Below are 60,948 nucleotides of genomic sequence, written 5' to 3' on the forward strand. Positions count from 1 at the left end.
CAAGGGGCCAGCAAGACTTAATTTTTGCAACCAAAGACCACTGAAGTTGTTGAAAGTCAATATAAGGGTGGTGTTTCAGCTGACTGAGACAGCCCCAGAACTCAATTCAGATTGTAGAAAAAAAACTCAAGAGTCATGGACTTGTCTTATTATTTAAGGGATATATTGGAAGTCACACCATTTGAGGCTCTTAAACTCAGTTGAATGCTGTATTAACATCTTGAGTAAATGCCTCAGAGCATTGCTAGAGACTTTGGGCATTTATTTATTTTTCAAACTAAGACACAGAAAGAAAACATCCTTCAGAGACCATACTATAGCATATATTATTAGGAATTTGTTCTAATACTAACAGCTTAAAAATTGGATGGGCTGGGTTATGTAACTTTAGATCTGGAAGAAATCCAGCTCCTTCAAACACAGCAGCTGGAAGGAACACAGGTAACATCAACAGAGACACAAAATAATTTAGTATACTGAATCAGATTCCCTTATTCTTTATGCCATGTAAAATCCTGAAATTACTCATACCATACCAATGCAAAACAGAAACTATTTAAGAGAGACAATGGCTGAGAAAGTGAATAAATCTAAACATTAAACTAAAAATATTTAGTGTACTAATAAATTCTAAAATTGTCTGACCAAATAGAGAAATCACAGTGCTGATGGCAGCTTCCCATACTGATATTATCACAACAAAAACGCTTGAAGTTCACTTTTGTTTAGAGGAAACAGTATTGCATTTAAAGGGGAGGATCAAGAGAAGAGATACTTTAATTGAAGAAGAGGATTAAAGTTAAGGAATGGAAAAACCTGATTACCAAAGAAAGAGTTTCACTATGAAGAAGAAATAAACACACACAACAACCTTTAGGCTATGGGAAATTCTCCCAAAGAGTATGCTGAAAATCACATTATTTGAGGCACTTTACATTCATCTGAATTTTATACTTAGAAGTGTATCATGAAGAAAACCCTGGCACTTGCCATGTGGGAGAATATTCTAAATAACTTTTCCACATCTAGTTTCTACTGACAATAGGCTCTACAGTGGCATGAAATGAACAGCACCAAGCATAAACTCCCCATAAAACAAGAGAAAAGGAGTTACAATATTTTATACAGATCAGTGTGTATAAATATATCAGTTATCTGACAGCAAGCTGCTTTTTATATTATTTTGCAGTAATGCACTCATCACTTAACACAGCAGCTGGATAAAGATGACTGGGGATTTATCGCCCTCTTGTGAATAGGAAGAAAGTTGCAGTCCGTCAGAAAACGTGCAGTTGTTGCCACTAAGGAACCCTGTAATAAAAGCATTTACTATACAATTAATAAATATAAATTTGGATTACTAAAGGTAGAACCACCGGTTAGTGTAATAATCTGTAAGAATTTTATTGTAAAAGGATCAATAGCAAAATTAAAAATAACTGAAATTCAAACCAGACCAAAGAAGTTTTTTTTTTTCCATTTCAGCAGGAAAACAGCAATCAAAATCCCACAAAATCACTGCCTACAGCGCTGATGTCAAATGGCACAGACTAGCTCCAAGGGTGCTAACCCTCCCTGACTGCAGTCCCAAAATATCCTTCCATTTCAAAGGGAGCAGGAAAATGAAAACACTTACTTACGCCATGCAGAAGAGGTGGGCTTTCAGCTGCAATGAATAATCACAGGCTTAAGTCCAACTTTGTCTGCAGGCCCCAGTGAAGTTTCTAGAGTCAGAACTAGGTGTGTCTTGGTCCACAACTCCACAGCAGTCCCAGCAGAAAACCGGCTAACTCAACACTGGCCAGCCATCAGACCTCTCTACTGGGCTCTGCCATTAACACTGTGATTTCTCTTATTTGTGTAAAAAAAAAAAACCTATCTTCCTCTTTCTCGTACTTCTTTCTTCCCCGCTGTTCTACACCCACTCAAGGTATTGCTACTCTTTTTCTTCTCCTTCTTCCTCTATTTGCCTTTTCTAATGAAATCATGGTAAAAGCCATAAAATGATCAGACAAAGCCATCACACCTCATCTCACAAAACTCCAAAGATGAGAGAAAGCAAGGGGTCAGCACCAGCTGTTGGATACCTGGGTTTCCATTTTGCACCTTGCCCTATGTCTCTGGCCAGCTACATCATCCCACCCATCTGCTTTGCCTGTCTTCATTCACCCTTTAGAAACACTTAGGGGGAGGGGAGTCTGGACTAAATGATCTTAAAAGAACCACTCCAACCTGCTCACTCCCACGTGTTTCTCTACATTCCTTCATCAGACAAGTGGCCATGACCCATTATCAGCTTCCTCTTAGGCTCAGTCTATCACATAACTGTAGGCTTTACCAGATAGGAATAGGCCCTTCCTGAGCGCATCCACAGCACATCCACTGTGACAATACAACTGAATTCTGTTCTTCTATCACCGCCTAATAACAACATGGCTTTCTTCAGCAAAGAAACCTTACCAAAACTCTCCCCTGAGATTATTATCAAGCATGATATCAAGAAGCCAAGTGCCAGATGATCATGAATTACAGAGACGCTCATTACAAGAAGCAAGTCTTTCAATAATCTGAGAGCTTCTGTCTTGGTTATGTTGCCTTCCTTAATCTATAATAAACAAAGCACAAATCCTATCCAAATGAAGGCATCACCAAGTCCTACTAGCACAGCATAATAACCATTTCCAAGAAAAGCTATGTATTAATACCACTTACCAGAATAAATATTTAAAATAATACTGCAGTAAAGAATACAAATTCACCTTTCTTTCCTGTTCTTAGTAGTGACTCTTAATGAACATAGCTTTATAGCTACTATATTTACATGCAATTAGTTCCATACATTTCCAGCTTAATAAGAAATAATACATATTCATTTCTGCTCATTAACAGTCAGTATATAACTCTTAGCTAATGAACATTCAATTATGTTCCCTGAATACATTGTGGGATAAATTCTCTTTTTGTTGCTCATATCAGTTCACTTCAATTCAGTGGCTTCTAATTAAAATTCTTTTGCCTCATGTAGACAAAACTGGGTTTTTTTGGAGTCCCTGGAGACTTCCTTAAGAGCTCTGTTTTATCTTTATGTACAGTCAGCTCCCTAATTAATGCTTTAAATAGGGTAAACTTTACTGAGGCTCCTGGGTTCAGTTCAAAGGGAAAAAAAACCCAGTTAATTTTATATCTTTTTCTCACAAATCACTGGAGTCTCCTTTTTCTTGTAAATCTACTTTTTTCTTTTGTTTTCAAGTGAATTCAATAATCAGGGAAGATGCCAGTTTGAGAGCACTGGGAGTTGCAGATCCCCAGTCATCAATCTAGAGCCTTCCTTGCCCAGAGAAATAGAAGAGAAATTCTTGTCAAGTTGTCCAGTTCTGCAGCCAGCTCAGGTGAGGAAGGAGGAGTCTCCAAGGGGACATTCCCAATAGATTCCCTCAGATAATACTACCTTTATTTTCACTCAGCATCAGCAAGACCCAATGCTATTTTTCCCTAATTTGTTAACAGAGCTAGCTCAGCAATCTATCCTCCTGTCTAGGACGAAAAATCTAACAAACCCAAATCGTGCTTACTCCACTGGGACTAACAACATGCAGGCTAAGCATTTAAGTGCCTCCCTCTGCGGAAGTCATTATCAGGTATGACTTGCTAACTGAAATTACTAGGTTCCTGCCTCTGATTTTCTTGCTTTCTGTCCATTAAGCAGTGCAAAGAGACAGGAATTCAGAAGCTTCAAGGAACAATTAGCACGAGGTCTGCCTCTTCGGTGCAGCATCCTAGGACTTATTCTTGGACTATTTCACCTGTAGCAATGGGCTGAATTCTTTTACCTAACAGACTTAACAGACTGGGGACAGCAACTCCCCTCTGATAAAAGCAAATAGAAACAACTCTCAGGAAAAAAAAAATCATTTGGAAACTTAACAAGTAAACACTGTGTGAACCCTATGTGCCTAAGGAACATAACACTATCACAGAAAGCCAAACATTTAGGGAAGAGGCAGAAAAAGGAATTTCTGTAAGAGAAAACAATTAGGGATACCCAGGGGAAAGCTTAGCTTTAGGGGTGTTTCAGTTCTATTTACATTACATGTAAACTCTAACATACACATATCTGCAACTACCTTAGTAGAAAACAGAAAATGTGTCTGGGTTTGGATATACATGTCTGCACGTGTGTGCCTGCTTGGAGAGACACATGTATGCCAGTCAGCACATCCTCCAGGTCCACAAGTACCTGAGCACCATGAAATAAAGTCCAGAACTGCTGTTCTTGTTTGAAGTCACACTAAAACAATAAATTCTACTAAGGGATATGAAGCGCTATATAGCCAGCAGACTGAAATTGATTGATAGAGCCCTAACAGATTATACCATGTGTTAGCCCAATTGAACATTCCCATGGATGGTATTTTTTATTCAATGCTAAAAAGATATTACTTCTGAAGACTGTTTAGTAATGCTTGTTTCAGGTACCTCCGATAATCAGATCTTTTTTCCCCACGGCCTGCCATTTAGTTTGTCCTTTATCAGTACAGATCTTGAAACAGCAGAGGGCAATTCTAATTCCTCTTCCACACTAAGTATTTTGTTACTACTGCAGCTGATACTGACTGCACAACAGACCACATTTCTCCCTGCAGGCTTCATCAAGGAGACATGTCCACGCTGCTTAGCACTAAGTTTGTATCTCCTCAAAGCCTCTTACAATGCCTTTCTGATTTTCATATACAACTATCAAAAATATTCATGGCTTTTTAATTCAAAATACCCATGACTGCCCGCCACAGTGCCATTTACACAGCATGGTACTGAGGTTGTACATTGCATGGCCAGAGCACAAAGACTTTTGAGGCTACACTGCTTATCAGGATAATGCTGGAAGACGGTCTCAGGTGCAGAAAAGCAAACTTGATGTGACTAGCATTGTACTTTTTGGCTGCACTGGTCCCTGGAGAGAACATGCTGTCAGCTGTGCCCAGACTGCCTCTTGGAAGGCATTAGTCAGCACTGTTCCATGAGGGGAGCATGGAAAGAAATAAAGAAGTTAAACTGAAACTGGAAACATATTGGCAATCTACTTCTCGTCTCCTATCCATTTCGCGCAAGTAGTTACCATTTAATGTCACAAAAACAAGTAAATAAAACAGTACTTTGCATAAATAAATTTTGGTTGGTTTTTTTCCGGCTAGCCCTGGAGGAAAAGTTGCTGTGCAACAGCATTACGAGACTGTGGCCACAAGATGGCGCATTCCTGTCAAACGCAAGCAGGGAGCTATGCAAAAGCAAAACAGGTTTTCAGCTTCTGTATCAAAAAAAGCCTTCGTGCGCGAGTTTTATAAAGGTAAGGCAGCAGCCCTAATCAGAATAATTAAATAGGTAAGTGCTAAAAAGGGCAACTCCTTTTAGCTTCTGGTTCAGATTAGAAATTATTGAGGAAAGATATAAAAAAAAAAGATATTTGCAGGGGTTTCACATTATGCAGTATATGATTTTGTCTACTTCACATTTTATAGAATTGATATATACTGGAATTACTTTGAAATTACTATAGCTTTATTAAAATCATGTCCTGGATTCAGCTGTAGCAGTTATTTTTCTCCTTCTACGACAAGTCATTATAAAAAGGTATGTTGGGAGTATTTTTTTAAAAATGCCAGGAAGACAGAGTAAATTGTCCCGAAGGCAGCTACAATGAGGCACAGATCTTAGTCCAATCTAAACTGTATATATAATTTATATTAAAAACTATAAAGCTCTGTACGCTGCGGGGGGGGGGGGAAGCTGTTTATATTATGGAAGAATCCCTGTCTTACACTATGGAAATGTTTACTGGGTTTTCATGTATCACTAACATAGAATCATAGAAACAGAGAATCAGCTAGGTTGGAAAAGACCTTTAAGATCAAGTCCAACCATTACCCCAGGACTGCCAAGACCAACACTAAACCACATCACTGAGGGCCTCATCTATTCACAGTCCGTGAGTACTTCCAGGGATGGTGGTTCCACCACTTCCCTGGGCAGCCTGTTCCAATGCCTGATTACCCTCTCTGTGAAGATTTTTTCGCTAATATTCAGTCTAAACCTCCCCTGGCACAGCTTGAGGCCATTACTTCTTGTCCTATCACTTGTTACTTGGGAGAACAGGCTGACCCTCACCTCACTACAGCCTCCTTTCAGGTAGCTGTAGAGAGCTGTAAGGTCCCCCCTGAGCCTTCTCTTCTCCAGATTAAACCAAGTTCCCTCAGCCGTTTCCCATCAGACTTACTCTCCAGGCCCTTCACCAGCTCTGTTCTCTGGACCTGCCCCAGCACCGTAATGTCCCTCTTGGAGTGAGGGGCCCAGAACTAAACACAGGATTAGAGGTGTAGCCTCACCAGTGCTGACTACAGGGAGGACAATCACTGCCCTGGCCCTTCTGGCCACACTATTTCTGATACAGGCAAAGATGCCACTGGCTGTCTTGGCTGCCTGGGCACAAGCTGGCTTATGTTCAGCTCCATCAATCCGCATCCCCAGGTCCTTTTCCACAGAGCGGCTTTCCAGACACTCTTCCCCAAGCCTGGAGCTTTGCAGGGGGTTGCTATGGCCCAAACGCAGGACCCAGCTCTTTGCCTTGTCGAACTTCATTCCACTGGCCACATCCCATCGACCCAGCCTGTCCAGATCGCTCTGCAGAGCCTACCTACCCTTCAGCTTATATGGAAGCTACACCTGGTCCAGAGCCATTTTTCTTGCAGTTTCTAGGGTATCAGAATCAAGGCAATGCAGGGCAAAGCTTTCAGGAAACCATGCATATTCCCAAGTGACCTGCAGAACTAAAGCTGTAGCTTCAACCTAGGAAAACAAAGAGCAGCTAGATAATGTTACTGTACCTTAAATGCCTACCTCCAGCACCCTATGCACCTTCTGAAGAAAGAAAGATATGGAGGTGATGCCAGACACACAGCTTTGGTATTTCTGAGTTCTAGAGGTAAGATCACTACAACCATGTGGTAAGGAAAAATGCAGTCATTATAAACAACAAGTGTTCAGAAATGGATCTAAGTTTTATCATGTATCACAATGTGAATCACAGAGTCAGGCTAGTGACACCATTTAAGTATATATACATATCATGTGTTAGACACAAATTAATCCTTCCTGCCCACTCAGTAGCCCTGGTCAGTCCTCTTAAGAGAGTAGTGTTTCCAGTTTGGGTACTTCAAGAAAGGTATGGACTCACTGGAGAAAGACCAGAGTTAAAAATTAATAATGCTCAGATATCTAGCAACTATGACCTGGGAGAAAAAAACTGGAAACAGTAGAACGTTTAGTACAGCAAAAGCTTGAGAGGATCATTACACTACACAAGTGCAAAAAGTAGCTGCAAAGAGGAAAGTGAAGAGTTCTCGCATCCACCAAGAACGGATATGAATTGCAATGACAAAGACTCTGCTCAGATAAGGAAAAAATTGTTTCAATTAAAGATAATACCAGTGGTGAATGGATCAGATAGGAAAGTCATGGGGCTTTATGAAGAGCTTGTACAATCATCTGTCAAGAATGATGGAAATAGAAATGATAGTTCCCCTCTAGAGTTCCCCTTCAGCCTTACTTTCTGCGCCAGTTGTGCTGGTCTGGTTCATACACAGCTCTTGGGTTTTCCACGGTACTCTGCTGGCTGCAAGGACTGGCAATTACAGGAAGACCCTAGAAACCAGCCAAGGGAAATCCTACACTTGTCAAGCTTCCATTACAGGCAGACTTCAGTAAGCGCAAATACATCATCATGATTACTCCTTAAGCACCTGCAGTTGCAAAACACAAATAATAACTTTACAATAATTAAATTTTATTAATTCTGATTATATCTTTGTGGTAAGTCACATCAAACTGCAAACTGAACCATGAGGCACTTGTAATTATTTTCTTACAGCAATACGAACAGTCCAGAAAAACACAGACAAACATGTTGGAAAGTACCAGTATTTTTGTGTGAATGGCAGATACGAGAACGGGAAACCCACCGTAACAAAACCGAGTGTCTGAACCACCATCACGTAGTAGGCCAGGAGCCTGCGGTCTTGGAGCGGTACCCCCTGTGCAGGCGGACCGATGACTCACCCCACCGTTGCCGCCGCCGACCATGAGAACCTGAAACCACGCTGCCTAAAGACAGTCAGGCTGACACTGACTTTTGGGGGGCAGCAGCATTTGTGCCCGAGGGTGCCCGCCTGCGGAAGGCGCTGCAGAACAGCGAGCTGTGTTCTACCGCTCCTCAGCCCAAGCTTTCGGCGGCCCTCGGGCAGCTGCTGCCCTCTCAGAGGGTGAGATCCTACCGAGCACAAAGAAGGGCTGCAGTGGGTCTCTAGACCTCACCTAACCAGGGACAGACTGTCTGTATCAGCCTCCTGCAGCCGTGGAAGTGCACCCGTCTCAGAAACTACTTCGGTTGTATGCCATGGCTACCTTTGCCTCTTTTCTCCTTAAGCAGACCTCGTTAATTCTGAGTAGTCAGTGTTTACACAAAACGCAGCTGCAACACCGCACGGCACACACCGCCGCAGCGGACAGCCTCGTGGTGTTTACACGAGACGTCCATGAGAGGAAAGAAGACCGACCAGGGCCCCGCAGGCACTCTGCCATGGCGGTAACCCCGCCCCTCCTCCGCGTCCCCCCGGAGCCTCCCGTCCCAGCACCGACCCCTCCGGACAGCCTCGGTGGCGCCGCCCGCGGCCGAACGCGGCGCGGCCCGCCCTCACCTGCCCTGAGGCGGGGCTGCCCGCGCGGACAGGGCCGGCCGATGCGGGCTGAGCATGGCAGGGGTGCCGCGGCACCGCGCGGCTCATGCGCAATCGCGCGGGGCGGCTGCGCTCGGCGGGAGCATGGCGCAGCGGGTGCTGCCGCTGCCCAGGCAGCAGTCCTTCGTTCCGCCCACCGTGCTCAACCCCTTCATCCACCCGAGGCCCCTGAGAGCCACGGAGAAGCTTCGGGTAGGGCTGGCGGCGCTGGGGAGGCGCTGGGATGGGCACTGCCGGGCGGGACCGGGTAGGGACTGGGGTCGGCCGGGGTGGGGATGCGCGTCCGCGGGGCAGCGTGGAAGCTGTCAGGCGGCAGCGCTGCGCCGGGCGCCTTGCTCGGACAGCTCGTCTAAACCAGCGTTACTTTAACTGCTCTGAACTAAGGGCTTGTCTGCAGTGCGGCGTGAAGGTCACTGGCTGTTTTTAAAAGGCGTCCTTCCAATGGGAGGGTGAAAACTGTTCAAAACTGCCGCCTGCTCCGCCGAAACCGCGCTCCGGTGTGACGGGAGCGGGCTCGGGCGGGGCCGGGCCTACCGTACGGCGGTGACAGCCCCGGGCCGGTCGGCGAGGGGACAGCGGCGAGCCCGGTGTGACAGACGCTCCGTTAAACGTTACAGCCCTTGGCTTTTCCAGGAAATGGCATCTAGGAAAAACACCTCCTTCCCACGTACGGCATAATTTGGTTCCTGATCTAGGCCAGTGACAGCAGAAAATGCATTGGTGTGTAAATGGTCAAAGCAAAGATGCCAAAGGTGCTCAGCCTAAAAGAGTCACTACTTTTTGAAGTCAGTTCTTCAAGCCATCACCCCTCATAGTCCACAGACTGCTTGTTTGTTGCACACACAATTCATCAACTTCAAACTTAGACCTCTAACACAAGATTTGTGACAGGCTTTTGAAAAGATTACACTTAACATCTTACTGCTAGAGAAAACAGGAGTCCTGTGTGACTCTGGTTTGCTAACTCTTTAATCTTTAAACCTCAAAAATTAAATGCTATACATCTGTGCGTTGCATCAGATGACTCAGATCCAGAGTGAAGATGATGATAACTTCTCTCTGATACGATAAGCTAAAATGGAAAATAACTTGTTGCAGTAACCCTGTTCAGGATGCTTAACTCACTTTAGGCTGATTTTAAGCCTGGGCTGGGGGAGAGGGTAAGACTTAATCCCTTCATTCCGTATTACAGAGTGGACAGCAAAAAAAAGGTATTCGCAGTTTCATGCACTGACTGATGTCACTAGGTGAACTGAATTAGGCTTCTGAACCGGATAGTGTCTCAGCATAGCTTGTGTGCAAGTGCACACAAGACTTGCAGGGAGCTTGTAAAATTAAGGAAGCAAGCAGTATTTCTGGGCTTTGATTTTTAAAAACATTCTCTTTAAAACTGATGAACCGAATATGAACTGACATTTCAATGAGGACAATGAGGACGTCAGTGTGTAGGTTAACTTACAGCATTTTCTGCTGATCCTTATAAATATCAGAGGCTGATGTGCAACTAAATATTTTATGTTTCATATAGCTCTTCCTCAAGTTACAAAAAAATGCTTGCCTGAAGGTAGGAGAGTGGAGGAAATGTGAGAGACCTGGAAAAAAAATTCAATTCTTTTTATCCCTGTGTTTTACTAGCAACCTCAAACACATTTCAAGTGCCTTTGAATCACTAGCTTTAGGCATGAACCCTGAGGTATCAAAACCAGTCTCTTAATGAGGTTTGAGAAGTGGACAGCTGTCTTGTGCTGGCTGTTCTTCCTAGAGGATGCACATAGTACTTTCAAAAAGCTTGCAGTTTTAAACTACAACTGCCATTTTAGGTACAGTAAATGCATCCTACTTTTTTCCTTCAGGAGGAAGGGGTGAAAACCATGATATGTCTTAAGGCAAGATACATGCCATATGTAATTTCACAATACGTGTGGAAGAAAAAGCACCCATCTGGGCCCAGGTCCAGTGCTGGTGAGCTTTGAAGCAAAATTGCAGTAGTAGGCACAAGAGAGACACCCTTTTTTGTATCGTGTGTTATTCCCTTCTTTTCTTTTCTGCTATAGTCATAGAGCCTAGGATGCTTCTTACTCTCTGCTTTATCCAGCAAATACCTGCTCCTCTCTTGACCAACACTGCATACTGGACCAACTGGGAATCAAGAGTCTTACCAGGGAGTGTTACTGTGAACTTCAAAAAGGGACATGTCCTTTCTCTTAACATTTAAATCAAGTGTAGTATTTGTCCATTCTTGCATGCTAAAGGATTGTTATATCCCCCGTATTCTATACTTGAACCTTACACTGATAAAAACAGACACAGTTTCAAAATCCTCTGGGAACCCAAAGCTGGTTGGTGCAGTCCTTGAATGTAAAAGCTACTGTACCCTGACGAATGGAGCTTGAAAGAGAGATAGGCTTGCCGTTTGCATGGCATGCAGCCTCAAATATAAAAGTACGCTGTAGCCAGACTGAAAAGTGGAGTGAGAAGATTTTTTGTTTTTTACCAGTCCTTCTGTCACTAATAGCTTTTATTGTTAATAGTTTACCAGCCAATATGATTTTTGGTGATTCCAAATGGGGCAGAAGGTTCTCTGGATAATGATTCCATCTTAATGATTACTGTAAACAGAAGTTGGAGCAGCTCTGATAATACTTAGTACTTACTAAACTTTGAACCTGTATTTTTTACTGTATGTTTTTCTTCTATACTTTTCTAGCCTGCCTTGACCTTTCTCTTTTCTGTCCTTTTCTTACTCTGCTCTGCATGGAGCAGAATTCAACTAGGCCTCATTACACGGTGACCTAGAAAGCCAGTAGCTTGCATCAGCAAATCAATACCACCTGCACATCTGCCTAAAACAGATTGATGAATTTATTAAAGTTTTGAGGAAGGGATTGTTTTGCTATTGCATCCTTTATTTTTCATTGTAGGTCAGTGCATATATATTCTTTTCTCATAAAGGTTAAGTCAAAACACTGGTTTATGCTTATGCTGCCCATTATGGATAACTGAGTGCAGTTGAAGCGGGACTATAGATCATAGTATAAAAGGATGCATATGGAGAAAAAAAGGCATATCTGATTTTGGGAGACAAGCAGGGAGTCTTGGGTGGCTTGACTTGCTTCCTGAGTTTTTCAGATTCACAATAACTGGCACCAAAGAAACTGGGAGCAATAGATCTCCAGGGCCAAATCTCTCATACCCAGCTACTGAACCCATTTCTGTGATCCAGAGCAGTCCTGCTCCTGTTGTCCATGAAGTTATGGTTAAAATTCCATAGCTAGTTATATACAATTATTATAGAGAAGAAGGAAATAATCATATCTAAATGTTCAGATCTCTCCTGGAAACCTATGTCAGTGTCTACAGAACATGAGCATCAACACTGTGACCCTGCTTCTCATGCTTATCCTCATGTGCACTATGTGTCCTCTATAATGTTTGGTCTGTGCCTTTTCTAATACAGAGCACAGTCCTGAAGGCCCAAAATTCTTGTTAATCCTCATCAGTTTCATAGTACAAGTATGTAAGATGCAAGCTATTTTGTAAAACTTATCTTGCTTTTCCTGTACAGCAAGTAGCCATTACTAAAGAGCTAACTAGAAAGGCTGATTTGGGGAAGGGAGCTCTGTTGTTCAGTTGTAAATTTTCTTTAAAAATGGTAAAGTGTAAAAAACAGTAGGCTCACAAGCATAAGTTAAACTTCTTGAAAAACTCCTTCCATACTTCTGAACAGTGGAGCTCTCAGTATGGGACCAGTGGTGATGCACTCTCGCTGAAATTTTTGAGGGACTTTTGGTTAAAACATAGCCCAAATACAATTTAAAAACCACACAGAGCTTATCCTCATCAGTGAGTGGTAGCTGAGTTGGATGAGGTGCCAAAATGAGGTTGAACCATTTCCTAGCTTACCAGGAATGCTAGGCTGTGACTTGTGCAAGCCGGCACCGCTTACCTGCCTCACAGACCCAGTCTTGCTCAATCTGCATAGCACTGTGTTGCACCATACAGGCCAACCTTCAGGGTATAGTTTCTAGCCTATTCTACTGATGTGAAACAATTATAAATTTCTTCCTGCCCTGCCCCACAGCTGCCTGTTAACAGCCTTGTGCCAATACACCCGCTTCCTGGAGCTGTGCAGGAACAAATGTAAGCTGAAAATTCCTTACAGGGGGCTGGGGATGATATTGGAGGATTATTTGCACAAGGGCATGTTAGTGTTTCTCTTTCCCTCCACTCCCCTTACAAACTGAAGAAGCAGTGAACAGGCTTGGATACATTATATACTGGATTTGCTGCCTATCTTGGATGTCTGTGACCCTAGCACAGCTCTCAATATTTCCTTTGCTTCAAGTTAAAGCAAGCTAATAACAGTTTCCTGATTGCAGGGAGGAAAGAGAACTAAGCTTTCTCAATTTATTCTGAAAACTTCAAGGAGGTCCTAGCACAGAAGTTAATATCCAAGATGCTTCAAACAGGAGGCAAAAGGTTAATCTGCATAATCAGAAGGGTTCGGCTGTATGTTGCAGTGGGCAGTGCACAAACCACTTCCAAAGGCAATGACCCAAGAACTGCTGCAGCAGCTTCAACAGCACCATAAGGTCTGAACCTTTGCCTTAAACCACAGGTTCAGTTCCACTGAAAACTCCAAAACTTCCCAGCCAGACAAATGCTGTTGTCTTGCATGTGCACTATCCCAAGCAGTAGCAGTGAGGATCATTGCAGCAGTACTGTGACTCAACACGAGATTTGCCATTTTGAAAAGACAAGAGTAAATTTTAGTCATCCTAGCAATCCCACTTGGCTTCTAGACAGGCAGCTAATGACAAAAGGCTTGGTAGTGGAGATACATTATCAGCTGGGCAGATTCATCCCAGTGTATACTGCATGCTGCAGACCACATCTAACTATAAATGAAAGCCAGTAAACTCCCTTCACCCTCTCTGTCTAACAACATCCAGGCCAAAACCTTAAATACTCAGATGTTTCATTTTTACCTGAAATGGGAACCCAAAAGCGAAAATGAAATGCTGTGAATGACCAACTTCCCATATGAACACTGGCATCATTAATGCTTTCCTTACTACATCACAGAGCAGTAGCAGTAGCATTTTCAAGTACTTATAATGTAACTACGCGGATACCAGTGTCATCTCTTAACATTTTCCCTCTCTTTTTTTCCCAGACTGTTCTTCAGGGGACTGTTTTGCTGCCCCTCCGTGCCACATGCATGACATTCATTATACTGTTAGCATGGCTGTTTGCATCAATTGCAACTTTCCAGCACCCCAGAAAAGGATCTGTGCCACTGAAAGGATGGAGGAGGTAAAAAGTGACTTACATGTTTTTGAAAACTGTGGTGGGTTTTTCTATTTTATAACACAAAGCAAGGGACTATATCTTTCCTCCCCCACCATCTCCCTCACGCCTTTCCTTCTTTCTTCAGTCAAATCCTAGTTTTACCCATTTAGGTGAAGCAACTTTTTGATGAGTGTATTTTACAGTTTGAGCAGAGCTTTTTAAATAGTATCATAGAATAGTTAGGGTTGGAAAGGACCTAAAGATCATCCAGTTCCAACCTCCCTGCCATGGGCAGGGACACTTCACACTAAACCATGTCGTGCAAGACTCCATCCGACCTGGCCTTGAATGCCACTGGGGATGGAGCATTCACAAGTTTCCATTCCAGTGCCTCACCACCCTAGCAGGAAAGAATTTCCTCCTTATATCCAACCTAAACTTCCCCTGTTTAAGTTTTAACCCGTTACCCCTTGTCCTGTCACTACAGTCCCTAATGAAGAGTCCCTCCCCAGCATCCTTGTAGGCCCCCTTCAGATACTGTAAGGCTGCTATTAGGTCTCCATGCAGCCTTCTCTTCTCCAGGCTGAACAGCCCCAACTTTCTCAGCCTGTCTTCATACGGGAGGTGCTCCAGTCCCCTCATCATCCTCGTGGCCCTCCTCTGGACTTGTTCCAGCAGTTCCATGTCCTTTTTATGTTGAGGACACCAGAACTGCACACAATACTCCAGGTGAGGACTCACAAGAGCAGAGTAGAGGGGCAGGATCACCTCCTTCGACCTGTTGGTCACGCTTCTTTTGATGCAGCCCAGGATACGGTTGGCTTTCTGGGCTGCAAGCACACACTGCAGCCGGCTCATGTTCATTTCTCTCATCGACCAGCACCCCCGAGTCCTTCTCTGCAGGGCTGCTCTGAATCTCTTCTCTGCCCAATCTGTAGCTGTGCCTGGGATTGCTCCAACCCAGGTGTAGGACCTTGCACTTGGCATGGATATGGTATATAATAGGTAGATTTTCAATTGCCTTGAGGCCGAAAAATACGTAAAAATCTTTATAGATTATTTGTAAGCCAGTACTTGTTTTAGTTGATAGGCATATTTGACAAATTCATTAATAAAAGTACTTGGCAATGTTACATAGGCTGAGTTTCTATGTAGTCTTTGTCATTCCTGCTATGCTATAATTTATTACAAAATTAGCTTTGACACCTCCTCTCTCAGCTATGTTGCCCTTCAAGGAGTATTCTGTAGCTGCCTCTGTGGGTTTTGGGCTTCAGTTGCTCAGCTTCTGACCTCAGAGTAATGAAGTTCCCTTCTAGCTGCCATGTACTGCCACTGTGCGCAGGAGGAGGAGACACAGGAAATGAATTCTAACAGGCTGAGAGGTTATGGAGAGTCCCATGAAGGGAACTTCTGTTGTACAGAGGGAGCTTGTTCCAGTAAGGGAACACTGTAATTTAATCTTACTTGTTTGAAACTGATAATAAAGGACAGTATCAGAGACACCTAAGTTCTTGCCAAAAGATACTGGATCTGCTATTTACCCACCCTACGCTCACAATACTGTTATGCTACAATGCCATAAAATATGGAAAAAGAAATGGCGTGCCTGGGAGGAGTTTTTAGCAAGGTGCTGTATATTGCCTTTAAAATTATAACCTGGTTTCAACATGAAAAGATGATGTTCCCTCCCCTATGTCTAGTTTTTTCCCCCATCAGCCCTACACTCTTCCAGGCTCTATATTGGTATCCTGTGGCTGGCCCCAGTGCTGGTGAGAACTAGGGAATCTTTTATGGGCCTTTTTTTTTAAAGAAAGAAATACTAACTGTAAGCTGGATGATGTTTTTGTGTTTCTGTTTACAAGGAGGATGATCCAGACAACCCTCTCATGCCTGACTCGTACCTTGTTCTTCGTAATGGGTTTTCAAGTTAAAGTAAAAGGGAAAATAGCAACTCCACTGGAAGCCCCAATCTTTGTTGCAGCTCCTCATTCAAGCTTTTTTGATGCCATTATTTCTGCCCTAACTGGAATGCCATCGGTAGTGTCTAGAACAGAGAACTTGTCAACTCCACTATTTGGCAGTAAGTATTTGTGAAAAAAATTAAATGTTAGAAGTCAGCAGTTTGACATGAGGCCAGAAATCTCTCTGAAAGTGATTTATAGTTAGACTTTCTTAAATCCTTAAATTCCAAAGATATTGACAGGTTGACAGATTATTTCCAGTGAAATTCCTGTGACAGGTTCTTTCTGAATTGGTCAGAATGTCTAGAAGTATGCTACTTCTTTTCAGATGTGAAATACAGTATCTTCAAGTTTAAAATACACATCTTCAGTATGAAATATAAACTTCAAGTTTGCTTTTTGCTGAAAGCGTGTTTCATAACTGCTCAGGCTAGAAGCCTTCTCTTAAAATTCTCCCAGTAGGTGGCTTGAGAAATCTGTTTGACTGCTGTCTTTCAGCAGTGTGTCCCACAAATGTAGAACATGGGTTAGTGAAGGTTATTTCAAAAGCAGACCCAAACTGCAGCAGGCTGGAAAATACCATATCTGTAAGTTTAAGCTTGCAGGCATTGTTACGGATTTTTTTTAATGGGAGTCAAACCAGGAAAGAATGAAAGAGAAGTTACTCAAAAAGGAAACACAGAGAATGGAACAGATCAGATGACTCATGCTTCTAATATTTTCTCCTCCTTTTGGCACAGCAAAAGAATCCCTGTTTGCTTTATTACTAGAATCAGCTGTAGACTTTCTGCTGGCTGTACAGTAAACCAAAACTAAAATCAGTAGGCAACCTAGAGAAATGTCCTTGTAGGAAATAAACTAACTGGTAACATACCTTCTCTTAAAAGCACAGGACTGGGACATAAAAGACAATCCTTCCCAAAGAAGGATTTCTTATCACATTTTAATCAGCCCACACATTCTGATGTAGGCTTCTGTATGAGGGCATTTTTTCTCTGTAATTTACATAGGAGCAGTGCATGTTTTGTAACTAAAAAGAGACATTTTACTTTTTCAGCATAGGCTCAAACCACTTGTTGGTTGAAGTCTAGATGAGTTAGGCCTGAGTGTGGCCCATGGGCAGATCAGGTCTCTTCCTCACAATTATATGGGAATGCTTAGTTGAAAAATAACCGCAATACTAGTAGAATGTGTTTGCCTAAATTTGGCATGTTTATACCTACCTTATACCTCCTCAGCTGGCAGTATAGGTTTGTCTTCTCTTTTGTGTCTTGTCTTCCCGTTTTGCAGAACAAGGACAATAATAACATTCTTCTCACCTATTTAATCTGAAAGCTGTGGTGCAGTTTGTCTCCTAATATGAGAATAACATGTTTTTTGCTACAAGAAAGCTCTGAGCCCATGTGTTTTCTAGGCACTAGTGTAAGATAAATAAAAATGTTTCTCTCACAGCAATTTTAAGTTCCCTTCAGCCTATATCAGTCTCACGTCAAGACCCTGATTCACGGAAGAATACAGTCACAGAGATCACCAAGCGGGCATTATCAGGAGGCCAGTGGCCACAGGTATAGTTATATTACTACATCATGTATTCACATTCCATATTCATTGTGCATTGTGACATCATGAGTGCCCAGCTGAATAGGATTCTGTTTGATGTATGAAGATGAAGTCAGCTCTCAGGTATATGACTGGTTTAGGAAAGGAAGACAAGGCTGGTTCCCAGAAAGTTTTGTTGTCACAAATGGGTCAGCTAAAATCCAGCCAGTACCAATTGCTGTTCCAAATACAGATGCTCTTGACTTTCTCTTTTCTCTATTCAGGTCTTAACATTCTGCCTTTAGTGCAGGAGATGACTTGCATTAGTACATATGAATGAGTATTCTCATGCATGAGCTAGCTATGATGCTAACCATAGCTATGATTCTCATGCATGAGAAGCTGTTTTGCAAAGCTGCGCTTACAAGAGCTGGGAGATGAGTAGTTGCTGAGGTGGGTTACCCAAGCTGTCCAGGGTCTATCGCAAACAGTACTTAAGCTTAAAACATCAATTTCTCATGTGGAGAATAGGTGAGGTGAAGCTCAGCTTGCTCTTTAAGTTAGTGATGTAGTAGTTACTGATTTTGCACATGGTCATTCCTCAGCAGCAAACTGCTGTTGTGTTTCTAGCTCTTGGGTGGCCTTCCATCCCAAAGAGCTGATGGAGCAGGGGCTGCTCAGGAGGTAGAAGAGTGTTGAGGCGGCATCTCTGCTGATTTTACAGTGGGCAGGGGGCTGGGATGAAAATCCGCATCCTTTGCAAGAGAAACCTGGAGCAGTTGTAAACCTGCTGCCATCTCATTTGGCACTGCCTGCCTGCTTTTTTCTGCATTTACTCTGGTCTCATGATGCCTTCAGATTTACAAATACAGCACACCACTGCCACACTCTGGGACAGCTAAAGTCAGTGATATAATACCTTTCTCCAAAGATACCCTGTGTAGATTTGTGTTTAAACCCATGCTTTGTGTTTTGAATTAGTTCTTGACTTTTTTCCTTAGGGGTTAATTTACTTAAAATAAAAACTCCAAGTTACTGGTTCAGCAGCTAAAGTCACAAGAACTCTTTCGTTGTAGTTGGATGCCTCCTAAATGACTCAGAAAAGTTAATTTTTCCTTCACTTTTGTTCCAGTGGGTGGCTCTTGAGGAAAATTAAAAGAAGCAAGTGAAAATATAGACTTCAGTAGTAGGTGTCTTTGGCAGCTAGACCTAAATGCACTGCTCTGCTTTCTGAATAGTCTCTAGAAACAGAGAGCATTCAAGTAGGGAAAGTAGGGAAGACTAACACTTGCCACCTTTTTTTTTTTTTCAATGGCCTTTTGTAGGCATATGATGCCTCATTTTTACTTAGCAAGCACCTTATAAAAACTTTTTAGTTTGTGTTTAGGCTACTTTAATTTGACTCATAAATGCATTTTTGTAAGCTGCTGTAAATATTTTTAGAGCCTCCATTTATTATTTTTTTTTCAATTTGTTGCTTATATGGAGGATTTTCAATATGCACAGACAAAGCTAGGAAGGCTTATGGTTTGGGTTTTTAATACTGTGCATACAAACTACACTGATGCTTATGATTTGCTAGGCTGTTATGGATGAAGTGATTCCAGCAAAGCCCTGGTAAAGATAATCTCTGCTGAAAACAGCCTGGGAAGGAAAGGGGAATTGGCTGTACACCAATACTGCACTTGGGATAAAAACTAGATATGTGTTATGGCATAAATAGTGTATGAGTCAAGTAACCTGGGAATCTCCAAGACTGAATCAGCAGTACAGCTGGGGATGTCACTGGGTGATTCCTGTTCCTGTGCCCTGGTCACACCTTCCTCCTACTCTGTTTTTTTAATTGAAAAACATGGCCACAAGATGGTATCTGTCATATCCTCTTCAGAGTGCCTGGGCTGCATTCTCTTAGCACAACAGAAAAAGAAAAGTAGCTGGATTCCTTGTTGCCTCCTCCTAAAACCAAAACGCAACAGGCTGGGTAGAACTTGTGCTTATTAGTAACATGAGGTTCTGATTAGTGCTTCTCGCAGCCCTTCCAACCAAAGGGGAAGGAGGGAATGATTACTTAGTCTTTGATCAGTCACTAATATGTTTAATGGGGCTTATGACATATACCCATTTTTGTGTCCATAGCTCCAGTGAACAGTTTCTGGTTACAGAATTTGTAGTTGAGGGCTAACTGCAGATAGCTATGTGCAGCTGTTTACATCGTGCTTTAGAACACCCTGTGTCTCTCTGATTCAACCTAATGATGCCCTCTGTCATCTAGCCTTGACCTGATCAGTTCTCATGCTGAGTTTTTTTCTTGAGTGCTACTTATGATCCTATATTGATATGAGAAACACAAAGCTTCCTGGCATTCCGTAGGGTGCTGGGATTCAGTGTGTCACATTGCAGCTCAGTGCGCATCTAACTTAGTTATCTTTCAGGCACAAATTCAGAAATCATCTGCGTGTTTGGTGTTTCTGAGTCATTCAAAAGTGATGTTGTGGTGTGTCGGAGCTCTGCATCACAGATGCACATGGTCTCTGCCTTCTGCTGCTACCCCTCAAGCTGTGATCTCATCACAGCTAGCATCTCACTCATGTTGTTAGCATCTGTGCCTGCCAACACTCATGTCAGCCCAGACTCTTGGTGTTCATACACCAGCAGTTCAACAGGGAGCTGTCAGCAGAGTAACAATTCTCATATCATTGCCAACACTAAAACATTTCAAGTGAAACACTAGAAGTCTTTTGTACCATATCTCTGAACTGATAAAGCCTTTCTGTAGAAATCCTCTCTCACAAAGCACTTTTTTCCGAATCAGGATGGATCAGCTTAATATTAGTGTGACCATCGTTCACTTATTTGTTCATTTCCTTCTGAAACACTGATATTCTTGATGCAAGATGTGATGTCAGAGAGGTTGCATATAGAGTCAGCCTTTATGTAACTGATGCTGAAGTGTAATCTTTTATAAAATGTGTGTATACATGTATTTCTTTCTCTTTAAATCCAAGATACTGATTTTCCCAGAAGGCACCTGCACAAACCGATCCTGCCTGATAACATTTAAACAAGGTAAGAGATTTTGTTATGTCGTTGCTGGAAAATAGTGTGAAATATTTATCTGGTAGTTCTAGTAAGACCTATACTTCTGCAGGTGTATCACCCACAACATCACTGTAGTAGTATCTTACATTATTAAAGTTTCAGTGGTACTAAACTCACTGTTTCATACTATTCAGCTTATTTTTCTTATTTTTGGTATTTTGTAGGTTGAAAATTCCCATGATGCATGTGGTTAGTTGGTTGGGTTTTTTTCTGTGTACAGTTTTCATGTTTTATTTACCCAGAATCTTGGCTGTGATTACTAGCAACATACATGCTACTTATGGTGTTCTTTTAGCTCAACTTACAGTCATGCTATCTTAGATTCCCGTAAATTTTGCCGTGCGAGACTTAGCAACAAAGTTATGAAATCTCTTTGCATAGTACTTAGCAAGGGAGGCCAACAGATAGTTTTTAACACAGAAAGGTACTTGGTAGTATCACTGATCATTAGGCTGTTGTGCTATACATCAGCTAAAGCCATGGTACTCTCCTTTCTTAGTGTTGCATAGTGTCTTGGGTAGCAGAGTTGCAAAACCGGTGCTACGTTCTCAGATCCACATTGCTTAGGAAGATAATCAGAACAGAGAAGGGTTTAGGAAATGCTCAGAAGCCCTGGGAGCGCCTAATCCTTTGAAATAACTGCCAGTGAATGGGGAGATAATACACAGAAAATGAGTTCGAACAGGCAACTTTCTCCTTGAAATGGAGACTAACCCTTTTCCGTCTTAACAAAAATGTTACACTAGTTACACTGCTGATTAAAAACAAAGCCCTATGACAGAAAGAACATTTCTCATTCTTCTTGGCTTTTTAAAAATTTCCACTTCCAGATACTATGTCTTACATGAATCACTTAGAACTCCCAACTGCTCTATTAAGCTTAGTCTTCACTAAATTCGAATCTGTGGTTGCAGGTGCCTTTGTTCCACGAGTCCCTGTGCAGCCTGTGTTGCTCCGATACCCCAACAGGCTGGTAAGCAGAACATTCTTCTGTCACTCAGTAATAATACAGAAGTCAAAATCCTGACTTAAACAGTACCTATGATAAATGTTTTGCACTGTCATTGAACAATCTGTTGTTCTGAGCTTAAGCATTGGAGACCTCCTGGAAGCAGCTCTTCACCAGGTGACACCATGGTGTAATTGCTATTCTGATTGTGGAAAAGTTACTTCTAATCTTCTTAGCTATAGTTAGAGGGAGCACAGGAAAGTATTGCAGCGGAAGTTAGAAACTTCCTGCAAAGCCACAGAGCTTGTACTTTGAAGTCTAAGCAGCCCACAACTTCCCTACTAGTCATCTTTTTTTTTTTTTTTTAATCTCAGAATATTCTTACTGCAAAGGGAGTTTCTAAACAAAAGCGAAGTGGAGCGATGCAGAGCACCCCACCTGCATGCCCCTCAGGAGGGCAGCTTTGAGAACAGTTCTTTTCATGCATTTTCCCCTTATTTTGTGAGCAAATGTTTACCCTTTCTGCCAAGCATAAGGGCTACAGAGGTAGCTTGCCTGGCAGGTGTAATGCTGGCACAGGAGTCTAGCAACTTGACTTTTTTGTTTTAATCATCTGGTCAGCCAACAAATCAAGGAAAGAACAGACTTTTTATTCCTAATGGTTTTTAAGATGAAAAACAAGTGATCGCTATTGTTGTTGTTATTTACAAAGATTCCTTTGTAGAAGCCTTCTATAGATCAATTTCAAAACTGAAGTGAACCACTAAAGGTATTGCATTTCACTGATAGACCTAAGGATCTGCCGTATACATTGTAAAAATTATGTATCATCAGTAATAAACATAGAATAAGTAAAAAAAGAAAAAGCACAATGATTACCTACACAGAAACGTCACTAAAAACTAAATCAAACACGCCTAGGAGGGTGCCTTTCTAAAAGGACTGGTAAAGTCCTCTGAAAAAGTCTTACTAGTCTAATTCTGTAGTTTGGATCAGAATGAATGATTTAAAATATCTTTTATTCCCAGTTGTTGGTATTATCAAAATTCTGCCGTGCTTATTTCCTGATTTTTAAGTCAAGGAATTCTAGTTACTTTTACACCTTTCTTTATTTTCGCTGCAACACTGTAAAACTGCCAAGCTGTTTTTATTGAACTTGTGCCTGTTTTATATTCTAACTTTACCTCTCTAACTTTCATCTGGTTATGTCACTCATTTATGTGTTTCATTTTTTTCCTAGGATACTGTGACCTGGACATGGCAGGGCTATTCACTGTAAGTTTCTTAATCCTAATGAAAATTATATTTAGAATTTTCCCCCTCCCCGTTTCTAAACAGTCTGCTAAACAGATTCAGCTAAGCCAAGACATGTGTTCTTCTAGATCTGTTTTTATGAGGGGAAATACTTGGGGATAATGCCGTCATGCAGTAGATTTCATATCTGAATGGCTAGAAAAAGGGTTTGCAAATGGGGAAGAATTATTTCCCACTACCGTTTAACTTAATTTTCTCCTATGTTTTGCATGTTACACTAGAGCAAAAGAAAGATTTAAAATTATTTTTCCTTTTGGGAGGAAACAATGTAATCATTAAAATCCATGGATTTTTACAATTTCCCGTGTGATATACAATAAGAAATAGCAATGCTGTTTTGTCGCCTCTGTTTGAGGGGGACAAACACCATCTTGTTTGAAGACATATGAGAGCAAACGGAGAAGATAGGCTAAACAGTGTTCATTTCGCCTGCTTTCCCCATGTAGGATTCTTCTTTAGATTTTTATTTTTTGCCTGACTCAACAAAAGCAGTTGTTTTGAGATCCCAGTGAAGAGGCTATATATATAATATCTGACAATGAAATAATGAAAAATATTTCCATAAACCAGTTAGGCAATGGATCTGTGTTTATTTCTTAACACAGGTGGCCTTCTACTATGCTAAAATATTTCATTAAAGCATTAAAAATCCCTTACAGCTGCACTGAAAATATGTCTGGAAAATACTTTTCACTTTATAAACATTCATTAAAAGGTGCATTTGCAGAATCCATATACCACATATTCCTGTGGTATATGTAATTTATTTACTACATGACTGATTTACTAAGTGACTTAAATTTTTAAGGCAACTAATATTGAAACATGTCTGAAGTGGTGGAGTAAATCACAAGCGCCTTTTAAGCTATCATTAGTTACTCCTAGCATCTGCACACTTAGAGAATGGGCATTCAGAAAGCTGACCTAGATGAAAATGTCCACCTTAGTTCCCCATGATTTTTTTGCTATTATTATTACTACTGTTACAGTTATCAACATCCTGAGAGTAATGAACATTGAAAATTAAGTGGCATACTGCAGATTTCCCGTATGAGGGATTTATGCTGGAAGATTGAAAAGGGCTTATGAAAGTTGATGAAGAAAATTAAATCAGAGGTATTCCTGTGGCAGGGAGGACATGGCCCATGCACTGAAAACTGGGAAATGCTTTAAGGCTAGTGGCTGGATGAAGAAGGCTCAAAACCTATAAGAAGACAAAAGGAATGGCTTGACAAAATTGTGTCAAGAAAAGGGATGGATGGGGTAGAATCTAGAGATTCTTAATAAAAATAGCAGGAACTGGGAGAAGAACACCCCCTGCATAAACCTGCAGAGCACAAACTCATGCACTTTGTAAAGCTTCCTGGATACTGTAGTCAGGATGGGACAGCGCCAGTCTCCTTCTCAGAAACCACCTACCCCAGTTTCTGCTTTCACAGTGAAAAGAACAAGTCAGAAGTGGAAGTCATTATACTTGCCCTCTTTCGCAATTTCTTTCTCACCCTACATCTTGATACTAAAATGTGTGGCTTGTAAAAGCACTAAAGGTCCTGAACATACTGACACTTCATTAACACATCTGTGTAAACACTACCAGAACTTGCAAAATGGCTAGCAAATACTAACAAATCCTTGCTTCACTGCTGCAAATGGAGGTCCCATTTCCAGATGGGAGAATAAAAGATTAAGTAAAGCTACTTTGGAATCAAAGCCCTTAGAGCTGTAAAATCCAGTGTGTATTCACCTCTTTAAAAATAAAGCAACATACATGCATTTATTTGGCTGGCCAAAGAACTATATTGTTAGTGTGCATGAGAACAGACAGAAGATTGTCTGCCCAACGAGCAAGCAGCAGGTATATGCAGAAGCCCTGTAGAAAAATATCAAAAGCTACATTTCAGTGAACTTCGCTACATGGTACTTCAAAAGCACCCAATATTGGCTGTGGTTTTGTCTATGCTTTAAAAAGTTTTGTGTACTGATGTTCAAATACTTTGGTTTTAAAAAAGTAAAATGTGTTTTTCTTCCTTTTTCTTTTTGCCTGCAGAAAAGAGCTGTGTGTAATGACGCTATGTCAGCTCTTCACAAAAGTAGAAGTTGAGGTAAGAGTTAGAAATGTTTTTGTACTAAGATTCAGCAACCATGAAATTTGTGTTTTAATATAAATGCATTATTTACATTATTAATCCCTTTTAGTGAGAGACAAATGTCTTAGAAACTAGAACAGAATCACAATAATATATTTAGATTTCTTGTCCATATCTGTGTATTACTTAATCTGATGAGTTCCTAAAGGAAATCTGTCATAAACGCCTTTATTCTTAAGGCATTGTAAAATCACTGCTAATTATCACCACATGCATTTTACAGATGTTAAAAGTAAGAAGGGGCGGATTTGCCTGGGAAAGAGAGGAATCAAACTACTTTTAGAAGTGGACATTTCTGTTGCTGTCCCATACTGTGAGCAAGTAGCCTCTCCACCCCCATCAGTCTTTCACTGCCTCTACCTGCAGTGCATGATCAGTGAGGTACTCCTCTAGTCCATGTGTGTGCATGTCTATCCATATTCTAACAAACTGGGGGTACTGAAGGTTAAACAGTGAACCTGACAGCGAGGTTTAGGGCTGCAAAAGATACAGCCTTTGACAAAATCTGTAGGAAGAGAGACTAGCTCAAAACCTGATCAGAGAAGTAATTTTGCTACTGGAAGAGCCATGTAGAACTTTCCTTACAAGGATGCAACTTGCCAGGGTAAGTATACTACTAGTCTTCACCAGACAGGCAGCTGGTGGGGTGTGGGATCATCTGTGCCACCTCAGGAGGCCAAGAAACCAAATTCTTCATCCCCAGATGTGGTTTCTGGGGAACTGGTTTTATGAATAATTGTAGGTGGTTTTTTGAAGGATATAGTGATGTTGTTTAACCTGCCAGAAATTCAGGTTGCTGTCTGAGCAAGACCTCAGCCTCAAGATGTAATGACCGCTTTCAAGACCATGACCCATGTTTGCATAGATAAAGTTCTCAGAGTAATAACTTCATCTCACCCAATGATGACAGAGTTTTCTGTGTCCCTACAGTGTGCCCATGATTCCTCAATTTAAGAGTTATGTGGCTTCTGAGGGAAGTTGTAATAAGCAGGGACATACGTCAGACGTTGAACAGATTTGGCAACTCCTTATAGGAGGAATGAAATCTCAGACCTCCATGTGAGTAGCTGGATCCCTGCTGTCCTTACAGGGGGGACAGCTTTTAGCTATAAACAAAAATTTCGCTATTTGACAGATAACCGATTCCATAAACGTACTGGATTTAATCATAAAGAGGCAGCATTCCTTAAAAACAAACATTAAAAAGCTGTTCAGGACAGACTTTGCTTACATGGGACAGTTACCACTGTATTAGTGTGTAGCCAGCAACTGCAATATAACTGAAGAAACATATTAATACATAATGAGCAACTGTGTCTTCCAGTGAACTATGAGTAGCGCCTTATACTTATCCTAGAATTGCTGTACTGAAGGCAAGATTGCAGGGTGGGGAGTAGCAGAGCTCAGATGGATGATAACCGTAACTGTGAGAAGGCATGGTAAACAGAACTGCAAGCACACACTGTGGACTCAAGTAGAAAGAACTCCCTCCACATACACTGCTTTGCAAACAAACAGAAGCAGCTTCGTGCCATGTAGGATAATAATAATCTGTAGTACATTTGTAGTCTAAGACTACTTAAATGTCTACATGTTAACAATGAATAAATACTCAACAGTAATCTTGTTGCTGTTTAGATATCTATGTGTTTTCTAGGTTTGGGAGAAGAGAAGGTTGTTTTCTTGAGGGTTTCGACTCTTTCCTTAGAGTTCCAAAACTTTACAGTGTTACACCTACTTTGAGGTCAGAACTGAGACTTCTTAACATTTTTACCATGGAGGAAAAACCTGAAGGAAACTTAGCAGTCACTTGCTGACAGGTACAATTAACATGTACGAGGTGGGAATGCAGTGTGTATTTGAAAACATTTAAAATCTTACATGCGCTCTTCCAGTATATAGCATCACTTATAAAGGACCTTTAAAAAGGAGTGTACAGTATTTCAATCCCACATTCTTACTATTGTAGCATTTAATTTTATAACTAAGAATGCATTTGTTATACCTTCCTCCTTTGGAGGTTTGATTTTTCATATTAAAGCAGCTTCTACCAGCCTTTAAGAGGTAGTTTTGGACTAAATCTCACTTGCGTGGCGTGGGCAGAAGAGCCAGAGTGGTTTCTAGGGCGGTTGAGACCTCTAGTGTCCAGTTCCTTCATTGCATGGCTAATTTTTTTTCTCCTGTTTTTCCCCCGTTCCAAAGACTAAGAGGAAATTGTTAATGTTGCTAATAAAGTCGTGAGTATTTAATTGTATAACTCATCCCTTTCAGTTTCTGCCTGTTCATGTTCCTACTGAGGAAGAAAAGAATGATCCCATCCTTTTTGCCAACAGAGTCCGACAAACCATGGCAACGTATGTAATCAGTCCTGAATAAAATCTGTCAGAATTTTTATTTTATATCCAGCAATTCCACATATATCCTAGCCATGAAGTACAATCTGTTCAAGTCCCAGGTACCATTTATGGGAATTACTCTAGATTTCCACAGAGAAGTCAAATTCCTATACTAAAACACTGGTTATTTTTGCATAGGGCATGAAGAAGATTATCTCACATTGAAACATGTCCAATTCATGGAAATCTGGAATAAACTTCTCCCTTATTTTCCTGGCAAGAGTAAATGGGTGGTTTGTTCTGCAAGGTTACTGTAAATCATGACACTGCCATAATTAGTTTCATAGTATGGTTTGACAAAATGGTATATATTCCTTTATCCCGCTTGCAGCAGTGCAAGAATGAATTATCATTTGTTTTGTATGTTAGCATTAAAACCAAACTGAGACAGAGAAGGGAAACAGTCAACTAAAGGTCATTTTAATATAAGAAATTAATCTTTCTTTTCTTTTAATTCTGTTTCAGTGCTTTGAATGTCCCAGTCACTGATCACACTTTTGAAGATTGCCGACTGATGATTTCAGCAGGACAGCTGACTTTACCTATGGAAGCTGGGCTGGTGGAGTTCACCAAAATCAGCAAGAAACTCCAGTAAGGGAAGTTTATCTGTTGGTAACATAATTACTGCACTGCTGCGGGTGTAGATGGACACCTACAAAAGCATTCATTACCTGACACCTGACTTGGCCACATGTAATATAGTGTATTTATGTATACAATTTACATACATAAACTACATGGAAGTCAGAGATGAGAAAAATCCCAGTAAGAACCAATCTCAATTTTTGCGGGCAGTGTCACAAGAGGAAAAATGCATTTTTCTTATCTTTTATGGATTTATCTCACCAAAAGGTGAGGAAGGTAGAGCAGTACCTATTTTAGGTGCTTGATGGTTATCTTGGTGCCCAATTTAAATAGGTCTAATGGAGATGCACAGGCAGTGTATGGTAGGAAGTAAAAAAAAAAACTTCTTTCCAGACTGAGATATCAGCCAGGAGTTAAGGTTCTTAGTTGTACTGTGCAGTTGTGTTTCGCTAGTGGTGTCAACTTCTTTTGTCTGGACAGAGTAGAATTTGAGGACCAAGCTACGTAATCATACACTAACACCATCAAATAAGCTGGCATGGTTGTGGTCAAACATGTGTGCAGTGAATCTCTACCCAAGCATAGAACTGCCAGCTTTTAATATTAATAACTGGGGGAGCAGTCCTTAATTGCTGATTTCATGTTAAATGTCAGCTTGGAAGCACACAGAATGCTGTATTTGGCTATTTTTCATTGTTGAACACTGTAATAACTCCTACTGAAATTCCATCTGTCCAAGGTCTGCTGTATAGAAATAATCTCCTCTCCCTCATGTTTGCATAGCCTACAATGGAATCGTGTCAGAGAGCAGTTGGATACCTTTGCTGCTATTGCAAGTGCTTCCAAAGGGGGAAGAATTGGAATTGAGGAGTTTGCAAAGTACTTGAAGCTGCCTATTTCAGATGTCCTCAGAGAATTGTTTCTACTTTTCGACAGGGTGAGTAGTTGGTGAACTCACATGTTGACAATGTTTTGTTAAAAATCATGTCCCAGAAGGATGTTTAATTCATTGTGTCCAACTTAGTAAATGCTTCTTGTTTAGCAATTCCTGTAGGCAAGATAGGTGACTCTTGCAGTTTCCATCTTGAGTTTCGATGGAGGAAGGATTATCAGTTTGTAGCTTATGAGATGACAGCCATCTCTTGGACCAAGTTGCCACACTACCGTCAGATGGTAATCTTCATACTGGTAATGGCTGAATACTTCTTTTTTCCTCCCCCAGATTTTGACCTTATGTATACTCTGACAGCCTAATTAACTGATGTAGTTGTAAATAGAAATACATAGATAGAACTACTGATGTAGTTGTAAATAGAAATAAGGCAGACTGAAGCTGACTAGAGTGTGTGTTCCTGCATATGTGTTCGTGAAGGGTGCTATTAGACATTGTAAGTTCTCTTCTTGCCAATCTCCAGCCATAAAGGAGGCTACATGTTAATTTGATCATTTAGGCTTTCCCCCATAGTGGTGATCTCTCATTTTATACTTCTCCCTGAAGATGAGACAAATTGTTCTGTGGATGTGCCACTCTGACTAAACCAGAAGCATCAGTGACTAGAGCACAGCACAGAATTCATCTTGCTTCTAGGCACGCATTATGTGCTACAGTGCAAGCAGCAAGTTGTCCTACAAGTGCTGATGAACTCGAGTTCATTTCTTGTCGTAGGAGCTCTCCCAGCTCCGTGTCACTCCTTGTGATCAAGTTAGCTTCCGCAGCATACCTGTCCCTGGTAGGTCATTCCCGTGTATATGCCAATAAGAACTGTTTTGGGACTTTTCCAGACAAAAAGGTTCTACAAGCTCTAAAATAGAGGAGAGCCAAATGCATTTCCTTCATTGCTGAATGCATTTGAAGTTCTAGAAGAGCTAGGTATTCATCCTTTCTTCATTCTTGCCTCCACATCTTGGACCATTGGCTCCTGTGAACGTGTAGTCCAAGTCCTGAAGCACAGTACATAAAATACAGACATGATGTGGCACCCAAAATAATTAAGGGCAAGCAAGACTCCTTTAACTTTCCCTATGTGGCACAACAGTGACAGTAACTAGAATTAGCAATGTAATGCTCAATTCATTAAAAAATTGAAGGTGTGAAAGACAGCCAGAACCGACAAGACTAGTAGTTTTTGCTGCATTCTTTTTATGGTCAGTTTTATTGATGAACGGTCACATTAACGTGGCAGGGCTCTTTTCAAATTGCTTCAGTTATGAACACAGGTATTTTGAGGCTTCTGCTCTGTGGTTTTAAGCCTCATTGGGCTTTTTTCCACAAAGATTTTTCAAATCATATCAAGTTAATTATGCACAGAAGAAAAGAAACAGAGGCGTGTCAACAACTGACAGAAACTACAGAGACCTTAGAGAACTTTGGCACAGCTGTTGACATGCACAGACACGGTGAAGTTTAAGTATGCAGATAAACTGTGGTTTGCCTACGCCTACATCTCAGACACAATACAGCTTCGGAGCATTACAGAAGCACTGGGTCTCTCAGTAACTCCAAAAAGTCTTCACGATGTTCCTTGCTAAAGCTTTGCTGAGCGGAGGAAGTGGTAGTGGTCATGGAGGGAGCCTTGCACGTGGCCTTGGAGGTCTCCTGACAGGAGGTGGTCATGGAAGGAATCTTGGAGGACTTGTTGGAGGTCTTGTCAATCTTATAAGTGAAGCAGCAGCTCAGTATAATCCGGAGCCACCTCCATCTCCACACAGTCATTTTACGAATGTGGAAGCTTACGAGAGTGAGGAGATCAGACACTTTCGTCGCCTTTTTGTCCAGCTTGCTGGAGATGATATGGAAGTGTGTGCCACAGAGCTAAGGGACATCCTGAACAAAGTCGTTTCCAGACATCAAGACTTGAAAACAGATGGCTTCAGCTTGGACACATGCCGTAGCATGGTAGCTGTCATGGACAATGATACAAATGGCAAACTGGGCTTTGAAGAGTTTAAGTATCTGTGGAACAACATCAAGAAATGGCAGTGTGTTTACAAGCAGTATGATACTGATCAATCAGGCACTGTTGGCAAAGCTCAGCTGCCAGGTGCCTTGAAGGCTGCAGGGTTCCACCTGAACGAGCAGCTTTGCCAGGTGATCATACGCAGGTATGCTGACGAGCATGGCAGCATGGACTTCAATAACTTCATTAGCTGTTTGGTACGACTGGACAGCATGTTCCGGACCTTCAAGTCCCTGGACCGAGATGGAGAAGGACGGATTAAAGTGACCATTGAAGACTGGCTAGAGCTGACCATGTATTCGTGAAGGTGTACCAGAGAGGAAAAGCTTCATCTGGAAGATACATACAGAAGACTACAATCCTCTACTATAGAACTGTAGTCTTTTCCTTGTTCTAAGGCAGATGTAGCTTGTGGCAGATAGCTCAAAGTGTTGTGTTTCCTCTTCTGTGTGCATTAATCTGCTTTTCTGAAGGGTTTGGGTTAGTTGTCAGTTGAACAGCTGCATGTCTCAGAAAACTATCTCTAGATTCTGAAGTGTGGGAATATATGGAAGGATCAAAGCTTAGTTATTCATGTGAAGTGGCTTGTATGTGAGTATAACTATTACATAAAAGCTCGTAAGTTTGGTGTTGATGTTACTGTTCCAACTCTTCGGCATTTGCTAAGCCAGAATAAAGCTCTGTTTGCCTAAAGGTAATCACCAGTAAAGAGAGTTGCTCAGTTATTTCCAACAAGGGGAAAAACATGAGAATTGCAATAGCTATGATGAATTTACATAATCATATTTAATTTCCTCCCTGCTTCTGCTTTTTCATGCTTGTCTGCTGCAGCAAAACCTGAGTGGTATTGTCAGTTCTACCTTCAGGCCAAGACAGAACTGAAGACTTACAGAAGGCTACTTCTACAACCTTTTTCTCCTTTCTACAATTCTATTAACTAGCCTTTTCTCTTTTTCCTTTAAGTCTTATTATAGTTATAATGAAAACAATTTAAAATACTATATTTATATTTAGAGGAGTTTGCTGTAATAATGCAGTCACATAGCAGAGAGCCAGCCAAAATCAGCCTCTGGCTGAATTAAATTTTATCAGGGTGCAGCATCCCACTCAACCTAGTTATGTAGTTCTATCAACTTTTGAGTAGAAGAAAACAGAATAACTTGAACTGTCGAAGGTACATTTCTTTGCATTAAGGATTACATGGTTGATGAAGGCAGCCTTTTAACAAGGCAATTTCGCAGCAGGGCTTTGCAGCTTTACAAGAAAATGGTTTAGGGTGTGTGCTAGCTGACTGGAATGTGCAAGGATGAGTTGAGTAGCACCACAGGCAGTCTGTAGTTGTCAGAATCCACACACCCCTGCCCCTCCCCAGGGAAACATCAGTGACTAATGGAGAAATCCCACACAATACCTGCAGGGCATCTGAATGCTGACAAATCTGTTGTGGTTTGGGTTTGTTTCTAAATTTCCGTAGCTTTGATTTCTACATTTTGCAGTTACACTTGGCAAATACTATTTTCCAAACTGATGAAATCTCCCTGGTATACATGCAGAAGCCTTTTGCTTGCAACTTAAGAAAAACTAACTTACAACTTTTGCTCAGACTTTTTTCCTCCTGCAGTTTGTTTAATACCAAGCTGGGCGACAGAGTAAAAATACTTGTATTGGCCCAAATTTAGCACTTGAATGGAAGTAATATGAGCTTATTAGTTCTTGAGATGAAAGAGGTCAGTCCCTTCCTAATGGCATTCACCCTTCTCCCAGTTATTCAGTGGAAAAAACAGTTGTCCACAGTAATATTTGGGCTCTGAGTAAGAGAAAAGTGAGCACAAACGAAAGTGTGATACCTCCATGTGAGTGCCATCCTACCAGGTTTGTTTCAGAGGTACTCTTTCTGACTCGTTAGAACTTGCAACAGGCAGTGGAAATTTTGGAGTTACAGCAATAGGCTATTGCATAATGAGCCTGGATATGAGCACAAGAGATGCGCCTGCAGTTCCTCCCCAGGTGGCTCAGTTGTGGGTTTTCTGTACTAGCCATTTAAGTTACTCAGGGTTTACTTAGCTAAATAGCACACAGACATGCACATTTGATTTTTCCTATTGCCTTACATAGTGAGAAAAAAGATCTGTGGCAGTAGTACTTTAAACTTTATTGACTGCATTTGTCTTTGCAACCCTTTCACAATTCCAAGACTGCTTATGACAATGTAAACTTTCTTGTTTCCCAAAATGTAAGATTTACCATATTGTGTAAAAAACAAAACCCTAGTTACCATAGCATGCCATATTGAAAATAGTAGCAGAAAACTAGTTTCTGTAAAGAAAACAGGGCTTGTTGAGTTTACACTCTTTCAGTTATTTTATGAAACATAAATACAAGTATCTAAATATTGTTGTTCTGCTTTGCTATTTAGAGAATTGGAGCTCAGCTCATGTGTTGCTTCCTTAAAATATTTAAATATTTGCACAGGCTGCAAACACAGCTAGATAACTGTAGAAAGATTACTGCAAGTCCTTGTTTGCAGTGATGCTACACAAACACTGAAGGTTTCCCTGCATTTTCAGTTTAACTCCCATCTCTTTTTCCAGAGAATAACCCTATCGTTTCTCATTAGCCAACTTGCTAGAGCATTTGGAAGCTGGCCAAGTTGATTCTAGGGCTCAGTAGAGCTAGTCACAACATGATCTTGCAGGTATAGTAGCTTGATTTCCTACTCAAATGGCTGGAGTTCTGCGTATCAGTTTGCACTCAGTTTTGATTACTCATTTTTAGCATTTTAATGAAAGTAATATGACCCTTATTAGCTCTTTTTATTTTTCCTTGTGCAGCTGCAGCTGTGTTAACTTAACTTCAGCAGTTGTTCTTAATGGGACTATTTTAGTTAAAGCTTACTTCCCAATTCTTTTCCTGTGATACATATTTTTAACTTTAAAAATAAATTAAAAAGATCGTAATTGCATCAAACAATCCTTTGCTAAGAATACAGTTCACAAAACTGTCCAAAACTAATATTGCATGGAACAATCATTATCAACACTCTTGTCTCAGTTGCTTTAAGAGTTTAGCTTTATAACAATAGTTTTTAAAGTTTGATCTGTTATCTCTATTAGGAGAACTGTGAAGTAGCCATAATATTTAAAGTCAAACTCTGCAGCACAATGAGAGCACAACATTTGTAAATCCAACAGCATTTATGAGAGAACATTGTCCTTTTCTAGTGATTAAAAACTATCAAAAGTTATTGTTTAGACGTACATAGAAATAACTTAGAGACTATTCATATCTTTGCTAAAAAGTTTCCCTAAAATGTACAGGTTTTTTGAAGTAGAAGGTTTTCAAAGGTTGTGTGTCTTCAAATGAGATGCAACAGTTGTCTGTGCAGAAGAGTCCTGAGTTGGATTAGAAGGCTAAATAAAAGTGTATCTTAGCAGTTTTGTATCCTGCCAGACATATAGCTTAATAAAGAAAATAAGTACTGAGCATATTATTACACATATTTTGTTAATCAAGAACTACCTTAAAACCTGAATTCAGTAACAGAAATCCCATTTCATGGAACCCAAGATTATCAGAATGCTCCACAGAGCAGCATTTCTCCACAGCCAAGCTCCATATTCCACTATTCAACAGCAGAAGACCAGGAACAAAAAAGTTAAGGTTGGTATGTTCCATTGGGCATAAGAAGATGGTAGAAGAGCCAGGAATAGAATCTAGATCTGGCTGTTCACTATGGATTTACCCAGGAGACCGCCCTTCTCTCGAGTGGCTGAAAAAGTTTTGTGCTGTTCTCAGACTTAGAGTCTACTTTGTAAATCTTTTTCTTCTTGAAATGTGCAACAGATTATCCACAAAGGGAGCTCTGCTTCAGCCTTTTTTTTGCTTTTAAAATGGTTTTGATGCATGCCCTTTTTGTGAATGTTCCAAACTAAGAGCTGCTAGTCATCTCTGCTGTGCTTTCATTAACTGTGTCCCATCACCTAACACTTAGATATAGCTCTTTCCCGGACACTTTATGTTTTCCTAAAGAAACTCAGTGTGGTCGGAGGAACACTACTGACTAAAGCATATATTTCAGCAGGCCTCTGCCTTTTTCCGTATCCACAAGTATAACGCAGCTTACATAGAAAAACTGGTCACAAATCCCGTATCAAGGCAAACTTAAGATGTTTTGTTGATGTAGCTTTGTAGTGAAATGTTTTTTCAGATCTAAACTGAACTTACCAGAGAGACTATTACAGCGAATTTGTTGCATTTCTGGCTCAAAAGGTAGGATAGTGTCTTTGCTTCAAAATAGCTTGTAGGGCAACACATTTGCTTCAAAGAATAGTCCATGTAGAGGTACTGCATCATCAGGCTGTACTTTTACTAGCATATATTTTATTACTGAAGGTTCTTAGGTAGAATTAATACAAGGCAACAGCCTCACTGTTGGCGTGTTCTAGGATGTTTCATTGGACTGTGAGCACGTGCCAGTGCTGCAACAAGTGTTGCAGTTACCCTAAACCCATGTATTCCAGTTCTTACTGAAGGCTTCTTGGAGGTCATATACTAAAGAAAAAATGTGTAAATTGGTTTAGATCTCTTTTGGGTGTTTACAAGAGAAATTGAGACCAAATTTCTAGCTATTGAAAATACTGTAACATCGCTACTTCAGCCTTTGTATTACATATATTTAGCAATCTGTTAGTATTTTTTTTCTGGGAAGAGCCAATACATCTAGTGCTGTAAACTGTTTTAATGCAAGTTGTATAGCTGATTTATACAACAGCTGTTAAAGTGATCTGCAGTATTAACTGAAACTACTTCCATGGGTGTGTTTGCATACAGAACGGAGATGGCACCATTGACTTCAGAGAATATGTAATTGGTTTGTCCATTCTCTGTAACCCAGCCAACACAGAAGAGACTATTCGGATGGCATTTAAGGTAAGTTCAATTTAGCGTAAGTCTACAAACCTGACAAATCAAGACTGACTATAAATCTGTTAGCTTTCTAATCACAAGTTTATAGCTTCAATCTGTTATGCAAATGTGAGTAATACTGTTAAACCAATTGACATTTAGAGTGTGAAGGGGAAGAAGGGAATTGCCAGCATCATGGAAAAGGGTTTCAAAAGCCATGTGAAGGCACTAATGAATATGTAACTTGGCAGGCTAACTCCAAAAATGATTCAGCAGCACTTGCAGTTCTTTTGCCTGAGTTTTTTTCTGCTGTGATTCTTCAGTGTCACAAGTAGACAATAGATGGAGCAATATCCTCTTGTCGGTCAAGTGCTCAATAGAGTCACTGGTGTTAACAAAGAGGAGGGGGTTGGAAAAGCCAAGAAAAGCTATCGAGGACTGGCACATCCAAAAAAATTGGACTGCATCTAAGGTCTACTGGCTTGAACTGTGGTGTGGTGATAGTACAGCAGTTAGGGAGCACTAAGCTCATTTCGAATCTCAGGTACAAGCAGGCAATATGTGATCAGGGATGCCCAGGCTGTTGAGTCCCCTGAACAGGAAAATGCTCAAGTGGCTTTTTTTTTTTTTCGTAGATCTTTGATACAGATTCAGTTGCTTTACCCAGAAATCTGTTCTTATGACCTATATTGAACAATATGGGAGATATGGATCACGTTCATCTTGAGTACTTTTTAGTACTGATGGGTACTTGGGAAGTACTGGAATTTTTATGGCAATCCATTATATCCACTGGCTGCTTTACAGATAAGCTCTATAGCTGTTCCAAGTGATTTGTGCTTTTTTTTAGGGATGTTTTATCACCACAGATTCACATGAAGAAGCAAGCCTAGCACTATTGTTGCTGTTTCATTATTTTGTTTTCCAGACTATACTGCAGTATCTTACCATTTGTGCTGATTATAAAATCAGTAATCTGTTTGAATTGCCAGTTTCAGTAGGAAATGACTGGTTCAGCTGGTAAAACCCTGTTTAAGTCTGAAGTGGAACTATGAGGTTCCTTTTGCTACTTGTTTTCTTGGGAAAGTTTGGAAAAGTTTGCCTGTAGCAAGTATTTAAGCATTAGAGCCATTCATCCCTTGTGTTTCTCAAGGGGCTGATTCACAGCAGATGCTCACTGTCAGTGTGCTGGAAAGCATGGGATGATCGAGGTACATCTACTGCCTGCACTTCCAGTCACCAAAATTCCTTGTTAATGACGATAATTCCTTAGTGGGTGACCGATCATGTATACTAAAATTAAGGCATTTTATGTGAGGGCATAAACTATGAGAAGTTTAATCTGATGGTAGATGTGCCAGAACTTAATGAAAATGAAGACTAAAATCTAAGTTGTTCCAGTATATGGTAGCTGATTCCAGTAGACCCTTAGCACAGCTCATAGTAAAAATAAACCTTTGTTAATGTTTTGTCTTTATCAGTTTTGTATGAGTTTACTACTGAACTAAGGCTGTGAGGTCAGTTTGTTGTTGCAGAATGTTGTAATCCCAGCTATAGTATGTACATTGCTCTGCTGAGTGTCTGCTAAGTGTCTCTCTTTTCCAGAGAAAATACATAAAATGTTTTATAAGAGAAAGTGCCTGAGACAACCAGTCCTTCTGAATCCTAGGCATTGTTTGCAGATCACCTTTTGAATGCTAGAAACCTAATACATGTTACTAATATGCACAGAAGGTTCATAGGCAAGCTCATGCTGAAGTATTGCTACATGTTGTGTTTTCCAGCTCTTTGACCAGGACGAGGATGGCACTATAAAGGAAGATGAGTTTGCTTGTATCATTCGGGCAGCTCTGGGGCTGCCAGACCTTGATGTATCTATGCTCTTTAAAGAAATAGATGCAGATAAAACGGGGAAGCTGTCTTATGGTAGGTTACATCCTTTTGTAACAAAGAGCACTCTGGTTATTATACTGACAGTGAGAATTTCTTACCTTTTTTCTCCCTGAAGTTATGTGATGGTTCTCATACTCTTTCTGGGGAAAACAGCTGAAGCACAGACCTAGGTACTTTGTGTGGTATGCTTGATATGCTTCAGAGCAAAGTAACTGGAGATCAGCTTCAGTAAAAGGAGCAGGCACTGAAATTTCCTTTGATTCTGTTGCTGCACTATAGTATCTGTGTTTTCTGTATTTTTCAGATGAGTTCAAGCACTTTGCACTCAAGCATCCAGAATATGCCAAGTTGTTTACTACATACCTAGAGCTACAGAGATACCAGTTAGATATGTTGGAGGAGTATGACATTGAGTCACCTGCAGTCAAGCACAGTCCAGTTAGAAAGAGTACAGTCTCAATATCAGAATCAGCAACTGCAAGAAATAAGGTCTGTCCCGAAGGCAATGAAGAGGATAACTCTACTACCTCTGACAAAAAGGATGACTGAGAAGAGTTGAAAAATTCAGCTGTTGAGTTCTACAGGGTTATTTCTCCTAGCTATTCATAAGCACAACTGATATAAAATAGAGAGGGAAGGTACAGTTTAAAAAACTATATATCTGTATTCTTTTTTTTTTTCCACTTTCGTATCAGAAGTTACTCCTGTTTGAGTATAAGGGAGAAACCACTGTAACTATTCTGTCCTTGATGTCAGGATGACAAATACTGGGAATGTTGTTCACTGTCTTCCAAGTTCATGCTTCCACAAAAGTAGCAGATGTGCTAGCAGGGGTAAGAGGCTCCAGCACTGCAGTGGCCTCTGAGGATGGAAACTGAGGATCCACTTGTGTATAAACAAGTGGAATCTTTGGTGCTGCTCAATTTCTCTACATCCCCAACTTGTCTTAAGGGGGGGAAATGATGCCAGAGTGGTTCAATTTGCAATATCACTTAGCCCTTGTCAAGGCCCTGAGAGACAGGAAGAAATTACAAGAAGCTGAGCTGAAGCTGATGTTTTCTTTTAGCTGTCCTTAGATTTCCCTTAACTGCTCTGTAACTATAAAGCCTAGGCTTCTGAGCAAGACATGCTAATTCACTGATGTTAACAGAAACAGATTTAGGCTTAAAGGCTAGTTAAAAATGCAAATGGCTGTGCTTCTAACAACAAAAAACCTAATGGGAATTCCAAGATAGCAGGTCACAGTCTACAGGAAAATGCAGGCAATGAGACCCAAGAATTAATCCACTATTTAAAAATAAATAGAACGTCATTTGCAGTAGCAATTGTTCAGGATCACATTAGGAGGAACATTTCAAACTTCAGCATATTTTTTATTCTACTAATTATCAACAGAGGAATGTGACCTTGCTCTGCAAAACTTAAAAGGCAAATATGCTGTCAAGCCATAGTTGTAGTAGTTAGTATCTATTCTAAAGCTGTCTCCTGGAAGCCATGTTTTTATTACTGTGCATTCCTCAATGTGTTCCTAGAGTTTAACTAAAAAACACACTCTGTTTTGTTAATGATTTGAGTAGGTTATGCCTCACTCCCCTTTAGTGCACTGGAAGTTGGGCCTTTACCTTTTTCCATCCTTTATCTGAGTGCACTTTATACAGTATTTAAATATATATATGTATTTATGCAAATATTTCTAATTAAAAACTTAATAGGGGTGGAGTAACAGTATATTTTCAAATGAAAACTAAGATGAGCAAAGCCTAGAATGTTTAGTACCAAAGATAACCAGTGTCAGCAGGTTTTCATATGTGAACTGGTAACCTCTGCGTGTAAGTTACTGCTTGCGTTGTCTGGCTGCAAGCTCATCGCCATGTTTAATCTTTCTATATTTATAATTGTGCCTATCCTAATGTTTCACGTGCTTAAAATAAATCTATATTTTTAAAACACTTCACCTGAACAGCTGTCTTTCTAGTAGAGTGGGAAGGGTATTCTGTCTACCTTAAGGGACTGGGGGGATTTGCAGAAAATCATCTTCATGATGTCTTACTTTGGTAAACACAATGCAACCTGAAGTGGGCATTCCTAGATCTGAGTGTGCTGGCACTTCTCTTTATGGTAAGGCTAGGAAAGTAAGACAGGAGTGATGCTCTTCCAAAGAGTTACTTCTGTTTATTGTCTCAGCAAGAGGGGATATGATACAAAGAAGTTTTGCAGGTATGTGGAGAGATACCTCTGTTTTCTGACAGAAAATAAGGTATCTGATGGAAAATGACACCTCATTTACACTTACAATGAGTGAACTCAACCACATCTGAGAAGTAACAATCATGTCTGTGTAATATAAACATTAGGAGAGGATTTTCTTTCACTTTAGAGAAGGAGAAGCAGTAGTTACCCTAACCTGGCTGTACAGTTAGCTGCAAAGCATGTTAATTCCATGGCAAGGACACTTTCGCCTAGCACATAAACCGAAGTCCTCAGCTTCTCAATCAGCAGTGATCTTTTCAAAGACAACTTTATTCCAACCAGTAAGAAAAAGGTGGGTGGGCAAAGACAACACAGACAAGCACAGGTCTTGGAATACCAAAGGTTCCTTACACACGCTGCTGTTAAATCTAGCCACATTCAACAACTGGAGCACCATGCTGCCCAAAATGTAGCATGTTTAGGACTATTGATTTTATAAAAACCTGCAAGTCACACAAGCACTTTGCAATTAAAGCTAAAAATACTGTGTATGTAAATCTATATATCCCAATAGTTTAAGGAGGAAAGGCCACAAATGGGCTCGGTATGTAGCAGTGATTCAACTATGCTCTGAAAAGAAATGAGCTAAATGTTACAGACACTAACTCAATATACACACATCTGCTTGATGTGCAGAAAGGGAATATATTAATTTCTAGGCATCATTGTGCCTCAGGGAGCTTTTAAAGGACCAAACTAAAAGCAGTCTGCAGTAAACAGGCATTACATTAAGTGCCTAAGGAACTAAACAGAAGAAGAAGGTAAAAATACTAAACAGAAGATGGTTCTCAGTCAGGCATTGTCAGATGACACCTTTCTGCCTGAGACTTCCTGAGGTATGAGTTCTCAAGTCTAGGAGCTGCTTACAGGCTGCTTAAGGATCATTTTAAGTCCTGCACTATAGAGCTAGTAGGTGTATTTGTTACCACAGTGAACATCATTTATTTGATCAGTACTTCTTTGTCATGTTGTAACATGGATTTGCTGATGAATCCTTCACAGATACCAAAATAACGTAATTCTGTAATGTATACAGAAGGTCTAACAATCTTGACTGAACAAGGGTGAGACACAAACAAGGACAAGCCTATTACAAGAGGAATACACAACTAATTCGCAAGAACAAAGGCCCATGGGTTGCTGTTTTTCATGGTTTCTGATAAGTACATACACACACCTAGAATAAATCTTACTTATAATTTTTTAAAATCAAGGCTCCTGTTTGTGAACATATGAAAGGCAATGGCAGGTCACCTAGAAAAGTGGACCTTCCTTGTTCACCCTGGAACAAGGAAGATATTAATACTGTAAATCCTGATGAATTCGCTTAGGGAAGGTGAATCAACAGGGTCTCCACTGGCCACACAACAGGTTGATTTTCTAGAGAAAGATCCTTCAAGCCAAGAAAACTGAAACTGTATTTGTACTTTCTGTGTTGTGTAACACAGCCAGGTTTCATGTCGGATCATACTGCTATAAGATCTGGCCCTACATTGACAAAATCACGTAATTCTTGGCTGGTTGCTGTCCATCAGTAGAACTATGAAAAGCAGTAATACTTTGATGGAAAGCATCCAAAAATGAACCTCCTATTTTCACAGTCAACAGCCATGCAGCATCAGCCAGAGATATCAAGCCAGGCAGTGGCTGCTTTTGTACTCATCTACATCAGAACGAGTTACGTAACAAATCGTATTCCCACAATTTTCCTGTAGGTGTTGCCTCCTCCATGTCATGTTGCGTGACAGGTCTAATGACCGTTCATAGGACTGCTGCACAGGGTCAGGGCTGCTTGGCCACAACTGTCACCTACCTAGCAATTCTTGCTTAAAACAAAGTGTTCTCTGAGTATCAGAAGTCTGGGAAACTTTTATTGGCTTCTTCAATAAGGTGGTCAGCCCACGAGGGCCCCATTGCTGTGCAATTCTTCAGACACTATTCCAGTACAAAGAAATACACCATTCTGCCTGAGCAGGCTGCTGGTGGTGTTTGCATAGGTACCAAAGGCTACTCAGAATTCATGGATGTGGAAAATTAGGGCCTGCAGCTAGCTAAGAAACCAAATGTAAGAAAAGTCCCCACATACACAAACACACCCCCAGCTCCTCTGTGGACAGTCTGCTTGTGAATTTGAACTTTGGCCACAGCTTTTAACAAGGAAAGAAGCCTAAGATTTCATGTGGAGAATTACGTAGCTCTCACTTTGAGAATGCCGCAGGAAGAACAACTCAAATTTGATATTAAAGAAAGGCTTGGGAGATTTGCAGTTATACTGTGTACGATTTGCTAGGAAGGCTGAACTGGTCAGTGGTCTTGGCTTACATTTTTCCTATCAGTTTTGCATCCCTTGAACAGCCTACCTTTCCCTCTCTCCCTCCGTCTTTCCACCTGAAACATAGCTACTACCATTAAAAGACTTATTCCACTGATTAAAGTTGAGAAATGGTAAGATTAAACATAAAAATCACTGAATTTGGTGGGACTCGGACCACATTCAGCATTCAGCTACTTTTACTGATTTGCAGTAAAAGCTAACTTGTCAAAGGTTGCAAGGGATTTTAATAACATTAATTAATTTCAGATCTTTACTCAATGAAATAACATTTATTAGACTGACTAGCAGTAGGAGACGTTTGTCAGCAGTGCTTAAGTTGGCAGACTCTCTGTTACTATACATAGCCAGAGAGGCAGAAAGTAAACATCTTATAGGATTAGCAGCTATGTTCATAGCTGAGATGAAATTTGGACATTTCATTAGTATAAGATTGATTCTGACATTTCATAAAGCCAAAATGCAAACAAAAAACCGCGTCTGATATAAATGCAGTATGAAGCACTGACTCAGATAAAGTTCAAGACGCGCAGCAGGTTTAGTGCCATGACAAAGGAAATATAGAAGGGTCATTTAAGGACCTAACTTCTGCTAAGCATTGAAGTGTATACTTAATCCTGTGGACATCAACAAGATATTCAGTACTTACTAAAAGCACACAATAGTACTAATAATCAGAAAACAGGAAAAAATGCCATGGCTAGTTATTGTTAATGGGTAAGAATTACACCACCCTCACCATGAAAAACAGTCTCACAATTAATTACATATTTTGGAAGTTAAATTTAGCATGCCATCCTCATAATGTATTCTGTAATAATCATAACCTGACTGTTAAGACTTTAGAGACACATGACAATATTGTACTAGGAAATACTCCATTACCTGAGCTAGGCACTGCCTACTGTTGCCTTTCTTTAAGCCCTCTGGGCTACAACCCAGTTGAAATACGTGCACCTTCTCTAATACATTACCATGCAATTACAACCTGAAGTGCTGAAAGTAAATGAAAGATATTAACTCTTTTCATCAGTTAATTTTTATTAGACAATCTAGAAAATACTTTATTGAAAATGTTCTTTTGCATGAGGTTTAAATGAGGCTCATCTTTTAAATTATGCCTGGATGCACATTGCTTTGCCCTAAACTGGCCATAGGTAAAAACATATTTCCCTAGTTTCTACAAGACTCCTTGAGACAAGACAAAAATCTCCTGAGGTTGCGCAATGGCTGCATGAGGTTCTGTTTAGGAGCATAACAATACTATGAGAGGAATCATTTGAACTAGCCATGGGTTTTATAAAGGGGATGGGGAATTTTCTAGGAATTGCAAGTGAACTTGAGGCATTTTAAGGCAATTACTTAGTTTTCTTTTCATTGTGAAATTGATTTTAATAAAAATATGCAATAAAAACATGCAAAAAAATCATTCTCTTCCTATACACCCAGCAAACAGAATCTGTTTGCAGAAGTGAGAATTCATTAGACTAAATCTGTCATTAAAGGCCTCCACAGAGGCAGCCTGCACAGCCTTGACAGACAATCTAGTGCATTGCTTAACAATTTTTCCTATTAGAGAAGGTGCTCTCACTGTCTAACCTGAATACTTCTGCAGCTGAAGCCACCAGGTCTTGTGTTCACCTTGCTCAAGGAGAATTAATGCTTACTTCTCTGCAGGGTAACTATTTATATCTGTATATACCTATACCCAGAGCTTATCATCATGCCTGTTTCGCCCTTGCATCTCCCAGCCTGTCTTCCTTGAGCCAAAAAGCAAAACCTTTCTTTCTTTCTTGCCTCACAGGTTGCGCTTTCTAGACTACTGACTATTTTCATTTAGGTTCTCTGGAGATAATGCTTTAGGTCCAGCCCCACCATTGCCTAACAAACTAGAAGGCTTGTATTGAGAGTTTGCAGTGAGCATTCCTGCTCATACACAGTCAGTGCAAGTTTTGGCTTTTCTAAAACAACACCGTATTTCCCATTGACATACAGCTATCACTGATCTGTAAGGCCTACACCCGCTCCTAATGAACTGCTCCTTAACCAGCTTCCCCTCTTCTCTCTTCCTACAATTGCTCATTCCTGCCTACTGCAGCATCCCAGCTTTATCCTTATTGAATTTAAAAGAGCACTTTATCAAGAACATTTTGATTAGCTCAGATTATTGTTAAAAACAGCTTTCTTCCATTAAAAAAAAAAACCAAAGCAACCCTATATATATTACTTCCTTTTGTTAAGGACATTATCTTCCTAAAACTTCACTAAGCATCTGACAGTGCACTAGAAGCAAAGCACTACAAATTAGAGAGACATGATGAAAGCTCAGAGGCTATAATTGTTCAAAAAGAATAATTTCCTTTTGAAAGGTAAACATCAGCCTTGCAGACAAAGATAAGGCCAAGTGCACAATTGGATACACAAGTCTGTGTTTCTGCTCCTATCTCCTGGTATCAAAGATTGCAGGAAAATTCAAAATGTTTTCTTAAAAAGTAAAAAAGAAATGAACAGGAAAAAGTGTAGGAGACTCGAAGGAGTCATACCAGAACTGCCAGCAGCTTTTAGGAAAGCTGTTTTCCTCAATGCAGGAAGTCTTTGAAATGGGAGATAACCAGCCATGAACTGCAGCAGCCATTCAAAGCAGAAATAATTTAAAATGTTTAGATTTTGTACACTGCTCTTTTGAATGAAAGCATGCCAACCTCCATAATGTTATTTAATTACATGTCTGTGACAGCCTGTCTCTTGCAAGCAAAAAAGTATATTGTCAACATACACTGGGGACAGAGAAAGAGTAGCAATTTCACCTTTGCAGTTTGAATGTAGGCTTGAACTATTATTAACTCAAAGCTACATGAAACCTAAAACAACCTTTGAAATATATACTAGCAGGAGCCATTCTTTCTACTTTACTATTGCCAATTTTAAAGGCAAAAGTCTGTGCCTTCTATAGCAGAAACTTATCTTTTAGTAGAAAAGATACTCTGTGTACCAAAGAGAACCAGCCCCTCAGGCAGCAACAAGTAATGAGACACAAAACTCTGCTATTATCCATTTTATTCAAGTGGACTTTGCAGCTTTAGTAGGAGGAAAAAAAAAAGAAAAAAAAATATTGAACTGGATTGAAATAGATTGAACTAAGTATTGCATAAAACACATATAAGGGTTTCTACCTTTCCTGGATGTTTAACAGTTTATAAATAGACAAGGCAAAAAGAAAGTGACTACTTTGCCAAAAGGTACATGGGAATGTATGGGCATAGCAGAGATAGAAATACAGGAGCTGTGACTCCTGATAAAGTGAATTACCCATGGGTACTCATGGGACTCAAACCCTGTAATAAAATTTTATATTCTTCACTTTAACACTCCCACTGATCATCTTTTCCGGATGCAAGGCAGCAAACTCTGTTAAATGGATTTGATCATTTATGAAAAGGTGGCGCATTTAGACTTTTTTAGCACCTTTTTCCCCTATCAAAATGCTTCTTACCTGCAGCTATCTCTGATTTGCTCTCTGTCTCTAGCCATTTTCAGTGATATCAAGCCTGATTCTTTCCACCATGATCTGGTGCATTCTAAAGGTGCAAAAGAATGAGTTCTCAGGTGTCCATAAAGTTACGCAGGGGTATGCAGGCAAGCCCCGCCTTCGCAGACCACGGCCTGTCATCGCCAGCCGGTGCCTGACCTTCTAGTGGAGTCAGTCAGTCTCAATCCACTCTTCTTCCAGCCTAATGAGAACAGTTTCACAGTAGACAAAAAAATCCTTCCCCCCACCTAATCTTTTCTGATTTTCCCAAGTGGAGTCCATCTAGCTTACATCAAAGAACTGGTCTCATTAAGCCATTGTTTTATAAGTCTGATAATATTTTTCCTGTCCATAATACAGAAGACACTGCTGATAGAAATATGTCAACAGGAAAACAAACAGGCAGCATTTGACATGCTATTAATCCAATTCTGGGTGGATAAATAAATCATAGATCAAATATTCATAAGGGGGAAAACACTGTTTATTTCCACTGGATTCATTACGCACACATCTACCACACATCAGCATGGTGACAAACACATCCCACAAAAAGAACATCACAATGTACCCAAGACAGGACTATTGATGCAATGAGGACAATGTATTCCCTCCTTATAAAGCTCTTCAGTCTCTTGGGAATATATCACACCAGTCATACCAAACAAAGTAATCCAGAAGTGTCTTTTAGCTATATCTCTGTGTGAGGCAGGGTAATTCATTAAGACTGCATCATTCCTAATCACTGAATGTTTCTCTGAATGTAATTTGTGCCATAAGTGCTATAAATATTATGTATTTCACACCTTTCTTTAAAACATCGAAACTCCCATACTATTCTTATCAGACTATGCCACCGTCTTTGAGAAAGGATAAAATAATAAATTACATTGTTAGCCACCTACATATATTTGAGCTCACAATGCTCCTCTCATGAGGATTCATGAGTTCAGCATAGAACTCTAGGATGGGTTGGATTGGAAGGGAGGTTAAAGTTCAACCAGTTTGACAGGCAGAGACACATTCCATTAGACCAAGTTTCTCCAGGCCCCGTCCAAGCTGGCCTTGAACACTGTCAAGGATGGGGCAGCCACAGCTTCTCCTGGCAATCTGTGCCAAGGCCTCACCACCCTCACAGGGAAGAACTTCTTCCTCATGTCTAACCTGAATCTCCCCTCTTCTACCTTAAAGCCATTCCCTTTTGTCCTATCACTACAGGCCCTTGTAAAGAGGCTGAACATAATAAATGGTACTGATACAGCAAAACTGAATAAAATGTATTTTTGGTGACACTTTGTTGTGGTTTAAACAAAGTCAGCCATAAATCACACAGTCGCTTTCTCACTCCCCCCCCTTCTTGCCCTCCCCCTGCTCCTGGAGGGATGGGAAGGAGAATCGAAAAGAATGCAATTCCCACGGGTTGAGATAAGAACAGTTTAGTAACTAAGTTATAACACAAATCACTACTGCTACCACCAATAATAATGATAAGGGAAATAACAAGGGAAGAGAATACAACACCTCAGCACCAGCCGACCGATAACTCGCCCAACCCCACCCCACCGAGCACCAACCGACACCTTGTCCAACCCTGCAGTGCCCTAGCCCTTCCGGGTAACTCTCAGTTACATCCTGGGCATGACGTGCTGTGGTATGGCTAGTTTGGGTCAGGTGTCCTGTCTCTGCTTACTCCTGGCTTTCCCTCCTCCCAGGCAGAGCATGAGGCTCAGAAAGTTCTTGGTCAGACTAAAACATTTGTGTTATCAGCTCTGTTCCCATGCCGAAAGTCAAAACACAGTGTTGCACCAGCTACTAAGAAGGAGAAAAATGACTGCTACTGCTGAACCCAGGACACACTTCCTAATTAGAAACATCAGTAAAGAAACCACCATGGCAATTGTTTCAGACACAGCCTTGGATATAATAAAGCCAGGATGAGATAGCTGTTAGCATCTCTTCTCTCCTGAAACAGTGTTATTGAAATCAGGTCAGCCACACTCTAAGGAGTAAAACATACAAGGTTGTGTAGTCTCCAGTTACTAGAAGTCTATAGCTAGTATTTTTAGTGGTGAAATGAACCATCAAACAAGAATATTCATTCTTCATTAGATGTTTGCCACTAGACAGATACCTGTGACCCACTGGCAGGCAGTGGGGAATGACTAAAAAGAAATCAAGAGCTCTTTTCTGTTTCTTCAGAAGGAGTTACTTCAGTGGAAGGATCTCAGATAGATAAAAGTTTACTTTGATCTCTAGATAAATGCTATGTGGAAGCACCACAGACAAAATGTCATGCTGTTTAAAGCTCAAAGGTGCCTCTGTGCCTAATGTACCATTTTCCAAAAAACCACCTACAGTTTAGAGGACCAAGTATCACTGAAATACATTGTCAGTCTGTTTCTCCAGAAAACACAGCCCAGCTGAGCACAGGGTACAAAGAGGGTATGACACAAGAGAAGAAAATCCCTATTAACTCCATTTTAATTTTGAAATAAGAGCTCTGGAGGACTGAAGCCCAGGACCGGTAAAAAAAGCACAAGCCACTCTTTCTCCAGTGTTTTGTTTTCTTAGAGCAAAGAAAGACTCATGAGAAGCCAGGCAGCATTCATAGCTCTGGCAGAACAATTCTCATCCTGATTATTAGGCAACTGCAACTAGAGGCACAGGAGCAGAATGACACGGACTTTGGGGTTTACAAGTAATAAGCCAAGTAATTTCCAGTCAGCATTGCTCTGGGGTTAATGGAAAGTGTTTGCCACCCAGTGCAAGAAACCTGATGTATTTTCTCTGATGAAAGCCTCCTTTATGCATGAGAAAGCTCAGCTCATTTATATGGCACAGTAGCACATTGACTTAGTTATTATCATCAGTGGGTGCCAGCTCGCGAGGCAGGTTCATGTGTAGGCTTTTCTCCAACAATGGCAAATTCTATTCAATCCTTTCATTATTTGGGGCTGGGTGAGGAAACACTGCCACTGAGCCAGATCTTGTTCTGGCATCTTCTTGCTTTTAAATCTTCTGTAACTAGCCAATGTCATCACCATACTCACTCATTACAACTTTGGTTTCTCAGTAATGGTAAACAGTTCAAAAGCCAGGGCTGATTTTCCTGAAATCCACTCATCATGAGAGAGTTGTTTCAATTGAACACATTCAGCCCTGAGTTATACCACAGACCATCTTCCACAGCTTTAGCCTTACTTACCAGTCCTGCTACACGATTGCAGTGTGTCCTCTGCTCCTTGATTGGACACTTTAAAAATATTTTTAAAAATTCCAAACCACCTGAAAAAGGAGAGAACACAAACCACTAACCTAAAGCACAGCTTTCCAGGGAATATTAACGCCTTTCCAGGCAACACTAATGCTAAAATCAGGGTGCCTTCAGTTGCGTAACTTTAGTTGTGTTGGATGTCTGGCAACTAGCAATCTGACTTTTATTTCTTCCTACAGAATATATTAAGCTGAACTTATTTTTTCTAACTGCTAAAACACTTCCCGAATGAGTGATTATGCGTCACAGATTTAGTCAGCGCTCAGTCTTAAGCCACAAAATCTTTTAGATTGTATGGATTTCTCCTCTACCTTCACTCTCTCCATTTCTGTCTCTTCTCTGTACAGAATATTAAACACTGGAAGTAACACAGATACACTTGCATTTCAAATAACTGCACTTACTAACTGCAGGCAAGAAGACTGTATAGTCTCAACTTAAAAAAAAAAAAAACAACAAAAAAACCAACAAACCTGTATTCAAATCACATCTGTCCGTCACAGTAGTAAAAATGAAAAAAAAAAAAAAAATCAATGAAATGCAGCAAAAGCCATGCCAAACGTTAAACACATGGCAGTGCCATACTACCCCTTCCTTGGGCCTTACTAAATAAGTTTCTGGAGAAGCAGAGCAGCTTTCTCAGAGACAGATGAAATGAGGTCTCCTCACTCCATGAACAGGCCTCCCTCAATTGTTTGTTTCAAAAATCACTAAAATATCCTGAAACAAAACTGCATACCCATAGGGAAATATTAAGGGTGGGTTTGGTTTTGTTTTATGTATTACAGGCCAATGCTCACCATTAAAAATAAATGTGTGGAGTTTTCCTAAAAAACCCAAATAAAGTCATACACCATGTATGTTATCAGTATCATTCCCTTGCTGCAATTCAGTAAAGAATACATTCCCAACAGGAGATAACACAGCAGATTTTAACAAATTCAGCAGACTTCAAGGGAGATTCAAAGAATGGCTGCTTCATTCCTGCAAAAGGAACCAATTAAAGACCCAGTGCTAAAAGGGATTTTGAATGTATTGCTCTTGAATGAAACAATGTTTGAAGAAGGAAATGAATTTGTTTATGAGACACATTGCTGGCTTTGCTAAGTTTTACCACCACAGTTTTCCTCCAAGAGGAAATACATTATTAAACAAGAAGGAAGAAAGCCTATATCAATCCCAGTAAGGCAGCCTAATGTTAATGCCAGCAATGATATGGTAGGGCTCCTACCAGAGTTTTACTTGGGATCTTTTTATTATAGAATCATAGAATTATAGAATAGTTAGGGTTGGAAAGGACCTCAAGATCATCTAGTTCCAACCCCCCTGCCATGGGAAGGGACACTTCACACTAAACTATCCCATCCAAGGCTTCATCCAACCTGGCCTTGAACACTGCCAGGGATGGAGCACTCACAACCTCCCTGGGCAACCCATTCCAGTGCCTCACCACCCTAACAGGAAAGAATTTCATCCTTATATCCAATCTAAACTTCCCCTGTTGAAGTTTTAACCCATTACCCCTTGTCCTGTCACTACAGTCCCTGATGAAGAGTCCCTCCCCAGCATCCCTATAGGCCCCCTTTAGGTACCGGAAATGCAGAGCTCTGCAGAGATGCCAAGTTCCAACTTACATCCAAATTCCTTCCAAAAGGTTGGATTTTGACCTGAGTCCATTACATATTTTTAGCTATTGGGTTTAATTTTGTGTTCTTTAGAACTTGTACTGGCTTTTAATTCTGATGTTTTAGACAGCCTATCACAACAGGCCCCCTAACACCACCGAATTACAAATGATTATTTATCCAGCACACCAATCTGACCCTTTAACATACATTTTCGGAAGCTGCATTATCAGGTAGATCTGCCCAGAAACAGGCCCCAGAAAACAGGTCCTACAAACCATACACCAGAATCAGATAATTACATTGTATGATAATGACCTAGCACAGTTAAGGAAGCATCAATACTGCCTTAGTGGTTCCTAACAGTAAAAAAACTGAATTAGTGGGCCATCAGAGCTGTGTTGTTATATCACAGAAACACAGCACAAAGCTTCCAGCATTTCTCTTGTCCCTGGCCTCATGCTCATTCCAGTAAGAAGGCTTATTTCCCTGCTGCTGCCTCTGTAGCTCTGACCCATTTTCCGCTTCTCTGCAGCAGGGGCTGCAGACTTATCCAAGAGCAGGTACCGGAACAAAGTTTCACTCAGATCAACTCAGAAAAGAGGAAAAAAGAATAAGGGTAAGAGAAAAAAAAATGGACAAAGTAAAAGACAAATACTATGGGAGTCTATGGTTAATGTTAATGATTAATTTATTGAGAAAGAGAATACTGAAGTGCTGTTGCTGCATTAAACCCTGCTTGTGCCTCCTTACAGAGCCTTACCTCCTTACTGTGCCTCTCCTACACACAGATCATGAGTTGCAGGGGCTGAAACCCATAGGAAAGGAGATGGTAAAACAAAAGGAGAAATCGTGTTTCCCAACTTCCTCTGGCAGTTTTGGGCTTAACTCATGTGCATCAGACCTCCTTCATTCAGAGCACTCACTGGAAGGACTCTGAGCTCCTGACTGGAATTGGACTCAAGGCAAACCACACTTCTATGTGCTCCTGCAGGAGTTTGAGTCCCACCTGAAGGGGTACTGAACACACCTGATCCTCCTTCAGAAAACATACAGACTGCTAACGAGACAGGCCCTTTGATTTCCTTCTGCAATATACATGGAAGCTCAGGCAGGTCCTTGTCCAAACTTTAGAAATTAAACCAAACAAATCAATAGGAAACACTAGGATTGCAAAAATGTTTTAAGAAATAACACTGCCTACATTAATAACAAGCAGAATAATAATTAACAACAGACTTTTTTAACAGCAAAAGCTTTTTTTAGGAAATAGGAATGAGCATGTACAACTCATTGTTCTATGCCATTCAGAAGCACACACCGTGTATGGTAGGACATCTTAATTTTTTGTGATAATGTGCTAGTTTGCATTTGTTTTAACAGCTATCCACACACATCTTTTTATGTTTTAAATTTCCATGTGCTCCTTTGTGCAGGATGTTTCTGCACTGTACAGCTCCAGAACACAGCTGAGCGGAATATGATGTCATGAGGGCCTGATCCCTAATTTGGTTCCCCATCTCTACCTCCCTACCACAACACACCTGCAGAATGTGAAATATCTTAGCAAGGTTCTGAGATGTCTCCCTGAATGCACAGAAAGAAGCTCAATGCTTTGAATGGAGACATTCAAAGCCATGCAGAAAAAAACTTCCTAAATTTATCTTTTATTTTATTCCTAAAAATAGTAAGGCATTTATTTTTATTATCTTCCCAGTTTTGAGCCCTTAGGGTTTATATTTTCAGCCTACAAGCTATCAATGTAACTTTTTATTCCTGGATGGAAGCTAGGTTTTTAATAGGATCACATGAATTCAAATAGTGGGACTTCATCAAAATACCCTAAATATTGTGACGTTAGGGCAAGCTGGCATCCGTGGGCCACACACGAAGATGGAGGATCCCTGGGTAGCTGTGGTATAGCAGCCCATCTGCACCAAGACACATCACCCACCAGCCTTCCCCAACCTTATTCCAAATCCATCTTACTGCCAAGCACTCCCTGGGGCTGGCACTCTCCCTGATGCTCTTTTTAAAGAGATTCCCTTATGCAGGAGATCCTTCCAGAGCATGAATTGCTGTCCCACCCTGTGCTCATTTTCATGGGTTCCTCTCTAGGGCCAGAAGAGTGACTGTATTTGTATTATCCCAGTTCCTTCCCTCACACAGTGAAGGCAGGCCCAGGTTCCATTCTATTCCCATTGCACTGTCCTTAGCATAAGAAAAGTGTCCCTTAAAACAGGAATGGTGGCACTTGGGCTCCTCTTCTGTATCAAACCCTAAAAAGAACAGTGGCTGCAGTTCACCAGAGGTAAAAGCACAGATGAAGGGTAGGCGGGCACATAGCACAATGTTCTGTCATGCTTGGAGATCAGCTGTGTAGCAACTTACTTTGCCTTTCCAAATCTAAGATATCCAAATTGCAGACATAGGAAAGGCAGGCAGGATATTCTTCTGCTGAGATTACATGGACTATCCAGTTAATAATGATTATCCATGAAGGAATATAAGAGACCACCAGTGGGATAGAGAATGGGGGGACAGTAAATGCACATGTTCACTAAGAAAGGAGCATATCTGTCAGTTCTTCTTAAAAAAGTAAGTCCTCCTTATACCTCATGAAGTGCAATGGGACCCCAGTGACTGATGTGGAATACCATTGCCCTTTGTGTTTCGAGACTTGCTGCCATGGTTTCTTCTGGGAATGTGAAAAACTTCGTACTCTAATTTGTATCAAAAAAGCAATTACCCCAATATTAAGCTGGATTTCAGGTAGAACAGAGACTGTATAGTCTTCAGATGTATCCTCAGTCTTCAGAAAAGTTAAGAAGTAACCTTGAGAGGATCTGATGGAGTAGCAGATGACCTCTTCAATAACAAAATCTGAGCTACTGTTCATTTATCTTTTCTACTTTCTCCCTAATCTGGTCTCACCATACTCTTCTGTCTCTGTGCATGAGCACAGGATTAAGTCCATTGTAGGCTTGCTATTACAACAGGGTTCTAAACTCTGCTATTGAACAAGTCACAATATTCTCTTAGAAACAGCACAGAAATTGTTAATGACAGTGTAGAGGTGAGTATATTCAACTGCCTCATCATACTTTCCCAATGGGTGATAATTTTTGAGCTTGACCATGAGGAATTATACACTATCTCATCATAACTTGGACACGTGCAAGAGAATGCAACATGCAATTCTTCAGAAAGCAAAAGACATTTTTTCATGTTGAAGATACATCTGAATGACCCATCTTTCCTTCAGAGTATGGTATCTCACATATAACCTCTCATAACAATTAATCTTTTGGTATTAATACTCCTTCAGTACATAAATATATAGTGGTTTTGGCTGGGCAAAGTATCATCATATTTTTTAATTACGTAATTCAATGTTTAGCCCTTTCTATGCTTATTATTTACTGAGATGCAAGCTCTGTACTTTGATTAAGAACAGTCTGAAAACCGAACAATCACAGCAAGGATGGATGGCTGCATGTTTACCTGCTGGGTACATCTCAGCTTATTAATTTGAAATGAACAAAGAAACAAGTGATTCTTCAAATCTACATCTAACTTCAAAATCCACACTTTCATTCACTTCCATTTTACATGAAAGATCCTTGTCTGCCCAGGACAAGGAGCAATCAGGCAAAATTTGGTATTAGCTTTAGGAAAGCTACATGGAATTACTAGATCACAAAAGTTTCAATTCCTGCAAATGGCAGAGGGACAGAAGATGTCTGGTGTGAGAGAGAGGGAGCTGTCAGGGGAATAACCATGTTTTAAAATCAGCTCTTCTATTTGCTTGTGCCACAGCAAAATCTTAACTAAAATGTTATCTTGACAACATTTCCTGAGCTTTGATTGCTTGACTTTGCACTTGGACTGGCCTTCAACATTGCTATTCATAGGTCCCAAATGTATAGAGGTCAGTATTTAAAGGGTAGGTACAAAGGAGTTGGAGGCTTCCTTTTTACAAGGAGTCACATAGAAAAGAGAAAGGGTGACTGGCACAAGTTACTCCTGGGGGGCCTCTGACTGCACACAAGAGGAAAATTTTTCACAATTAGAACAATCAACAATCAGCCATCGGAATAATCTCTCCCTAGGGAGGCGGTGAAGCTCCCAGTGCTGGACACTGTTAAGATTGGACAGGGTGCTGGGCCATCTAGTTTAAGGCCATGCTTTGCCTCGAAAGGTTGGACCAGATGATCCCTGAGGTCCCTTCCAACCTGGGATTCTATGATATGTTTCAAATCAGCATATTTGCTGGACAATTAAGGGAGTTTCTGTCTTCCTTATTTGCAAAGCAGATGTCTAATTTCCATAGAAAACCATGAGCTCTAGTAGTTTTAGAGGTCTATAGTATTTAACAGGAGGAAGAGGAGAGGCACACAAGCCAAGCCCCTGCTCCCTTGAAGGACTGTTCCCAGGTTTCAGGCTCGGCAGTAGCAGGAGCCCCAGTTCCCTGCGTCCCGTTGCCTGCACAGCAGAGCCCCATCCCCACCCCGCCGCTAATCCCTGCGCTGGAGAGAAGAACCAGCAGGTGGAGCTTCAGGGCAAGCCAAGGGACACCGCTCACTGCCCGGCCTTCCCTCACAGCCGCAGGGACACCGCTCGCTGCCCGGCCTTCCCTCACAGCCGCAGGGACATCGCTCACTGCCCGGCCTTCCCTCACAGCCGCAGGGGCACCGCTCACTGCCCGGCCTTCCCTCACAGCCGCAGGGACACCGCTCACTGCCCGGCCTTCCCTCACAGCCGCAGGGGCACCGCTCACTGCCCGGCCTTCCCTCACAGCCGCAGGGACACCGCTCGCTGCCCGGCCTTCCCTCACAGCCGCAAGGACACCGCTCGCTGCCCTCCCCTCACAGCCACAGGGACGCCGCTCACTGCCCTTCCCTCACAGCCGCGGGGACACCGCTCACTGCCCTTCCCTCACAGCCGCGGGGACACCGCTCACTGCCCTTCCCTCACAGCCGCAGGGACACCGCTCACTGCCCTTCCCTCACAGCCGCGGGGACACCGCTCACTGCCCTTCCCTCACAGCCGCAGGGACACCGCTCACTGCCCTTCCCTCACAGCCGCGGGGACACCTCTCACTGCCCTTCCCTCACAGCCGCAGGGACGCCGCTCACTGCCCTTCCCTCACAGCCGCAGGGGGACCGCTCACTGCCCACCCCTGACAACACTGATAGCAACATCCCTCTTCACTGCACACACACGCGCACCTCACAAGGCTTTCTGTCAGAAAAGCAGAGCTGTTCGGAGAGCAGAAGGAAAAGCACTGTAATTATTATCTATCTAAATACTCAATAACCCAATCTGGACAAATGCCCCCCCATCCTGGCACCAGCTTCATCTGCTCCTCAGGAAACAGGGCAACAGAACTTGCTACAGCGTTCTCCTGGAGGCAACGCTGTCTATGTGCTTCTTTTTCTCAGCTGCAATAGCCACCCGTGTATGCTCTCTTTAGTGTACGTACATCCAAAGCAGTAACACAAGTATTTTTTTCTGCATCTTCTCAATCTTTGCAAAACAAGGTTAATGACTATGAAACCATTTGGGCTCAGTCTGGAATGCAGAAAAAGAAGTTAGGTGAGTAACAACAGGAAATCCTGCCAGTATTTCCATCTACATTACAGGACATACAGGAGTTTATTTGAAGTCACTGCCTCTAAAATTCACTGAGTTTTGAACGAAAACTAGAAAAATATTCTTTTTCTTAATACTGTAGGCTTCTGTCGTGGACACCTTCCACTCCATTTGCTAGTGCTCAGGCGCTGTCTCCAGAAGGAATTTACCATAGCCTACATTGCTAGCCAACATGTTAATTTTACCTGTTTCTTTTAACTAACACAACACACACACACACCCACACACACTGCACTCCTAAAACATCAGCTGCTCTGTGTACTGCAATTGTCGCAATGTAGCCTTACCTTGTAATCTCAGAGCTGAAATGCAGCGATACATACAGGTACATACCTATGTGAGGGTGAAAGCTATGGGGCACCAATGGTTTTCAGTGATTTCAGGTGCCCAAATTAATTAGAATTTATTTTCTCACTTAGAAAACATGTCCCTCCTGTAAGGACACACAGTTTGGTATCTCCTTCTCTCCTCCCGACACTCCTCAGCAATCCTGCTGATTTGGAAACTCATAGTCACTGTACTTACAGAGCCTAATTGTCCACAGTCCCTACCACATTTAGGATCCAGAAGTTAACTTGGTTTACCTAGGCTTTTTTTTTTTTTTTTTTCCCTGTCCACCTTCCTTTAATTTGGCTTCTTGCTTCTAACCTTTCAGCTTATCAGCATTGATTTATTTAATACAAAGTAGTGAGGTTACCTTAGATCAATTATACCTTTTTTTCTGTGCAATTTCCAATGCTTAATACATCTGCTACTGCTCAGCCGCAGGGACAACTTGTCCAACTGGATTCTAAATTATTTCAATCCTTAATTCAATTGTATTTTTGCCACAGCCCAGCCAATGAGCATAATTCTTTTATGGCTAAGAAGCCTCTTTAGAAATAATCCAATAGCCCATATTAAAATATAGGTCATTGTGAAAACTGCCAAGTGCCTGACTTGTCATAACTTTGAAGACAAGGCTCCAAGTCTCCTTTGGCATTGCTGATTCTTTCGGTGCTTGGAGGTTTAATTTTAAAACAATCAGCTCAACAAAAACAATTTACTTATAACTGTCCAAACTAGTCAATGTTACCCTGGAAGCTAATCTGCTACTGCGGTGCTGCACTTTGATAAACACTACAACTGAGGACAACTGGAGGTTTCCAAGTACTAAATCAGTTGACAACTTGATGGACCTGTTGTTATAGAACTGTAAAAGCTTTAGACAGTAAAAATAAGTAAAACCCATTTGAACATATACATGAGGGGACCAAGTGAAAACACCTGTCAGATGAATGTGTAAACTTACATATGGCAAAATAGACACTAAGGTTCTTAAAATTTGACATGAAGTTTATTTTGCTCTTAAAATAATAACCATGAGGAGACTTGGATCCTTTTGAATGTTTATATTTTTACACATTCACTTTGGTTTTAGGAGAAATAAAGAACTGGTCTCTTTCAGTGTTTGGGAGGAGACTATTTTCAGTTAGATAGTGGGTTTTTTTCTCCTTCTATCTCAAAGAGATGTAATCAGACTATCAAAAGCTTAAGGAAATCAGTTGCTTTAGGACTACTGACAGACACAGTGGTCCTTTCTTTCTGAAGATACCAGCAATGGAAAGCTAATTGCTTCTAAGTAGATAAGGTGAATCTGACTGTGTTTGTACATGTTCAGCGTCTAGCACAACAGAACTCTGATTTGGATCTGCAGTGCAAGCCTTGGGCAACAGTAGTGTCATCTGGTGCTTGCACACCTTCCCTTACTGAAAAGGCAACTTTACCGATCACAACTGTCTTGTTTCTGAGTACTCTTTGAAAAGCCAAAAGTGACAAACAGAATTTACATAAGTGAGGACTGTTTCATTCCCTCTCCAGATCTGTGTATAGCATTCTCACTGCCTACAAAGGGAGCTCTGTTTCTGTACCAAAGGAAACAACTTGGTCCCAGACGTTAATATTAGGCCTAGCAGAAAGCACAGTGCATAACTTAATGAAACAACAATATGTAATTTAAATGTGCTCGCTCTTTGTTTGGGTTTAGTGTAATCAGTGAAATCAATTGTTTTGAATTTAGAAAAAGAATCAGTCCTACCATGTCTTCAGATACAGGTGCATGATGCCTCATAATGAATGAGGTTATCTAATGATTTGCTTTGAATATGTTCTATAATCAGTGTAGAACACAATAAACTTCACATCAGAAACACATATTGAGGTGCCTATTTCTAATTAAGCAAAACATCAGTGCTCATTCTCAGTCTTTTCTGCAGCCTGCACAGTTGGACTTGCTGTACAAGCAGAGATATCTGCAAGAGACTGGCACCAAGTGAAAGGGCAGGTCCTCCCAGCAAGTAGGGACAGATTGCTTTCGGTTTTTTGTTTAATATTTTCAATAGGAGGAAAATAATATCCAGCATCTTGCCATCAGCAGTGCAGTGAAAAATCTAATCTTAGGATCATCTGAAATTCAATGAGTTTTTTCATATCATAAAATATTTTGGGTCATCTCTCAGTCTAGCTTTGGACATCAAGCAAGGTGTCTTCTTTGGGGTCTGCAGATGACAGAAATTATGAAGTGTCTTATAAAAGCCCTGATTTATGGAGATCCATATAACCCTATGACCATATGGAGTTCCTAAGTTAAAATACTTTTCACGAATTCTACCCATAGGCAATATAAGCACAGAAGACTGCTACATGCAAAACAAATTTCCCAAAGGAAGCCAGATTAATCTGCTACCTTATTCTGATAACCACCTTTTATAAAAGCAAGTAAAATGTGGTAGATATTAATCTATCACTATTTCACAAAAGCAGCTGCTACAATGACACTTGTAATTGTTAGTCTGAGCAGAAGAGAGAGAGATAAATAGAATTGTTAAGACAGGAAAGGAATTGACTGAAGACGATATAATACTGTGTTGTGCTCCAAGGATAATTACAGGCTTGGAGTGATATTGCCCATCCTGAAAGATCTGTTATTGGGAATGATCTTATTAAATATTTGCATTAGTAATATGCACCCAAAAGTTTGTGTTTGCTAATGAAACTTGGAGATTATGAACTTGGCCACCACCATTAAATAGTGAAGAATGGGACTCACACAGGGGAAAAAAAAAAATAATAATCTCTAGTAACAGAAATGGGACGGAAGTGAATAGAATTACATGTTAAACCTGGCCTTTCAGAATTAGAGAAATGATAGAGCAGAATGACTTGCGTGTTTATAACCTGTTTGTGGATAAACATGTAATGAAGGTGTGAAAGAGGCAAGTGCGATCTCCTTATTAAAGTCTTGTCTGGGAATTACTACTGTTGCACTAAATGTTGGTAAGACTTCATCTGAAATCTAGGCTATTTTTATTCGGGAAAGGTTTATTCCAACTAAAAAAGAGAAAGATCATATGGGCACATAACATGGTGAACCAAGAGGATGGACTACAGTTTTCTGGTTCTCTTACCACTCAAAGCAGGTACTCGGTTGATGTGTGCCCTTGCTGCCTCCTGGACCCCGCACCTGGATTCTCTCTTGCACAAGCCAAGATGAAGTGAGAAGGGCAGAGTCCAGCTAGACTGAAACTGGGAGCTCTCCCAGTTTCACCCCACTTACACGCAGCTTTATGAATTACTCTATCACAGCTATGTCTGAGATAGAAAAAACATGATGCTAAAGCAGCAGCAAGAGTTACTGATTCAAAACAACAATAAAGAATATTGTTGAAGCTGTAACTTAACTGCTACTGATGTGAAATGTTCAAAAATAAATTTATAAACTTCAAAAGATAGTAAGTGCTAGTAAGCTGGGAAGAGGCCAAAGAGAGGTGAAGACAGTGTGCCCAAAGAGGGCTGGCAATGCTGAAACTGAGAGGGATAAACCTCCTAGACTTCAACATCATCTTCTACACACAGAGATATTCTAGATGTGATAAAACAATGAAGTTGCCATGGGATAGCTTGCTTGGGTGACATTGATGTCTCCTTTGAAGAAGGTCACCTGGTGCCATGGGTAGCAGATCCCAGATGAAATGAGTTTGGGACCCATGTGTTTGTGACAATCCTAAGCAACTTGGTAAGAAAGATACAAATGCTACTATTGTAAGAAACAGGGAGAGACCTTGTCTTCCCCTAGAACTTTGCATTCTTGCATAAATGGAATACCAAAACATTTGTAGAGTGCTTTTGTAAAATTTATTTCAGTCTGAAGACAGTTGATAGCATGACAGACACTAGCAGTGTAAATACAGGGTTGGACCAACCCAAATGGGCCCTCTCAGTGAAAGAGATGCATTTCTTTGGCTTTGTGGAAGAGATACTGTGACAATAGCCTGCTAACAATAAATACAAAGCTTTTAAATGCTAAGTAAACACTGCATTTGGAAGGGCAATATGATTTTAGAGATACTATGAAGAAAACCTGCCCAACCCACTTGTAACAGGCCAAAAAGCTGGAGCTGACATACCCACTGTCATTAAAG

General features: G+C 40.8%; 2 protein-coding genes across 2 annotated transcripts; both read left to right on the forward strand.

Annotated features, from left to right (window-relative positions):
• The first annotated feature begins 8,763 nt into the window (after nucleotides 1-8,763).
• LPCAT2 (lysophosphatidylcholine acyltransferase 2) lies at nucleotides 8,764-39,117 on the forward strand. Its single transcript, XM_065662747.1, has 14 exons — nucleotides 8,764-8,978; nucleotides 13,963-14,102; nucleotides 15,941-16,158; nucleotides 17,492-17,604; nucleotides 20,584-20,644; nucleotides 21,592-21,650; nucleotides 22,867-22,901; nucleotides 24,988-25,042; nucleotides 27,359-27,441; nucleotides 27,949-28,074; nucleotides 28,852-29,005; nucleotides 35,856-35,954; nucleotides 37,715-37,856; nucleotides 38,128-39,117. The coding sequence occupies exons 1-14, from the start codon at nucleotides 8,802-8,804 to the stop codon at nucleotides 38,370-38,372; spliced, it is 1,707 nt and encodes a 568-aa protein (XP_065518819.1). The 5' UTR covers nucleotides 8,764-8,801; the 3' UTR covers nucleotides 38,373-39,117.
• CAPNS2 (calpain small subunit 2) lies at nucleotides 29,888-31,688 on the forward strand. Its single transcript, XM_065662748.1, has one exon. It carries the CDS (start codon nucleotides 30,584-30,586, stop codon nucleotides 31,328-31,330), a length of 747 nt encoding a protein of 248 aa, XP_065518820.1. The 5' UTR covers nucleotides 29,888-30,583; the 3' UTR covers nucleotides 31,331-31,688.
• Nucleotides 39,118-60,948: the final 21,831 nt, after the last annotated feature.

The sequence above is a fragment of the Lathamus discolor genome, chromosome Z (assembly GCF_037157495.1).
Source record: "Lathamus discolor isolate bLatDis1 chromosome Z, bLatDis1.hap1, whole genome shotgun sequence".
Classification (NCBI taxonomy): Eukaryota; Metazoa; Chordata; class Aves; order Psittaciformes; family Psittacidae; genus Lathamus; species Lathamus discolor.

Bases quoted from the DNA above. Each gene is read 5' to 3' on its own strand.
- LPCAT2 (XM_065662747.1), top strand. From the start codon at position 8,802: ATGGCAGGGGTGCCGCGGCACCGCGCGGCTCATGCGCAATCGCGCGGG. The intron at 27,442-27,948 runs GTATGTAATCAG...ATTCTGTTTCAG, and splicing joins GTCCGACAAACCATGGCAAC to TGCTTTGAATGTCCCAGTCA. The intron at 35,955-37,714 runs GTAAGTTCAATT...TGTGTTTTCCAG, and splicing joins CTATTCGGATGGCATTTAAG to CTCTTTGACCAGGACGAGGA.
- CAPNS2 (XM_065662748.1), top strand. From the start codon at position 30,584: ATGTTCCTTGCTAAAGCTTTGCTGAGCGGAGGAAGTGGTAGTGGTCAT.